Genomic DNA, 72,089 nt, shown 5'->3' with positions numbered 1-72,089 from the left:
TTTATCCAACATTTCCCAGGAAAGGGGGGGGTGCAAGTGTTGGGAGGATTGTTCATTGTTCTTAAGATCCAAGGGTCTGGGTCTGTAGTCACCTAGGCAAATTGGTGAGGCTTTTTACCAAACCTTGTCCAGGAAGTGGGGTGCAGGGTTTTGGGAAGTATTTGGGGGGAAAGACGCGTCCAAACAGCTCTTCCCCAGTAACCAGTATTAGTTTGGTGGTGGTAGCGGCCATTCCAAGGACCACGGGTGGAATACTTTGTACCTTGGGGAAGTTTTGACCTAAGCTGGTAAAGATAAGCTTAGGAGGTTTTTCATGCAGGTCCCCACATCTGTACCCTAGAGTTCAGAGTGGGGGAGGAACCTTGACATGGTGGCATAGTGGTGGGATTAACCTGAAATCATTTTGAGATCCAGTTGAGATTTTTTGAACTAGAAATACAGATTTTAAAAAGGAATTTTTTTTTCCTGTGGCTTTGAAGCAGCTTTGAAACTGAAAGCATCTTGGGTTTTCCCTGCTTTGTGGCCAAGCAGAGACAAAAGGGGATTATCTTGTGAATTGCAGGTTTTCTTTGCCTGGAGGCAGGGTACTTAACTCCTGCAGGGAAATTCACAGTCTTCCAACCCAGAGGTTTTTTTTTTTTCTTTTCTTCCTAAAAGTAAATAGGGGGTGTGTGTTCTACCCATTTGCTTTTTCTTTGGGCTGGGTAAGCAGGTTTCCAAGTAGTTTGGAGGTTTTTTGCTTTAAGTTGGGCCCAGAACAGAGACAAGGGAATTGTCTTTTTCTGTAGGCTGACAATCACTATCAGAGAATAGGTATTCTATTCCAGCACAGCAAAATTTTACAGCCAAGTTTTGTTTGTTTATTTCTAAACCTCGCGTGTAAAGTTAGTTAAAAACAGAGAGGTTAGAATGACCAAATCCTCAGCTCGACTACAGCTGGAATTAGCCAAATTTCAGGCTGAGGAAAGACAAAGGGAACATGAAAGACAGATAGAACTCATGCGGCTGAAGAAGGAACAAGAAAGGGAGGCAGAACAACACCAAGCGGCTGCTCACAGGAGAGCTATGGAAGCGAGGGACAAAGAACTGGAGGAGAAGGAAAAAGAGAGGAAGTATGTGGAGGAGATGGAGAAGATAAAGGCTCAGCAGAATATCCCAACAAACCCTAGTAATCCTTCTCCAAGTACCACTTCCCATCCCCGAAAGTTCCCCACCTACAAGGCAGGCGATGATACTGAGGCCTTCCTAGAAAACTTCGAAAGGGCCTGCCTTGGATACAACCTCTCTACTGACCAGTACATGGTAGAGCTGAGGCCGCAGCTCAGTGGACCCTTAGCTGAGGTGGCAGCTGAAATGCCTAAAGAACACATGAACAAGTATGAACTGTTTAAATCCAAGGCGAGAGTCAGAATGGGGATAACACCCGAGCAGTCTCGTCAGAGGTTCAGAGCCCTAAGGTGGAAACCAGACATGTCATTTACCCGACATGCCTACCACATTGTGAAACATTGGGATGCCTGGATATCAGGAGCAAGTGTTGAATCTCCAGTAAATTTGCCCTTCCTAATGCAAATGGAACAATTCTTAGAGGGTGTTCCTGAGGAAATAGAAAGATACATCCTAGATGGGAAACCCAAAACTGTAATCGAGGCAGGAGAGATTGGAGCCAGATGGGTGGAGGTGGCAGAGAAGAAGAAATTTGGTCGCAGTTGGAGCGGAGACCAGAAGGGACCACCCCAGACCACACCCTATTACCGGGGGCCACCCAAGGCCCCACCTACCTCCCAAAGAACCCTCCAGACCCCTTATCGTCCTGCCACCCCGTTCTCCAGCAACCCTCCTCGCCCCAGTGACCCGTCAGCTGGACGATGTTTTAAATGTAACGAGCTGGGGCATGTAAAGGCCAACTGCCCCAAGAACCCCAACAGATTACAGTTCATTGCACCGGAATCACACCAGAGGTCCACAGGCCCAGATACCTCCCAGATACCCTTGGAGCGGAGGGAAACTGTGAGTGTGGGCGGAAAGAAGGTCACCGCGTGGAGGGACACCGGAGCACAAGTGTCAGCTATCCATGCTTCCTTAGTGGACCCCAATTTAATCAACCCAGAGATCCAAGTGACGATTCAACCCTTCAAGTCCAACTCTTTCAATTTGCCTACAGCCAAGTTGCCTGTCCAGTACAAGGGCTGGTCAGGAATGTGGACTTTTGCAGTCTATGATGATTATCCCATCCCCATGCTGTTGGGGGAAGACTTGGCCAATCAGGTGAAGCAGGCCAAGAGGGTGGGAATGGTCACCCGCAGCCAGGCTAAACAAGCCGTGAGGCCTAGCTCTGTTCTGGAAACTTCTATCAGGACCCAGTCAGAGGTGATGGACCCGGACCCCAGGCCAATGTCTGCAACAGCAGTAGTGGATCCAGTCCCAGAGACCCAGACGGAACCAGTCCCAGAACCGGAACCAGTCGAACAACCAACACCAGACCCCGTGCCAGCACTGAATCCAGTACTTGCAACCTCAACACCAGAGGGCCCCACCGAACCTGAACTGGCAGCAGCCGATAACCCTACACAAGAGGCTCAGCCGGAGCCTGAATCCCAACCTAGTGCACCAGCGGAGAGCGGTTCACAGTCAACAGAAACAGCTCCATCCCCTATATTGCTTCCAGAGGGACCAAGCCTAGGTCCACAATCCAATGAGGGACTGATGTCTCCAGCATCAAGGGAACAGTTCCAGACCGAACAGGAAGCAGATGAAAGCCTCCAGAGAGCTTGGACAGCGGCACGGAGCAACCCACCGCCTCTCAGCTCTTCTAATCGATCCAGGTTTGTTGTAGAAAGAGGACTTTTATACAAGGAAACTCTTTCTGGTGGACACCAGGAAGACTGGCATCCTCAGAGACAGTTGGTAGTTCCAACTAAATACCGGGCCAAGCTCTTGAGCTTAGCCCACGATCACCCTAGTGGCCATGCTGGGGTGAACAGGACCAAAGACCGTTTGGGGGGGTCATTCCACTGGGAGGGAATGGGCAAGGATGTTTCTACCTATGTCCAGTCTTGTGAGGTGTGCCAAAGAGTGGGAAAACCCCAAGACCAGGTCAAAGCCCCTCTACAACCACTCCCCATCATTGAAGTTCCATTTCAGCGAGTAGCTGTGGATATTCTGGGTCCTTTTCCGAAAAAGACAGCCAGAGGAAAGCAGTACATACTGACTTTCATGGATTTTGCCACCCGATGGCCGGAAGCAGTAGCTCTAAGCAACACCAGGGCTAAAAGTGTATGCCAGGCACTAGCAGACATTTTTGCCAGGGTAGGTTGGCCCTCCGACATCCTCACAGATGCAGGGACTAATTTCCTGGCAGGAACTATGAAAAACCTTTGGGAAGCTCATGGGGTAAATCACTTGGTTGCCACTCCTTACCACCATCAAACAAATGGCATGGTGGAGAAGTTTAATGGAACTTTGGGGGCCATGATACGTAAATTCGTAAATGAGCACTCCAATGATTGGGACCTAGTGTTGCAGCAGTTGCTCTTTGCCTACAGAGCTGTACCACATCCCAGTTTAGGGTTTTCCCCATTTGAACTTGTATATGGCCGTGAGGTTAAGGGGCCATTGCAGTTGGTGAAGCAGCAATGGGAGGGATTTACACCTTCTCCAGGAACTAACATTCTGGACTTTGTAACCAACCTACAAAACACCCTCCGAACCTCTTTAGCCCTTGCTAAAGAAAACTTACAGGATGCTCAAAAAGAGCAAAAAGCCTGGTATGATAAACATGCCAGAGAGCGTTCCTTCAAAGTAGGAGACCAGGTCATGGTCTTAAGGGCGCTCCAGGCCCATAAAATGGAAGCATCGTGGGAAGGGCCATTCACGGTCCAGGAGCGCCTGGGAGCTGTTAATTATCTCATAGCATTCCCCACCTCCAACCGAAAGCCTAAGGTGTACCATATTAATTCTCTAAAGCCCTTTTATTCCAGAGAATTAAAGGTTTGTCAGTTTACAGCCCAGGGAGAAGATGATGCTGAGTGGCCTGAAGGTGTCTACTACGAAGGGAAATGTGCTGGTGGTGTGGAAGAGGTGAACCTCTCCATGACCCTTGGGCGTATGCAGCGACAGCAGATCCAGGAGCTGTGCACTAGCTACGCGCCAACGTTCTCAGCCACCCCAGGACTGACTGAACGGGCATACCACTCCATTGACACAGGTAATGCTCACCCAATTAGGGTCCAACCTTACCGGGTGTCTCCTCAAGCTAAAACTGCTATAGAACGGGAGATCCAGGATATGTTACAGATGGGTGTAATCCGCCCCTCTGAAAGTGTATGGGCATCTCCAGTGGTTCTAGTTCCCAAACCAGATGGGGAAATACGTTTTTGCGTGGACTACCGTAAGCTAAATGCTGTAACTCGCCCAGACAACTATCCAATGCCACACACAGATGAACGGTTAGAGAAACTGGGACGGGCCCAGTTCATCTCTACCTTGGACTTAACAAAGGGGTACTGGCAGGTACCGCTAGATGAATCTGCCAAGGAAAGGTCAGCCTTCATCACACATCTCGGGCTGTATGAATTTAATGTACTCCCTTTCGGGCTGCGAAATGCACCCGCCACTTTCCAAAGACTTGTAGATGGTCTCCTAGCGGGATTAGGAGAATATGCAGTCGCCTACCTTGACGATGTGGCCATATTTTCGGATTCCTGGGTAGACCACCTGGAACATCTACAAAAAGTCCTTGAGCGCATAAGGGAGGCAGGACTAACTGTTAAGGCTAAGAAGTGTCAAATAGGCCTAAACAGAGTGACTTACCTTGGACACCAGGTGGGTCAAGGAACTATCAGCCCCCTACAGGCCAAAGTGGATGCTATCCAAAAGTGGCCTGTCCCAAAGTCAAAGAAACAGGTTCAATCCTTCTTAGGCTTGGCTGGTTATTACAGACGATTTGTACCGCACTACAGCCAAATCGCTGCCCCACTGACAGACCTAACCAAAAAGAAACAGCCAAATGCTGTTCAGTGGACCGGAAAGTGTCAGAAGGCCTTTAACAAGCTTAAAGCGACACTCATGTCTGACCCTGTACTAAGGGCCCCAGACTTTGACAAACCGTTCCTAGTAACCACAGATGCATCCGAGCGTGGTGTGGGAGCAGTTTTAATGCAGAAAGGATCTGATCAAGAATTCCACCCTGTAGTGTTTCTCAGCAAAAAACTGTCTGAGAGGGAAAGCAACTGGTCAGTCACTGAAAAAGAATGTTACGCCATTGTCTACGCTCTGGAAAAGCTACGCCCATATGTTTGGGGACGGCGTTTCCACCTGCAAACCGACCATGCTGCACTGAAGTGGCTTCACACCGTCAAAGAAACTAACAAAAAACTTCTTCGGTGGAGTTTAGCTCTCCAAGAGTTTGATTTCGACATCCAACACATCTCAGGAGCTTCTAACAAAGTGGCTGATGCACTCTCCCGTGAAAGTTTCCCAGAATCAACTGGTTAAAATCGTCCTTAAGATGTGGAAAATATTGTTAGTCTTTATGTACTTGGTAGTATATTTAGAGATGCATGTGTCTTATTAACTCTGTTTTTCCTAGAGCTCCAGGAAGAAATCCCAGCCAGTGTTTCACCCTAGCTGAGATTTGGGGGGCGTGTCATAAATATAAGGGGAAGGGTAAACCCCTTTGAAATTCCTCCTGGCCAGGGGAAAGCTCCTCTCACCTGTAAAGGGTTAAGAAGCTAAAGGTAACCTCGCTGGCACCTGACCAAAATGACCAATGAGGAGACAAGATACTTTCAAAAGCTGGGAGGAGGGAGAGAAACAAAGGGTCTGTGTCTGTCTGTATGCTGTGCTTAGCCAGGGATAGACCAGGAATGGAGTCTTAGAACTTTTAGTAAGTAATCTAGCTAGGTATGTGTTAGATTATGATTTCTTTAAATGGCTGAGAAAAGAATTGTGCTGAATAGAATAACTATTTCTGTCTGTGTATCTTTTTTGTAACTTAAGGTTTTGCCTAGAGGGGTTCTCTATGTTTTTGAATCTAATTACCCTGTAAGATATCTACCATCCTGATTTTACAGGGGGGATTTCTTCATTTCTATTTACTTCTATTTTCTATTAAAAGTCTTCTTGTAAAAAACTGAATGTTTTTTCATTGTTCTCAGATCCAAGGGTTTGGGTCTGTGGTCACCTATGCAAATTGGTGAGGCTTTTTATCCAACATTTCCCAGGAAAGGGGGGGGTGCAAGTGTTGGGAGGATTGTTCATTGTTCTTAAGATCCAAGGGTCTGGGTCTGTAGTCACCTAGGCAAATTGGTGAGGCTTTTTACCAAACCTTGTCCAGGAAGTGGGGTGCAGGGTTTTGGGAAGTATTTGGGGGGAAAGACGCGTCCAAACAGCTCTTCCCCAGTAACCAGTATTAGTTTGGTGGTGGTAGCGGCCATTCCAAGGACCACGGGTGGAATACTTTGTACCTTGGGGAAGTTTTGACCTAAGCTGGTAAAGATAAGCTTAGGAGGTTTTTCATGCAGGTCCCCACATCTGTACCCTAGAGTTCAGAGTGGGGGAGGAACCTTGACAGGTGGATAGAAAGCTGGCTAGATCGTTGGGCTCAACCAGTAGTTATTAATGGTTCCACGTCTAGTTGGCAGCCGGTATCAAGTGGAGTGCCCCAGGAGTGGGTCTGGGGCTGGTTTTGTTCAACATCTTTATCAATGTTCTGGATGCTGGGATTAATTGCACCCTCAGCAAGTTTGCAGATGACACTAAGATGGGGGGATAGGTAGATATGCTGGAGGGTAGGGATAGGGTCCAGCGTGACCTGGACAAATTAGAGGATTGGCCCAAAAGAAATCCGATGAGGTTCAACAAGGACAAGTGCAGAGTCCTGCATTTAGGATGGAAGAATCCTATACACCACTACAGGCTGGGGAGCAACCAGCAGACCAAGGGAAGAGATTATTTCCCTCTATTTGGCACTGGTGAAGCCCAGTTTTGTGCCCAGTTTTGGTCCCCCGCTACAGAAGGGAGGTGGACAAATTGGAGAGAGTCCATTGGAGGGTAACAAAAATGATTAGGAGGCTGAGGCACATGACTTATGAGGCAAGGCCGAGGGAACTGGGGTTATTTAGTCTGCAGAAGAGATGCGTGAGGGGATTTGATAGCAGCCTTCAAGTACCTGAAGTGGGGGTTCCACGGAGGCTGGAGCTCGGCTGTTCTCAATGGTGGCAGATGATAGAACAAGGAGCAATGGTCTCAAGTTGCAGTGGGGGAGGTCTAGGTTGGATATTAGGAAACCCTATTTCACTAGGAGGGTGGTGAAGCACTGGAATGGGTTACGTAGGGAGGTGGTGGAATCTCTATCCTTAGAGGTTTTTGAGGCTCGGCTTGACAAAGCCCTGGCTGGGATGATTTAGTCGGGGATCGGTCCTGCTTTGAGCAGGGGGCTGGACTAGATGACCTCCTGAGGTCCCTTCCAACCCTAATATTCTATGATTCTGTGATTCTAGTGGTACATGATTGGTTGGTAAATAGCATCCTAAAGTAGTAATTGTATGCATTCTTAGTTTGTTAGTGTAAACAAAGGGGTCTGTGTGTGTGTGTGTGCTGTTGGAATGTCAGGGTTGTATTTCCATTGCCCCAACTCTATAAACCATGAAGCTCTGCTGAGAGGTCTGCAAACTGAGCTCTGCTGAGCAAGGTTTGGTGACAGGAGAGGTACAGGCACCTTGCAAACCCTCCAGCAGTGTGCTGTGTAAGCTGTGTACTTGGGTTAGGTTTCAATGTCATGTTACTGTTTGGATTAGGAAAAGGAGGATGGGGGTAGCTAAAAGTTGCCAGGAGCCAGGTTTGGTTGGAAGAGTCAGGAGGCAGAAGAGGAGGTAATGGAGATGTGGTGAAAGAGGAGAAATGGAGGCAATAGGGACAAGCTCTTTTGCATGCCTGGGGAGAGAAGAAATGAAGAAAAGAGTTCTCTACTATGGCAAGCTGGTAATAATGAGTGAAACTGCAGAACCATATGATAGGTGGATTATCAGATAACTTTGAACACTTCATGGGCCCTCTGCCAACTAATCAATCTCTCCTGGGATTTATTTTAACATTCCAAATCCCTGAACAGCTTCGGGCATCTGGGACTAAATAAATAAAATAGAACCAAATCCATAGAACAGTTTTCCAATTCTATACTTACGTGTACAGTGAGTGTCCATGAAACTGTTGGTGTATAAAGCTCATTCAGTGTTCCCTTGTCAGTGCACATCAAAGAGTCTGCTTTATGATAGGTGAGAGTAGGTAGTTCAATATTTATTAATGACTCATAAAATTCAGGTGAGATATTTGAATTCCATTGTAGATGTAATAGAAGTTAGCAGCCATATACAGGATTTTAAAAAAAGCTCCAAATCTTGGTATTGCTAGTTCCATGAGCTGGAACCTCTTGCAGTTTAATGCAAGGTACAAATTAACTAGTAGATTTCTTCAAGAAAAGTTTATAGCACTGGTATCCACTGAATAAACTGGTATCATTTGAGAGGTTTGATATGTTCTTCTGGGTGATCCTCCTCAAGTCAGTGGTCTGTCTCTAGAGATGATTGGATTCTAATGATGTTCAGTCATCAGTGAGTCATCCTTTGAACACAGGGTGTCAGAGAAAAGGATGCTCTTATTATTTTCAGCTGTCTCTACAGAGATGTTAGAATGCACCAAATTTTAAAGGCCACAAGACCTGAGGAAATAATGGTTTTGCAACTTAGTAAGGGTAAAATTTCACCCTTACCAACTTCCACTTCATGCTGGTCCATTGGCCCTAAATATTTTAGGTTTGCCTTAAAAAGGCCAATTCTGATTCAGATTAAGGGGTGTGACTCCTGTTGTTTTGAATGGTATTTGGATGAGGGTACCTGAGGAAAGAAATGAGCCCAATAGAGGAACTGATCCTAAGATAATGAAGCCCATTACAGAATTCCATGTCCATTTTTCTTGTTAGCCTCTCTGTGTATGGTGCTGTGTTACCACAGCATCAGATTGTGCTGCCTTCATGAAACACCTTGTCTCCAGTCTTGCATATGACTGTAGGCGCAATCAAAAACACTCGGAGGCTGCAAAGAGCTTCTGACTGGTTAGTTAAGAGTCCTGGGGATACAGACATGCTGAAATCTGAAGTCTTTTTCTGTCATGCTCAAATGGCAACAAATAGCCAAGATATAGAAATTGCCAATACAGGAACACTAGTCTTTGAAAAGAAAGAAAAAACTAAGGATGACTGATGTGCATGTAACCAGAACATGACATATAAATAAAAAGCTCCAGTTATGTCTACTTAATATCCAGCCATGATAGAGATCATTGATCTATTGCTCATCAATATTTTTAACAATTATGGAACCCATAAAGTTTTCTGTATGAAGTACAAACTTCATATTGATTTAGAATTTAACTGTACTCCTTTAAAATATTAATCTCAGTAAATAATAAAACATGATTTTTCAGTGTGGGCCACCAAATAAAAATTCTACATTTTTTTTCTTCCTTGTTAGAGACTTTCAGACTAGTATGGTGTCTGTGGAGAGAAACAGGCTAATATAACTAATTGATTCTATGGACACCTGCTTATTTCTCAATGTCACTTGGAAACCAGAAGATGGGAGTAAATCTTTTAGGACAATCCCCTATAAGTAACTACCATTGGAATAAGAGACCTCCCATGGTCTATTCTTCCAAAAGCTTCAATAAGGCACTCATTAAGTGGTTATTCATGCAACATATCTGCAAACATTAGAGGACTCCTATGATGGCAACCTTCTTGCACAGTCTTCTTCTGGTATATTTTGGATCAATAGGGTTGAGGGAGGGGTGTTTTCTTAGCCCAGCTTACACTCTGAATATTACTCACACATGATTGTCATTTAGTGTTATGTATACATTTTTAAATTGATACCATAAGTATTTATTTTACCCATTGTCGGGTTAAAAGAAAGTAAATACAATTAGGTACAGTACAAATATTACAGTGAATATTCTCTCTCTCTCTGCATGCAATGTAGTTGTAGCTACATCAGTCCCAGGATATTAGAGTGACAATGTGGGTGAGAGATAATATCTTTTATTGGATCAACTTCTGTTGGTGAGAGAGACAAGCTTTCAAGCTACACAGAGCTCTTCATCATAGCTGTGATGCTTGGAGTACCTTTCCCAGACCAGAAAAAGAGCTCTGTGTGGCTTGAAAGCCTGTATCTCTCGCCAGCAGAAGTTGGTCTGATAAAACTCACTTTATCTCTAATATTTCACCTATCTACACATACACTGGCCCACTTACCCTTTTCACATACTCTGGTCCATTTCTCCAGCACATTCATCCTAGTCACCTCCAAATTCCTCTCGCTCTTTTTAATGTCGTCATTCTCCTTGTTTGGTTCTCTTTGCCTATCACCCATTTATTTTATTCCTTCTCAGTCTCCACTGCCTCCCCCACAGCCCCCCGCCCAAACACACACATTTGAATGTGTTAATTTTTCTTCCCTTTCTTGTCTCCTTACCCGTTCCCTAGCTCTTTCCTCTTTACTCTCCTTCTCGCCTTTTCCTAATCTCTTTCTGACTTTTATCCCTGCTTTCTGCTCTTCTTCTCCCTCCTGTTATCCAATTGGCTGTCTGCCTATATGCTCTACTTGTCCCTCCAGTTTAGCACATCACATAAGGGTTTGTCTAGATTAGGAAGAGGTCAAGATTAGATCAAAGTAGACTAGCTTGTGATAGCTAACTGGGATTTATTCTGGCGTATTCCTTAGTGTAGGCATAGATTAAAACCTTTTACTTCCATTTATCTGGTCACATTCAACCCTAGGTTAGCCCTCCATCTTTGTTGTTTATTTACAGGCTCTAGACAGCTTGTTGAACCTAGACTTGACTTCTTCCTTTTTTTAAGAAGACATTTCTTTTGTGCTAACGTTCTTTTATTTCCTTTGGTAAACATGACACGGATGGTCTGGATAATACTTAGTCTTGCCATGAGTGTGGGGCACTGAACTAGATGACCTCTCAAGGTCCCTTCCAGTCCTCTGATTGTTATTTGCCTGGATTGGTTGTCTTCCCACCCTCCCCACAATTGCTTTCTGGAAAACCAGGCTAAACCATCTGTGGGTGATAAGTTGAACCACATGTACACTCTCCAGCATTCTTCTACACCTTTTTCTTCTGAATTCAGAAATTATTTGATTTCTCTTTAGCACACACCAAAATATTATAAAATGTTTTCTCACATCAATTTTTTTTGTTTTTTGAAACTTTTTATTAATGTCTCTTTTTAGCTTTTCTTTAACATACTTCATTGTACTTACTTATTCAGGATAAGGTTAATAGTCAAATAACATGGCTAAGGGCACTTCTTTAACGCAGCCAATGACACCCATCAGCAACCTAGGACAAGTGATGAGAAGTGGATCTCACATCTCAAGAACTCTAGTGTCTTTTTAGAATCAGTGCTAACTAAGGCCCCAATTGTGTGATCAGATCTGTGTAGGTGCAGCTCTGTTCTCAGTGAGGCCCACTTATGCTGAACCAGCAGCATCTTCTTTGACATCATAATCCTGATCCTAGAGCACGCACAAGAAAAAAGTTTTCTCTTAGTAACTCATGTACAAGGAGATTTCTGGTATGCAGGGTTATTGATAGTTTGCCTCCCCCATCCCCCAGAATTCAAGTTAAAAATGGTGCTAAATCATGCAACAGTTTCACAGGAAAGTTTAAAACCTTATTTTTAATTCTAGGATGAATTCCTCCCTCCCCCATTGTTTATGTAAAAGATTATCATTTGTACAAGGAGCTTTTAAACACTAGACTAGAATAAGTAGCTATGAGCCATCACCAGCATCTTTAGTGTCTGTTCCATCATGCTGAAGAATTTGGGAATTCCTCATCGGTAAATAACAATATTTACATACAATACAGGAGTTTGGGTGGTTCTAGAAGATCTCTGCTGGCAAGGAGTGAGGAGATACTCTCAAGTAGTTCCACTGTTGTGATGATGATGTTGGTGGCTGAAGATACTTGTCTAAATGCTGGATGAAAGTCATCAGTGAACAGTTGAGCCACTGACCTTCCAAATGTGAAATGGCACAAAGTTCTTGGAAAACAAGCCGGATAAAATTGCAACCTGCCACATAAGGACACTTTTAGAGAATAATTTTTGCTAGGTTACCCCCATACATCTTTGACAATTAGAATTAATGTGATTCTCCCTACCCCCGGTGTAACAGAGTACTGGACAACAGCAGCTGAGCCAGCACTCTGGTCACTGCAAGTCTAATTATTCCAGAGCAGACCTCATTAAGAAGAGCTGTGCCTAACTGATGGGCTGAGGCTAGCTAAGCCATTAGGAAGATGATGCAAAACGTACAGGAAATAAGTGGGAAAGGGGGAATCAGAATGAGAGAAGGTGAGAGAAGTTTCTCTTCCTGGCTTGCCTCAGGAGCCGATGGCTCCCTAGGACTGAGAGGAGTGAGACCACAAAGTGTAAAAGGATGGTGGAAACCATTATTGTAAATAAACTGCACTGGGTGTCTTACCAGAAAATAAGGTCTCTGAGCTCTTTGTGGACTTGTGCAGAGGCAGAAGCAAGCAGGACTTGCCACATCCAGGTTTAATCTTAAAATCAGAGGCTTGATTGTCTGTTGCTGTGCATCCTGTGACTTCACTGACATCAGTGCAAAGTGGGAGGTAAAACGCTACTGAAACAGAATAGTAGTGTGTTATACCCACTTTGCATTCAATTTACATTGGTGCAAATGATTATATAAAGCATAGGGGTATAGACAATCAGTTTTTGAGTCTCTGAATGAAACCCTGGCCTCTTTGCAGTTAATGCTAAAACTCCCATGGACATCCATGGGATGAGATTTTCACCCTATGCTTACATCCTATTGATGTAGCTATACTGTGTTACCTCATCTCACCAAGTTTTGACAATATTCCTCAAATATCCTGGGCCTCATAACCAGTGATAACTACAGCTCCCCTCTTGGATTCTCAACTCCTAGGGGCTGGACGCTTTATTGCATTACACCGGGTTGCCATTGGAGTAACTCCTCTGAAACTGCTGGAGTTACTCTGGTGTGACTCCGTGGATTTCAGCTGAACTGCTCTAGCAGCTCTGAGCATTAAAGTAAATAGATGCAAGTTTCCTCTTCTTCAGGTGTCTCAGCCCCCATGATTGACATTGTCACTATTTCCAGTGAATGGCTGTCACCTACTCTGAAAGGTTTAAAAGAAGGAAGGCTTGTTTATTAGTTTTTCAACCTCTTTGTTGCTTGCTTTTAAGGTGAGAGTGCGGGAACAGATAGCGGAAACCTTTAATAGACTCGTGCACTGAAATAGAATAGTGTCCATAATGAACTATGTGTGGGAAAAGATGCTACCTATTAAAGTAATAATCAAGTCATCTTAAAGAAGGGAGTGGGGGAGGACAATCTTTCCCTCAGGACTTCTGTCTTTTTCCCTCTCCCCACCATTCCCCCCTCCTCCCCATCCTTTCTACATGAACACTGAAAACTGTTCATGGCTTTAGCAGCAGGCTTTTCGGGGTTTTGTGTGTGTGCTTTTCATATGATAATTGGTAGACTCTATGGCAACCACTGAAAAAAGAAGGTCTGAAAACAAAAGCTACAACAGGAGAGGATCAGTGCATATGCACTGGGTCTGTAGGAATAACGACAGCGACTCACTCTTCAGCAAGGTATCTGGTGGCAGGTTGTCAAAAGATTTTTTGTTTTAACTCGAGCAGAGTTTATAATTAATGCAGAGGTTTTATGAGTCCAAATTTTACTCCAAGCTTTTCTTTTCTTAAAAAATATCTAAAAAGTATCTGCAACCAGCCTGCTTTATTTCTAGTGTGGTCATACTTTCTAGTAACCCATTGGAATGGAAGAGATAAAGAATAGATTTAGAGTCAAATCCTGCTTGCCTCATTCATGATTAGTTATATTTATTTCAAAGGGGCTACACGGATGACTAAAGTGAGCAGAATGTGGCTCGTGGAGTGCTAATGTCATGTATAATTAGTCTTTCATTGGAGGATTTGTTTATTTATCCATTTCTCTGAAACAGAATTTTGATCTGAGCTAACGGAGTTATTAAATATCCTGTCCTGTTTGTGGAACTGTAAATTAATGTTTTGGAGGCTGTGCTTTTCCTGTAGTGATAGGTTGAAGTATCACATCATGCAGTGTCCTGTATAGTGATAGGACAACAAAGACATTTCTATTATTGTTTCCTCAGCCAATAAGTACAGATCAAGTTTGACTTTACTAGAAAACAAAACATAAATTTGCACTCCTGACATACAAAGAACAACATAAATATTAAAAGGAAAAAAATGATCACACTTACAATATGCACCTAGCTCCCTGATGTCACAATTTTGATATCACTTGGAGCCAGTTACAATTAATTGAAAATGTAGTATCAGAGACTGCAGGTGGTCTCACTAATCTTGCTTCTCTAGTCATTTTTCCCTTATGAGCATTACTCAAATTTTTAGCAAATTACCTTAGCATTAATCATTTATTTTTGTGCCTGTAAGAAATTGAGCTACACACATTACAATGTTTTCTCTGTTTGAATGAACACTGGAGCTTTCATTACCATACCTCCACCAAAACTCAATTTCTAGTGATGAATAATAATAATACCAAAGGGGTTAAAAATGATTTGTCACTTTGTTGCAGAATATTGGCCTCTGTAACTTTAAGAGTTGTGTTTTATACTTCAAAGGGACTATACATATCGGACTAATATAATAAAAATCCCCTTCCTGCTTTGGGCAACTGTGGTCATGCTAATCATGCTGTAGAAACTGGGCTAAAAGAAAGAGGAATAGTTGAAACTATGAAGAAGAACCAGGACCTGAATAATAACAACATTCTGTAAACAAGGAAGGATGGTTTTTTCATGCTGCAGGTTCCTTTCTATACATAACACAGTTTATTTTTTCCCCCTTTTGCTCAGTGTTCTCATAAAAAGGTATCTTCTGGCTTAGCATTTAGGTGCAAAAAGCATCCATTGGAATCAGACCATTGCAAAACTGATTTAACAGAGCGATAAACCAGACTCTCACAGTTCAATACAACATAACTAATTTGCCATAGTACCAGCTGCTTTTCTTTTTCCTTTCCATGTCTTCTCTCAATCTTCCTTCCTCTTCTTTTTGCTGTCCCACCTCCTCCATTCTTTCCTTTTGTGGGGGTGTGTGTAGATGACAATGTACAGCTGAGGCTACATTATTACAAAAATGACTCAGTGGATTCACAGTTGAGGGATTAGTGGTGAGTTAGGGTCCTTTAAAACTCCTCAATCACTTCACAGAGAGAGTTTCAAATGCTTGGAGACTCAGCTGAATGCAGTGTCAGAGAGTCACACTAAAAAGTAAACCAAGATGCAAAAAAATTCTGTGCCACTGATTCACAAGTTGAAAAGACTTTAAGTCATATTTGAACTCCAGACTGGAAATTCCGAATTCTCCTTTATCCCCTTTTCATGTGGATAACTGGATCAGCCCCACTGTGTCTCTGAAATGCAGGTGCTTGTACTTCAAAGCAGAAACTATGAGGTATGCCTATAAGTCAGAATGTAGGCTGCTTTACAAAGGGATGGGCTATTATTTATTGTTTACTATGATTTAACTGGTATTCTCCCGTGTGATTCAGAAATCAGTGAAGACTGGCCAGAAACCCATTCTGTTTTGTGAAAACCTTTCATTCCACATCTGAAGCAAGACCTCACCACATATGCTTAGGGCACTCCCATGAGATATAGCAGGCCCAGGTTCAAGTCCCTGCAAATCACTTGGCTATTGGTTGTTTGGGGTGCGGTCTCTCTGTGAACAATAATTCCCTGCTAGACATCAAAAAATTTTCATCAAAACCAATACATTTCATTGAAACATTTCAGTTTCAAAAAATGGCATTTTTGGCTGGAAAAAGTTTCATTGAAAATATTTTGACTAGCTTTAGCTTTGGATACAACTTTCAAAGTCACACAAGTGACTTAAGATCACGTACTGAAAGACCCAGGGAATGGGACTAAGGCTCCAAAGTGGCTACGTCACTTTTGAAAATTTTACTCTTTACCTTATTTGAGAAAAAGAGGGTTCCAAGATACTAAGGTGACCATATTTTGTAAACCAAATCCAGGCCAGTTTATCAGTGAACAGTTTTACACTTGGATGGCTTCAGGAAGAAGCCCTCTCACTAAGAGGGTGGTGGTGGTGGGGGAAATAACCTTATTTAATTCCATGTAAAAAGGGAATATTCCTGGGTTAAAGGGGTAGAGGTATGTAGGGGGAGAGGGGAAGCCAGCCTGCAGGAAAATATTATCTGGCCAGCAAAAACAAAAAAATAAATACTCCCCAAAAGTTTTCCTATTCACATGTCAGGTTACTTCATGCTTATAGTATTTGTTAGTCCCTACTCGCTTTCTGAAGGAGCCTGACGGGCAGGCTAGCAAGGAGGTTATGAGGCTAATCTTTTTCAAAAAATGAAGGATGATATCACCTCTAAGAGATCAGCATTATTATTGGGAAGAGAAAAAATCCACTCCAGTCAAAACATAGTACAAAGGATGATGGGTGATTTCAAGTAGAAGAGGTTCATAATCATTCAGTCTATGACCATAATATAAGATGAATATAATCTGCTCTTTCTTATATATCTCATTTGTACAGTGCATCCCAAGGCACTGTACAACCCATAAAAGGAAGCCTGGAAAACAAAATTGCTTCTGAACTAGATAAGCCATAGAAAACCAAAATATATATTATGTCTTGTTTTACAATCAGCAATATTATGTCTTTCAGACCAGACTAAGAGAGAAAGAGAGAGAGTGCTGCAGACTTGAAGGGCAAGATAGCTGGAGGCTGAAAAACCCTACTGTGAGTCATCATAAAGCCTACATCACTGTACCTCAGAGCCCAAGGCTATCTCTAAAGAGCCAGGAAATCAAAAAAGTGCAGTGTAATCGTTTTTCAGGCAATGTGCTTGGAAATCCCATACCGCTTCCATTTTAAATAAAGGATCCCTAAACCAAATGTGTCTTTTGACCTAGAATAGTTGGTTTGAAAGACTTCGCTGTAGCTCATGAAAGCTTATGCTCAAATAAATTGGTTAGTCTCTAAGTTGCCACAAGTACTCCTTTTCCATTAGATAATCGCGTCTTTTGGGTGCTGTGGATCAAAACACATACAATCTCTCTGTTGGCTTTTGGGTTTGCATTTTATTTATTGAATGTACTATGGTTCTATATCTCCACGCTAATGTAACTATTCAGCACTCTGGAACAATAGGGGCAATGGTTTCTTGGGGATTTGTTCCTCAGACAGGTTCACCTTGATCCTTTCCCTGGACTCAGAGGGAGAAGCAGATGTGAAAACCAAGTGAAAATGGCAATTTATTGTCTAATCTTTATGATAAAAAATTGTGTGGGAACAGCATCCTAGCAAAAAGGAAAAACAATCTTGTAAACATAAACAAAGCACATCTGTATGTAATGTCCTATTGCAGAATTTACTTTGGCCTGGGTGCTGTCCTCAGGCCCCAGTGTAGCAAAGTACATAAGCATGTGCTTAACTTTAAGCACATGATTAGTTCTTCTGTTCTCAGTGGGGCTCTTCACTTATGTTTAGGCACATGCCTACATACTTTGCTGGTTGAGGGCTGTAGTGATTTGGCAGCTGATTCCTGCATCGACCCAATTGGCAGTCCTAAGTCCCCCAGTCTAGAACAGATATCCAGAGTGTAGGGCTTGAGCATATAGTCAACTGACCATATCTTTGTCCTGAGCAAAATCTTGGTCCCATTGAAATCAATGAAAATTTATTTCAGTGGGTTAGGATTTCTCTCTCTGTAGTCTTAAGGATTGTGGTCAGTGAAAAGCGGAGAAGGAGAAAATGGAAAGCAAAGCTAAGCCACTTGCCAGGTCTCCCACAGTTGAGATTTTGGCTGCTGGGCTGCTGACAACATCCAATCAATTTAATCCTAACATCAAGAGAAAGAGACCCAGAAAAAGTGATGGTCGAGCAAATTATCACCAATCAGCAGCAAGTGGATAAGTAAAATGGCACCTCTCCTTCAGTGCCTCTGCTTACTCAGTGACAAACCCAAGCTTTACTAACATAGCACTACAGAGCCAATACAACTGAGGATCAGGGAGCAGATTTTTTTGTGTCTTGCACATCAAGGTAGAAAATATGTTTTTTTAAGAACAGATTAAGACAAACACTGGTCAGGGATGGTCTACGGATACTTGGTCCTTTCTCAGTGCCAGGAGCTGAACTAAATGACCTCTTGTGGTCCTTTCCAGCCCTACATTTCTAGAACAGCACTATTGCTAATGAAGTACCAACAGCTGAATCTTCACTATGGATTATGACAATGAGCCAGAAAAAAAAAAAAAAAACAATTTGACTCTCAGATCCCAATATGAGTTTGCAGGGCTGACAGTTAGAAAATCCATCTTTTTATTCAGAAACTGAGCAAATGTGGGCTGGCTGTCACAAAGGATGAAAACATGTTTCAGTAGAGTCCAGCTACCACCCCATAGCCATATTACAATACTATTATGTTGCTTTGCCTGTGTATATGAGCAAGTGAGATTAAAATTCCTTTTCTGCATTTTCATGCCAGGGAAACTTGATGGAGTGTTTGTGGGAAAGAGGCATGAACACAGCAGAAGCAAATTCATTTTCAAATTCAAATGAATATTCATTAAACCTTCTCCCACCCCACGCCTAGTATTCTCCAAGCTCTAGATAATGCCATTTTAATGACAAGGCTTCACATTTTTGGACTCTTCTAATTGCTGTTACCAGTACACATGCTGCTACAGAGGAGTTCCCTGTGGATTATTTCCTAGCTGTTATGTCTATTTTTGGAACCTTAAAAATCTCTTGTAGAGATGTATACTTTGAATTTTGTCTGTACACTTTAATGATCCATCCCCTTGGAATAAGATTTGAGGGCCAATATAAGGGATCGTTGTAACCCATCTTGGTCTACAGATTGGAATAGGGAGTTTTCTATCTGAACAAAATTATCAGATTCTGCTGATCTGCTGTTTTAACTGGTATTGACATTTTCAGTCTTTAGCACTGAAACTGTCACACAGCCAACACAGGAGCAATTTCCTATTTGGAGTGATCCATTACTTAACTATAAGGATGGGGATGGATTGAGCAAGCAGTTCCATGGAGATTGGCAACAAGTGCAAGAGCAAAAAAGCTAGAGATTGTTTTATAAAACAAAACCATCAAAAAGATTGAAATATATGAAGAGAAACAGAACCAAAGGAAGAGAAAGAAGGATGTAACTATAAAAGTACTGCATGCCTCATCCAACTGTCATTGAAGTTGATGGGTATCTTTCTATTGATTTTAATTGATTTCTATGTGCTGTATCCACTAGGAAAGAACTGCAAATTGCCAAGTAATGGTATATAATAGTGTAATAGATGTATAACAATGTAATGTCCACTAGGAAGGCTTCCAGACCTTCATGGACCCTAACCAAAATCCTCAGTCAGAGAGTGGCGGTGAAGACTACTGGAAGTTTGTAGGGACGGAGCAAGGGGTTTGACTACTGTATGTGCTGGTCAAAAACTACGAACATTTTCATGAAAAAAAATTAGAAATATTCTTGAAAGAAAAATTGTCATCAACATTTTGCAAGTTTTGGAGTAGCTTACCATTTTGTATCATCCCTTGCCAAATGGAATTTGGTTGTCAGGGTAGTCTCACATGCTTTGGCTAGCCTAGTTTAAAGTGCCTCAATCATTGGGGCTCTTTCCATTGCCCTTGAGAGGCTATTTCACAATTTGAATAGACTTGATTGCTGAAAATGTTTCCTAGTATCTAGCCTAAAGCTTCCTCCATTTATTTCAGTACACTGTTCTGCAACTAAGAAATTCTGGCATCCCTTAAAATAACAATCATAAAATATGGAACATTACTGAATAAGTAATATAGCTCTAACATTAATCTATTTTAACAACATACCAATTCTAAACTGGTGCATTTATTTCCCATTAATGTGAAAGGACAGACCCCAGGGACTATTTTGCAAATTTCCACTCTTATCCTTTCCAATACAGATTTAACGTGCAATATGCTAGTAGTCCAGTTTTTGACTTTACCTCAATGAAGACTGTATGTAATTGCCTTTTTATAACTCATTAACTTCCCCATGAGTCCATTGTATTAAAACCAGTGTGTTTTTAAAAGATATAATTTACTGATTAGCACTTCCTAGTTACTTTTCAGTCTCTGTATACACACCGTTGTGCTACTCAGGTGACTTCATAAAACACAGCAAAATCAAACTTTTCAATTTATGGAAGGAGTTGACTTTAATTATTTTTCCCCGTGTATTTTGTCCAGATTAATATGAATAATTTTGATGACAGATAATTTAGTGTTATGGGCCAAAGTGGTGGGTGTGTGCTTCAGTGGGGGAGGGAAGAGATAGCCTTCGTACACTCATCCAAGAGAATACGGGCTGTACATGGCTGTAACTCATGTCTCTGCAATTGGCAGTGCTGGGAAAGGGGGCCTGCTAGCTCCGCTTGCTGCACGGACTGGCCCCAGAGGAGGTCTTTTGGGGCAGGTTGTGGGAGCAGCCATGCTCCTTTCCCTGTTTGCCAGAGTGCCTATGCTGGGAGGACCATTTGTTCCATCTCTTTCAAGGAGCAGCAAGACTGTGTCTGCTCTATGTTTCTGCCAGTGCATCAGAGGCACTATGACTAGCGGAGTCATAATGTGTCTTGACATTTGTTCCCTAATATAACTCAGTCTCATAGGAATCCAACATGAGGACTGCAATGTTAAATACACTGCAGTCCCTTCAACCACTTTCCCTTCTGTAATCTGTGAGCACGATGTCCTACCCTGAAGGCAGCTCATCTCTGCTGTACTGCTTTGCGTCCAAGTGAGCTGAGAGAGAATTCTCTGGTGGTTGGGCTCCTGGGTTGGGTTCGTCAGGAGGGCATTTAAAAAGTCACATACAGTTAGGCAATTGGGACACATTTTCCGTAAGAAGATATTGACACTCTGTTGGGACTGGTAATGGCAGTAGTTCAGGGAAGGCTGGTCCAGCTGCAACAGAATGGATAAAGCATGGAAGAGACAGCAGAGGAGAAGAGGGTGGGGAGAGTTGGGTAGCAAAGAAAATGAGAGATAAGGAGAAGAGAGGCAATTTTATATACCCCACTCTGAATCCATATAAAACACACACAACATAAAAATAGGAGCATTTTGATGATGGGCCTGTAATTCCAATGCAAGGCTGTGGTGACTATAAAAGCTAGGGCTGTCAATTAACACAAGTGATTAAGGCAAAACAAATTAACTAAATTAAAAAAAAAATTAGTCACTATTAATCTCAGTTTTAATCACACTGTTAAACAATGCTAGAATGCCAATTTAAATTTATTATGAATATTTTGGATGGTTTTCTACATTTTCAAATATATTGATTTCAATTACAACACAGAATACAAAGTGTACAGTGCTCACTTTATATTATAATTTTTGATTACAAATATTTGCACCACAAAAATATTAAATAAATATTATTTTTCAATTCACCTCATACAAGTACTGTTCTGCAATCTCTTTATTGTGAAAGTGCAATTTATAAATATAGATTTTTTTTTCACATAACTGCACTCAAAAACAAAACAATGCAAAACTTTAGAGCCTACAAGTCCACTCAGGCCTACTGCTTGTCTAGTCAATCGCTAAAACAAACAAGGTTGTTTACATTTATGGGCGATAATGCTGCCCACTTCTTATTTACAATGTCACCTGAAAGTGAGAACAGGAGTGTGCATGGCACTGTTGTAGCCAGTGATACAAGGTATTTACGTACCAGATGTACTAGACATTCGTATGCCCCTTCATGCTCTCGCCATTAATTGTGATTATTTTTTTAATCATTTGACAGCTCTAATAAAAACCATTTGAGCTTTGCTTTCATAGCTTCTAATTCTAACAAGAAGTCCAAGATGAGATAACAGTATCACAGTTCACAGTCACGTGTAACATGTTCTATATTCCCTATAAGAAACCCTTTTAATTAATTATTATCCTGAATTCTCATAAATCAAATAATGTACTTTGTTGCATCATAGAAATTATGTAGGTAAAAATATTTCAACAGAAGGTGTTGGCACTGAAAACAGACTTTTGATATATTTTCCTCTAAAACATAAATAATGTTCTTGGTTTTTTTGTACTGATAAATTAGTATTACACATTAAATGTATAGGAATTTTGACATGCCTAGCTCATTCACTGCCTATAATTACCAGAAAATTGAAATATCCATTAGTATGTTGGACAATTCATTGCAATATGTTTCATTTCCAGAAAGACCAAAGGAGATTTTATTAATGGTTAAGCTAGAACAGTGAGAGATGGCAGGTTTTCATCCTGGGAGAAAGCCTGTTCTGAGAGGAGATCTAAATCTCTCTTGGATATTGCATGATAAAACTTAAAACAGAGGGCATGCCAGTTATTTGACTGTTAGGGTTCAGGGACTGAAAACAGGGAGTTGTCATGCAAACCATTTTACAACCCTAACTATAGCATTGACTATTGTAACACAAACCAGGGTTTATGATATTCATGCATTCTGGTAGATCTGAAAAGAAATCAGAACATTAAATCAGTAACATAAATATATATATTTTACAGACTGTGTGAATAACCTGTAGATTACAAGTCTTTTTTTTTTAAAGATACCTAACCACAGTCCACACCTGAATTAGAGCAGTAGATCCACTTCACTACCTGGCCAGCCATTATCAGCAGTGGTGTTCTGTAGACATGTGACAATTGGGCCTATAACCTTTTTTGCCTGCTTGGGAACTTACCATGAAAAGTAGGTCAAGATATTTTTAATAAAGGATGCCAGAGACAGGTACAAGAAAAGTACACAGACAAACGGAATTAGTCCAAACAATAATATAGTATAATATTGTATAATTTAGACTGTGTGAGATCATTCTTGGTAAACAAAAAAATGTGTCCAGAAATTAATACCCCAAAATTAGTGTGTCAAAATCATAGGCCTAATTGGTGGGCAAAATAATAAAGGGGCTTTGGGGGGGAAAATTGGCTACTGGAGTGAGCTTCACCACCATGGCTGCCACCCTCACTCTCTCCTGGGAGCCTGGGCTTTTGTCAACCTGATCCTAAAAAAATTCCTGACCTGACCAGGCCAAAGAGAGGGGCCCAGATGACACCACCACCTCTACTGGTTCCTGCTCAATCCCAAACACTGCCTGGGAGGAAACAGGATCAGACTTTAACAACCACAGCTCCAGCCCATTTTAACTACTCTTTTCCCCAAAGGAAGGGTTATTATCATCTTTGATATGGTACCATCTAAGAGACTATCAAACAAGGAATTTTTTTCTTTCTAACAACTCTCTCCAGGAACAAGGGATGAAAGACTTATTTAATACTTTACATTTCAGATGCTTTAACTGTTTCTCCTTCTTTTCTGTATCGTAAATAAAGGGTTAAAAGTGTATTTGCCATGGCACTAAGTAGGCTGAGATCTCTGTATACCAAACCCTGACTCTTGTTTAACACTCTATACTATTGAACAGTGACTGGGTTACGTTAACACCTTTGAGCCCCTATATTCCATTGAAACTAACACAACTGACTCGAGGAGGGGATGGGATTGGATTTAGGGATTGGTTTAGGGAGGAATATAGAATTACTACATTGGATCAGATCAGGGGTCCATCCAAGCACATAGTATGTTGGGAACAGGCGCCAGTACTAGAGAATGAAGAAGGAAACCCTTCAGTAGGCAATTATGAAATAACCTGACCTAAGGAAAAGTTTCCTCTTAACTCCCAGTAGTTAGAAATTGATTTATGGCCTGAATCATGAGCATGAGAACCACTTTTGTGCCTTTTCTTTATTTTTACTATTTGCTATTGTAACATTAGATATTCTTGTTATCCATATAAATGGCTGATCCTTTTTTTGAAGTTCTTGGCTTCAAAAATGAAACAAGCATTTCCTTTTATCTATTCTGAATTTGCTGTCTTTCAATTTCATTCTCATTATGAGCAAGGGGGAATAAAATGCCTCACTTACCTTCCCTATAGCATTTGTGTTTTGTATTCTCTTATCATGTCATCTCATTCATCTCTCTCTCTAAGATAAACAGTCTCAGTCTTCTCAATCTCTTTTTGCACGAGAGCTTTCTCATTATCCCTCTGGTTTTGCAATATCCTTTTGAGATGGGTTGCACATGGTATTCCAGATGAGGCCGCATCACCGACAGAATGGCATTATCATTTTGTGCATGTTATTCTCCATCCCATTCCTTATATATACTAACATCTTGTTTGCTTATTTGACTGCAACTCCATATTAAGCAAAGATCCTCAGTGAACTGTCCACAACCGCACCTGCATTACCTTTCCTGACTTGATACACTTTACACAGTTCTAAATTAATTGTATGTGTAGTACAGATTATTCCCTCCAATGGGTATTACTTCGAATGTATGGACACTGATTTTCATTACCATCAGATTGTCAATTTATCTAGTTTGGCTGGGTTCCTCACTTCCATTTTCTGAAGACCATCTCTTTGGTTCAACTCACCAGTTGAATCCTGCCATTCGGTGGGTGTTCCATGCATAACAGTTCTGATGGAAGGTAGGATAAGGCTTTGATGGCAGCACCAGGCAAACAGGTAGATATCTGTGAAAAATTTCAGCCACAGTGCTTAAGGTATGGAAAAGTTACAAGCAATCGGAAACAAGATCTTCTAAAGGGAATCTCATTTAACCTTAACTATAGGGGGCTCTATCAGCACCACAAATGATGAAGTCAAGAAAACTAATATGGAAATAAATGTTAGCTATTTTGGTGTATTGCTTTAACATTTATAATTAACTACTTCTTTTAACCTTTTCTTGCTTTATTACATTTATTTTTCTACTGAGATCTCTTGTAGAAAGTTGTCCCCTCAGACTATGTGACAGCAAGATTTCCTCATATGTCTACCTGTCTGAAGAAGAGCTCTGTGTAAGCTGGAAAGCTTGTCTCTTTTACCAACAGAAGCTGGTCAAGTAAAAGATATTGCCATACCCATCTTGTCTCTCTATCTCTTATACCACATTATTTACTACGGCGGTTCTCAAACTTTAGCAACCCGAGGATGCCCATTTTGATTCAAAAATTTTTGTCAACCCCCCCAAACTCCCACCCCACCTCTTCCCTCTCCTGCTCCACCCCTGCCCCCCCTTCCCTGCCTCTTTCTGTCCCCTCCGCCGCGCACGCCCCATCCCCACTCCTCCCCCTCCCTCCCAGCCCCTCCTGCATGCTGCTGAACAGCTGTTCCCAGTGTGCAGGAGGCCCTGGGAGGGAGGGGGAGGAGTTGAGGGAGGGAAGGGAAGGAGTTGATCAGCAGGGCCCGTGGACCCCCTGAAGTACCCTCAGAGACCCCCTAGGGTCCGCAGACCCCAGTTTGAGAAACGCTGCTTTACTATATTATTATTATTACTAATCTATCTTGCTGACAAGCTGATATCGACAGCTGATTGAAAAATGGTAATTATTTATTGCTGGAAATTACAACTTTTTAAATTTTCATCAAATTTTCTGCAAAAATATTCTTTCTTTTACAAAATCATGAAACTTGAACATTTTTGAGTAAAAGATTTTGGGAAATCATTTTTAGTTTGCAGGAAAGATTTTCCGCTTTTTTAATATCCCCTGTAATTTTTCCATTAAAATTTTCATTTGATAAGCCATTTTTCACTGAAATTACTTTTCAATAAAAAAAATGCAACAAGCTTTACCCCTCTTTAACTCACTAATTTGAAAAGGGGAAATAAAATAAAATAAAAAATGCCAAGACACTATTCCCCAATACATTAGGTTATTGGTTCTGAACCATTCTGAAATAAACATTGCTTATTTCTGATCCATTACAAACCAGCAAATAATCTTACATTATTAATGCTATTTACTTGTCATGTGGTTTCTTCTAACACAACTCTATATTCTCTTCTGGGACCTAAGCGAGGGCACTATATGCGAGGACCTAAGCGAGGACACTATGTGTCCAATTTCCACTCACCAACAACAAGCAATTTGTTGTTATTTATACAGGAAAGTTCATTGAAATTTCTTAAGAAAATGCAACATTTTTAGAAATGTTTTTCTTTTTGTGAACTTTTTTAGGAATCTCCTAAGGTTGCTCCACCTGAGAAGAGCAAATGTTAATTTACAGCCTTCATTTATGTATTTATTTTATAGCTACAAGCTGTTTACATCTTTAACTCCCAGATTTTCCTTTCTGTTTATTCATTTCTTTGCTCTCCCCATTGACCTGGGATGGCTGAACTAATAGGGTTGGAGTGGGGAGGACTAAATCAAGATTTTTTTCATAAAAATATGAAAAAAAAATCTATTGGATTTCTCATTGTGCTAATTTTTTTATCATGTTAATCCTACTCTCTGATCACTTTTTCTTTAACATGCTGCATTTTTTTAGAGTGGCTTATTACTATACCATCATTTAAAATGCAAAAAGTTTCACACAAAAGAAATCTCATCTTCAGACATTATGGAAGAAAAACATCTGGATAACGATGCCAAGCTGGATGTTAGTAACAGTGAAGATGCAGTCCACAAACTTTGAAAAAATAATTTTCTTCTTCTTTGCTTCCTCAGATCTGGGTGCTGCTGTTGCAGCTGCATTGTGTCTTGTGCTGCGGATGTGTGACACAGGACAAAGGGTGACACAATGCTGGGAAACCAGAGGAAAAGCGAACGCAACTGTAAAGTCCCCCACCCCACCCCTTTGCTCAGCAGGGAGTCCTCTGAATTTACTTCAACTGAGAGGAACTCATTTTGGGTTTTCCCTACACAAAGCAACAGAGCATGGTTGTCCATTGTTCTTATACACTGGACTCTGAAACTACCTCCTCTCCTTTTGTCTGTGTCTTTTTTTAAAAAAAATCACTCTGCTAGAATGAATATTGTACAGTTTCTTATCCCATGAATACAGACAAAGCCTCCACTCTTCTTGCTTCCTACAGGGCATCTCCATGGAGGATTCATAGCAGTGCTGTAATATATTGGTATTAATGAGCACATCATTCAGTCCCCCTGTTCAGCCTTTTTCCACTAACCCATACTTAGAAACAAACTTTCAGGACAGTATTTATCTGCTTCAAACTGAAACTGCAGAAGTAATTGAAAGCTAGGTGATGGCAGGTCTGTCTGTCCAGCTAGCCTTATTTCCTCTTGCACACTCACAATTTTGTAATTGGCCACTGGATCGCTAACCTTTTCATGACTGGCCCTAGATCTCCTTCCTACTATTCAGTGTCCGTAACTGTTAATGGGAATTCTGCCTATAGCTTGAGAAAAGTATATAATAGCCTGAAACGATGGCTATATGTTCATTATCCTCTCTTTGCACAAGGCTTCAGTATTGCTCTCTACAGTTATGAAACTTTTATCTTTAAAGTACTGAAAGAATGGAGCTACACAGTAAAACTGTACTGAAAATGTCTTATAAATGACCAGTGTTTGTACTTTTAATGCAAAAAATAATACAAATATTAAAGAAACTCCTTAGGGTCTGTGTTGTGTTTCTTATGGGGATATGTGTCATTGTAGCTTTGTTCATTTAGCCACATGACCAGGTCATGGTATCTATGGTGAAAGCTTCTAACCACTGCAGATGTCAGTAGAAGGTACTAACATGTTAACCAACCATCCCAGCTATAATCCTAGTCCTGAAGGAGGTGGAACTAGTGTGAAAGATTATTCAAAAAAATGAAAGCCTTGAGTTCTCTTCATGAAGGGTCAAGCTGCAAAGTACCCTGCACCTATAATTATGACTTTATTAGCAATTAAGATACACTTTATCTGCCACATTCACCACCAGCATCAAACCCTCAAACAGCAGAAATGGTGCCTAGAAGAATTCAGCCAAATCATATTGACCAGTTTGTGTGACAGGCAAAAACAGCTGATGCTATGTACTGTCTGATGGGAAAAAAATCAAAGACTTTGGAGCCATCAAGTTGTGCTCTTAAGCCTGATCCAAAGCCCAGTGAAGTCAATAGAAAACTCCTACTGACTTCACTGGGTGTTAGATCAGGCTCATAGGAATGTCTTTAAAGAGAACAATTCTTTCAAGGACTGCAATGCAACATTAATTATGAAGCGGTTATTGCCAAACCACACTTACTTATTATTAATATTTATTTTACGCCAACCAATCCAGTCTAAAGTTAAGTTCTTGTAAAATTTATTGAACGTTGATGAAACTCTGTGTTATACTCTAGCAATTAATTTTACAAATTAAGATATTTATCTTTAATTAAGGAGAATATTTACAAATCAAGATAGATGCCTCAATAACTCTAACCAAGCTTTTCTGTCTGTGAGCATAGAAAAGAAGCCAAAACTATTGGATATTTCTGATCATGCAGTGGTCAGTGGATGTCTGGGTATCTTAGTACATATACCATATCAGCATACAGCAGTTTTAAAACATTAGGAACTAATATTCTCTGTCTACTACATTTGTCTTCTAAATACATTCATGGATGCTTGTGGGATCCCTATCGACCAGTACCTGGAAAATGTGGGTTAGCAGTTTTAGTATTCAGCCCAATTATCTTATACTGCATTCATTAGCTTGAACCAATCTATCATTGTTTCATTAGCATTCAGCACTACTTTCGCAACAGGACACCTAAGTGATGCACCAAAGGACATGTTATGAGAAAGGGATCAAAAGAGTTCAGTGAGGAGAGAAGCAAAGTTATGCCTCTATTTTTAGTTATTGAGTGCCACAGGGGTGCATGGTGCTTGCAAGCGGACAAGGTGTAAGCTACAAACCTATTAAGAACTGAGTTAGCCAGAAAAGACATTCCAACAGGGCCTCGAAGGGCATGAGAAGGGAGAGGGAAGATCAAAATGGGTAACAAGAGAAGTGGGCCAGCACTAGCATCAAGCCCATCTCATAAATCACTTAAGCACATGCATAACTTTAAGAACATGATTAATTCAATTAAACTCAGTCACACTACCCACATGTTTAAAGTTACAAACATTCTTGTTGGTTCATGGCCCTAGTGGTTAAAACACAGGACTGTCCAGACTTCTGGATTCTGCCACTAAAGACATGGCTACACTACAAACTTTTGTCTCCACAAGTTACGTCAGTGTAAAGCTGCCGCAGTTAGGATGTCACTTGTGTGTGGGCATGCTTGACTCCTTGTGTCAATGCCATGCATGCTCACCAGGAGTGCTTCTGTTGATGCACAATACGGTGTCCCATAGGTAGATAGGCCAGTCTGCAACGTACCACTGTCCAGTGAACTGTCTGTTGGGAAGTTTTGGCAATGCATGGTGGGGCAGAAATGAGTCACACAGGAGTGACTGGGAGCAAGGAGTCGACTTCCCACCATGCAACAGTCTTCATCTGATAATGTTATGTATATCCCATAATTTTTACATCTTTTAAAAAAATCCCATGAACTTGCATGGTCCTTCCCACTATCCGCCATCTCTGACAGAAGCATGGAGACTCACAGCTTTGCACTATTTTCATAAGCTTGCAAGCCCAGGATGCACAATCCTCCAGTATTTGCAGCAATGTAAGAAAAACCTGCTGTAATGGATTTCTCCATGGATGCAAAGGGAGGGGAGCCCATGACTGTTGAATCTGTGGGTCCACAAGAGTTTGTAGCATCAGTGTTCGCAGCCAGAGATGAGATGCTACATTATGTCCTGGTGCATCTCCCTCTCCTCTTCCTGCTGGGACTCCTGGGTCTGCCTCCTGTCTGCTCTTTCCATCTCTGGGATGTCTGTTCATCCTTCTGGACCTTTGCTCACAGTCTGATGCAACACTAGCTCTCATTGAACATATTGTGAGTTCTCTTCTTTCTTCTCCCTATCTGGCTGAGGCATTCCACGTATGGGGAGGGGGAACCCCTCCAGGCCACGAGGGCAGCAGCTACACATAAAACACACCGAGGTACCACTGTCAGTGTAGTCACAATGGAATGTGAAAGTTAAGACTCAGAACGTCCCACTCTTGCTCCCCCAAAGTTTTAAAAAAGACGTGCTCATTAACACTCCTGCTTCAGAGTGCTTGTGCACGGCACCATTCACAGCACCGGCAAGGGAGAGTATGGCCCATCAGGAGTGCGTGAAATGCAGAAGGAATTGTTCGATTGCATGAAACTACGAGTATAAAGCAACGACACGGAATAGTGGCACCATTTTCCACAGGCAGAGGTGATTTTAGCTGATATCTCACTCCTTCCTGCTGGTAACAAAGACAGAGAAAGCGCAGCTGCTGCTGGCGTCCCGCAGCCACCCAGGCCGATATGCTGCTAGCTTGTGTACTACAATGATGCCTACCGAAGATATCACTGATTGGTGTGGGAAAGCATCCTACCATAGAGGAAGAAATAAGGCTGCCATCCCTAGAAACCTTTGGGAGAGGATTGCAGAGTACCCCCATGAAAGTTTCATCGAGACGTCTCAGGAGAACTCAAGGGACTTCCCTGTGTACATTAACAAACGGCTCTGCATGCCCCTCTCCCTTCCCCGACCCCGCTGCCTCGCTCTACAGGGAAATGAAAAGCATATAACTATGCTACCTCTCTTTGTGGTACCGCTACTCTTCCAATATGAGTATATTAATGAAAAATTGATAGTTGTGGCCTGTTAAGTTGCATAACATTGTCATGGGAAATACAGTTGCACACTTACCCAGGGTTCCATCCCCTGCACCTTGCTTGCCTGTGTTTGACAGACTGAACTGTGATGAAGTCTCAAACAGGTCCTGGCTCCAGGTATACCTGGACACACATATCCCCCGTTGCATGTCCCCCATCTTCCTTCTATTCTCCTTCCACCTCCTCCTTATCCCCACTGTTCACACCGGGGCCTATGACTTGGGCTGCTTGGAGGTATCCATAGTGGTCTGCAGGGCAGTGGTGGGGTCTCTGCAAAGTATGCATGCAGCTTTGTAAAAGCAGCAGGTCTGCAGCTCAGTGCCGGATCGACAGTTGGCCTCCCTGGTCTTCTGATATGCCTGACGCAATTCCTTCTCTACCACACAACATGGCTGCTGGACCGGCGTACCTCTTTCCCCTCATCCCTCATGCAATCTGCTCAGAGATGTCACCATTTCTATGGCTGGTCGGTAGCTGCGCTTGCACAGCCTCTTCTCCCCACAAGCCCAGGAGATCCAATATCTCCCGTCTACTCCAAGCCGAGCATGTGTGGGGCATGCAGCTGGCAGGGTCAGCTGGGCTGTTGTGCACAACCATGGAGAACTGCTAGGTGCACCTACCAAGCTGAGCAATCGGGAAAAGGCATTTTAAAAATACACAGGGCTTTAAGAGGGAGGGCCTTCTGGTCTCTGTGACCCCTTGCCAGTTGCCAGAGTGGTCAGTGTCTGGCACTGTGGGACAGACGGAGGACTCTTAGAGTGGCCCTAAGTAATGCAGGGTCTACGCTCACACCTAGCTGGCCTCAGTACATTGACCATGGCTCAACACTGCTCAGTGACGTGGTGTAACTGTAATGGGGCACTTACATAGGTGGGAGGCAAACTGATGAATAGACATATGCACAGCTAGGTTGACGCAAGGCAGCTTATGTCATCCTAACTTTGTAGTGTAGACCAGGCCTAAGACTCACAGTGTGATATTGAGTAAGTCACTTAACCTTGCTGGGCCAGGTTTACCAGCCAGTAAAATGGGTACTGGCTTTATCTCACAGGGGGTGTTCTGAATTGTTTGTAAAATGTGTTGTGATCCTATAATGAAAATTTGCTATGTACAGTGTTTAAGTGTGAAGTATGTTGTATGTACACTGGCCTCACAGGTGTCTGATTTTGTGTAAATTAGCTAGCTAGCCAGCAGACAGGTTTTTTGGGGAGATTATCTACAATTTTGGGAGATTATCTAATCCTTCTGAATAATAGGCTCAAAGCTCATACTAGAGCCACTACTTCTATTTCTCCCTATGTTTCCTCCCCTATTCTCCATAGACTGTCACTCTCAGATTCTCTATCCCACTCTGAAACTGGGCAGGGGATGTTTTTTTTTTTTTTGGCTGGAATTAGATAGGCACAGATGGTACCAGTATAGTGCCTTGGAAATGAACACTTGCTGTAAATCCTGGAGTTTTTGTTGTTATCTCCACAACAGCTCTTTTAACAGTCTGTGCCGTGGAAGAGGCGGGAGAAGTGAGAGACAGTGAGTTCTTGGTGTTTCTAATATTAGCAATCCTCACTTTCTCCTTTAAATATTCTGTAGTTTTCAGAGTCCTGGTAGCTTTCTCGAGAATATTAAGAGGAAACCTCAGAATAAATGTGAAATGACACTTTCCCCTAGTAGAAGATGGTGAAATGACTCATGGGAAAGGAAACTCGCAGTCAGCAAGATCTTTCTCCAAGGGCTGGTGCTGATAACAAGAAAATAAAATAATCAGAACATAAAGAGAAAATCTTCCTAGCTTGGGAACTAAGTCCAGTTCCACTGGGTATGGGGCTCTGCTGTCTTGAGGTCATTTTCCCTCTCTGTTTCCCAAGCAATGACTCTTTGGCCATTACCCTCCCTGAGGATAATAAGGATCTGACAAAAAGCAAGAACCTGCCACTTACTTCCTAGCCCAGTCACATGCCCTGGGTCAGGATTCCAAAGGCAGTGCATCCTGGGTCACTATCCACTGACTCACTGAAATTCACCTCTGTGTACATGGCCAACAAAAGAGCTATGCACCACTTAATCCCTCAAAATAGAGCCACCAATACCTTCCCTCCCCTTAAGCTGTGCTGCGTGCATCTGAGCTGCAGATGAGGATCTATCCCATTGCTCTTGTCATTAATTATTTATACAGACGCTCCCCAGGTTACGCAAGACCCGACTTATGCAAATTCACACTTATGGAAAAAGTTCCATAAGCCAGAAATAGAATTTTCGAGATGCGGAAATTTTTGCGTAATGTATGGGTATACGTTTCCGACTTACGCAAAATTCAAGTTATGCAAGACTTTCTGGAACGGACTGATTGCATAAGTCGGGGGGTGTCTGTATTGCAAAAATCCCCTACAGCCCTAGTCCAGGACCCACTGTGCTAGGCACTGTACAAACGCATAGGAGAACACCGTTCCTGCCATGAGGACTTGCCCACTTTAATCGCATGTTGTGCCTCTTTTCCTCATGGTTTGCCAGTCTTTTCTCTTTACTAAATAGACAGTACAAACAAATGGGGAAGCAAAGAGATACAATGTACAAGCAAAGTAGAGGGAATGATTGTAAGGATCGGTCATGTTTCATGTTGATTCTGTTGTAATACAATGGAACAGGAAAAGGAAAGAAGGGAGAAGAGAAATTGGAGTAGAGTTTAAATCTAAAGTCTATCTATCTATCTATCTATCATCTATCTATCTATCTACCTATCTATCGCTGTATAACATCCTGGAGCCTCCGTGTTGTTCAATTTAACGGTACTGTCAAACCCTCCCACTAAAGGGCAAAACAGCAATTTTGTTCTAGTTCACATTTATAATGTATCACTTAAAAATATCTAGTTCTAGCAGAAATTTGTTTTAATTGTAAATCAAAGAACCTGGAACCTTCTCATACAAAGGCTCAGAGGGGTCAGGCTGCTTTTCATCAATTCTTTCCTGGGCACTGCTTCAACTAACCCTTATATTCTCCAGAGGAATCTTTGCTCAAGGGAATAATCCTATTAAATCACTGGGCCTACTTCCATGACTAACACTTACTTACATGATTAAGTGCTGCAATATCAGGCTATTAGATTCTAGTCTGGTGGAGTTTAAATTACATGATGATCTTGATCTTGTGCTACCCTGCTAACTAATGGGCTGACCCAGTAGTGGTATTAGCTATGCAAAAGAACCCATAGGCAATTTGACTGAAGGGCAACTGATAGGGCCTGAGTGAGGGGAGGAGAGGTAGCAAGAGGTACTGAGCCCCTGGCCATTGTCCCCAAGGCATGACACTACTGTTGTGTCCCAGAAGCATTGCTGTAGGCTGGCATGAGAACAGGATGCTCTTTAACCTCATTTGAGGAGTACCAGAGAAGTTGATAAAAGGGAATGAAAGAAGTCTTCAGACAATATGGAATGGCATTAGGAATGCTGTTAAAAACTACAACCCACCTTGAAATCTTAATACATTCAATAAATCCACAAATAAAAGAGTAAAAATATTCAGCTTTCTCTTAGGGTCAATATTATTGGTGTGAAAGCTACTATTTAGAATAAAAATGTAAGCTGTGTGAAAGCAGGAATTCTTATTTGTGATGTGTGGCCAATTAGTACTCCTAATATGACAGTGGTAAATTGAAGAGAAAACAATATATTTTTATTGGGAAAGAAGAAAAATTATATAAATTAATCTGTTTAAATAAAATAAGGACCAACCTGAACTTTTACAGACAATTTAAGATGAACCCTTTGTCATTTAAATTAAATACATAGATAGTGACACAAAATGAAACAAAATCTGGCTTTATATTTCTTTCTTACACAGCTCTGTACTTCTTGGGCCCTTTTAGTATTGAAGGCTGCAATGCACACAAAAACAAAATCATAGGAAAAACTGTTCTAGAGACATTTCTGCCTTAACCAGAAGCAGGAAGTACTGAATATCTCACTGGAAAGCTTGTTTTCCTGAGATTTCCAGCCCAATTTTACAGATCCAAGATGTGTATAAACATCTGAATTCTTGAAGGCTTACTTGGACTTTTGTTTATCAATGTAGGCTTCTTATATTATTCAGTGCATATGCACCAACGATAGGAATTGTCCAACTGGAGGAAATTAATTCATAATTAAATAAGAGGAGCTCACTTGGGACATTTTAGTAATCAAGAGGGGTTAAAAATACACTGCGGTTGCCAAAGAGGAAATATGTACACTAGGCATGGGAATAATGCCCACATTTTCCTGGCTCCAGAAAATTATTTCAGAGGAGCTAAACTCACTCTTGTGCTAAGTATTTCTGAGGCAATCAATAGGGAATGACAATAATAGCCTTACTAGTACAAACCATTTATTTTTATTGAAAAATAAAAACCAAAGACTCAACTCAATTATAATAATTGAAATAATTCATGGACGTTCCAGGACTGTGCATCAGTTCATTTATGTTTAATTTGGAGTAGTGTTTGTATATTTAATATAGGAAGACATTGAAGCTAAGTTATCTGGATATATAATGGCAGATGGCTAGACTGTAAAAGTAGATATATATATTTAGTAGAGTAGGATGAATGTGGAGAAGTCTGAGTTCAGCTATTGCCCATGTAGTTCTGCCCAACCAAAGCTAAACTTCTCCTCTCTGAGGACTGGACCATGGAGCATTAGGGTCTTTTGGACTGGCTGCAGGAACTTCCAGGCTTCACCATCACAATACAACAGGCAACTTGTGTGGTGAGGCAATCTTGCAAAGTGGAGACAGTACATTGTGAGCCATCACTGCACACAAAATCTGTCAATTTCCTTCCCATGGTAAATTCCAATATTTCAGTATTTATTTTTGTCTTGAACTGGGAAAAAAGTTTAACTATGGAAATTTTCATGAAATGAAAAAATCTGAAAAATGTTGAGTCAGAGAGGCCAACATGAAAGAGTTCAGCATTCTGAACAAAACAAAATATTTCAGCATTCCTGGACTGGACATTTCATTTCATATTGTCAACTTGAAGCAGCTCAGTCACAGGGATCGACCATGGTGGATTATGAGAACTATAGTCTGGCCGTGTTTAGGGCCTATTGGTTAGAATAGGAACATGAGGGATCCAGAATTATTACTTCCAAAGACACCCAAGTGGGTCAGGAAGACATAAAGATTAATGTTGACCCAACCCAAAATTAAACATCAATAAACTAAAAGTGAAACATTTTGCACTGTTTTTCCTGACAGAAAATGCTACCAAAATATGGCAGAAAATTTCAATTTTGATGAAACCCCATTTTCCAATGGGGACTTTTATGCGCCTTTGTTTTAATAGACTTGAACCAAGATAATTAAGGCCTGTTTAAAGGTCTGTCCATCCAGCCATGAAATTTACTTAAACAAACAAAATCTAGCTGTACATGTTCACATGAGTAATTATAGACTGTTCTTGTAAATCATTCCCCAAATTTTCAGTGCCACAAATACATGTTTCTATATAGATAATAGCTTTCATTGATAAAATTGCAAAATGGTTTCCATTCTAAACTTCTGTTTTCATTCAGTCATAATTTTCTCAGAAATTCCTCTTTGGGCCTGAAGCCTTTTAGACTTTGAGCCAGATCCCTAGCTGGTGTAAATCTTCTCTGAAGTAACAGAAGCCATGCCAGTTTACACCAGCTGAGGTTCTTTGCTTCCTTCCTACAGTGATTTTTTTTCAAAGGCTGAAGAAAATCTTGTCAGTCCTTTTAGAATACTAGGCATATGCACTGCTACCATTTTATTAAATCCTCCCTGTAATGTTTGAACAAGGCTCTGTAAAACTAGCAATGCTACAGAAGTAGAAACTTGACAAGGACATAGCCCTTAGTGAGGAACATGTGCTCTGAAAAAAATTGGTGATGATTTATTAAAGTTACCAGAGCTGGAATGTTATTGTGTATCCCTCTTTGATCAAGCCTGTGAAAACCCACAGAAAGCATTTCAGCCATTAAAAAGAGAAGTTTGAAAACTCATTGTTTCTCGTGAGAACACAGTACAATCTGTCCAAACTGTTTGTCTCTCTAATATCCTAGGACCAACACGGCTACAGCTCCAGTGCATACAAACCATTTGTAGTCAAGCGACATTATTTCTTAACATGTGGGTGCATTAAAAGTTAAACATTAAAAGTGAATGCTCATTCCTTTCCCTTTCGCATGTCTATGGAATGGATCATTTCTATACAACCCAGCTTGCTTTTGATGAAAATATTTCCTGTTATTGTCAAGGAGTCATCTGCTCACTTCCATTTAAGCCTTGTGGGGCGGTGGTAGTTCAAATGTTTTTTCAGGTGTAACGTCACCATTGACCACGCTGAAAATTCACACAGGACACAAATGGCTTCTTCAGCCTGGTTCAGTTTGTTTGCTCAGCAACAGACCTAACCAGCCTTTCTATGTGTAGCAGTGATGCAGCTGGGGAATGGGAAAGGAAGCTCCCAGACACCTTCTCACCTCAATAGGAAATGCTCAGAAAACCTGACATTTTACTTTCTGTGTTTATTGTAGATCAGCTATGATGTACAGAGCGGGACAAGAGACTGTGAGGTCAAGGACTGTATGACAGAAAAAGCTTTCCTGCCACTGAAAGAGTGCGACTGAATGTACCCTTTAAGAAGATTTATCCTGTTTTGATTTCAAGGACCCTGAAAAAGGCAGCATTAGTGAACCACCCACACAAAATAGCAGGATACCAGCTGCACAACAACGCCATGGTTAATGGCAGTAAATACAGCGTAGTAGCATGAAAAGGTCACTGTTAGAGGGTACCCTGCTGTGCTATAGTGTATGCAGGTGCTATGGGTGTATTCATAATAATATCATATCCTTGATGGTAGGGAATTATTAGGTCAATCTAGTCCAGCCTTATGTGTCAAGCATGATGAAATCCTGTATTCCATAAACTTATCTACCCCTGACTTAAATGCCTACAGTACTGAGCTCACTATAGCTACCTCACTAGGCAGAAAATTGTTCTTCTGTCTGACTGTACTTCCTGTCAGAAGGATTTTTTTTCTATTAATTTTCCAAGAAGAAATTTCCTTTATTAACAAGCCTATTTTGTATATTTTACCACTGGTGTGCAAAGTAGAGAGTCCAAAACCCTCCTTCTATTAGGATATATGCAGGGATTATTGCAAATACCAAGGTAACGTTCACCTATTTCAAAGAAAGATTGTAATGATGTACAGGGTGGAAAGATCCTCTCTGGGTGGTTTATAAGTCTAGTCAAGCCCACCCAGAACCCTCCTCTGGACAGATATGGTCACAAGTATAGGTTCATGAATGTTTATATCCAGAATGAGGAGTAGGACTAGAAACTATTAGGATAAGAATAAGGGGGACAGGTGGTTGTTTGTTTTTTTGTTCTTTTTTAGACTCATACTAGTAAAAGCTCAACCATTTTACAAAGTGCAGGATCAAGTGGGTTTTTTCTTGTGTTTTTTTTTAATGGTAGCAAAAGGTTTTAACATACAATGCTGGTGTGTTTGGGCTAAAGAAGCTCAAGGTCAACAATTCTTAAATTAAATAAGTGAAATAAATAAATACAATTAAAATACTTAACTTTCTTGGTTTTTTTGTGCTATATATTTGTACTCCTTTCACTGAGGATTTTGACTAAGATAGGATTGAACAGATTGTGTGGTCCAGGCTCTGAATGCTGAAGGGTGCATTGGATCGTCTGATTGTTGGCCATGCTCTCTGTTGAAGCAAATGGAGCACTGTACATTTACACCATTGGATAATTTGGTCCTTTGTGTCTTCACCCCCTGACTCTGCCAAAAAATACCCTAACCAGGACAGATTTTGAAACTCCCTTCCCTCCTGTCTCCCAAATATATGTCAGCCAACTTGGGATCCTGCTCTCAAGTTGTGCAATATCACCATCCTCAAAACAGGAGAAGCCCAACATTTGTGCTGGATCTGGGCCATATTTAGCTTTGTTCCCTCTCTTCTGACATTCACCCTTGTGGCTAGCTCTGAGTGGGTGTACAAAGTGAAGAGAATGGGTGTAAGGAATTTTTCTTCCCCTTTGCACTCCTGTGCATGGTCCAACCATAATCTCATCCTCCCAAATTGGGATGAATGGAGGTATTCCACCTTGTTCTGACTGCAGTCTTGATGAGATGCAGTTGCAGGTAGGTTTGACAGCTCTTCCCTAGTACAACGTGACTGGGAAACCTAATGTTGTCTGCACTGAAACTGAAAACAATTACCTACATTTGTTCATTTTAAATAAATGCTTCAAGGACTGGCTCCTCTTCTTGCTGATAATCCAATAGTTTGTTTGGGCTTTATTTCATTCTTTAACTTAAGCAATATTGAAAAGATGAAATAGAGATTTCTTTTTCCTGTAGATTTGTTGGAAACATGTCTGAAGTCAGTCTAGACAGAAGACTGAATATTTTACAATAAATGCTGTTAGGCAACTTTTGTATGTGGGAAATGAAATTGATGTATTTCTAATATTTCTTAACTTTTCCCTCTAACTTCAAACCTACGTTTGTACAAGTGACACTAGTACATTCATTCATTTGAACGGGAATTAGCTCCAATCAGTGAATCTGGTAAAAAAGAAAGCGGAGGTATCACATATTTTCTAGATTTTCCCCCTCAAATTTTGAAATGTTGGAAAATTTTAACCAGCCCTGTGGCTGGCTGAAAAATGTGGGGGAGGGGGAAGAGTGCAAAAAATGTTGTCAAAATCCACCCCTTCCCCTTTTTAGTAATTTCTAAATGTTGTCAACATTTCAAAATTCAAAACATTTCAGCAGGCTGCACTGAAGGAACAAACATCCTTGGTTCTTTATGTGGAGAATCAGGAGAAGGAATCAGTTCTCATACATTAATTATGAGCTAACTCACACACAAGGGCACACACATACAAATCTCTGCTTTTAGCACTAGTGGGAAATTCTTCTTGTGAAATAAATATAGGAGAAAACTAGTAAAGTGAATTGATTGTAATGCAGTAACCATATAATCCCACACTATTTATTTTATACTTTTTCTTTCATGCAAACGTATCATCAAATGCTTCAAAGCCAGTTAATCTACACATGCCTTCAGAGTACATCTAAGCTCTATAGTTAACAGGAAGCATCTGTAGGTGTACAGGGAAAGGGTGAAGAAGGAAACAATGGCCAAGTTTCAGGGAGAATGATTAAGTACAGGGAAAATGGGACGTTCAGACACTGGGGTATGATTGTTTATTTAGGCTGATGAAGAGGCATAGCCCATTGAGCAACAGATGGATCTTGTATGGGATTTGAACAGAGCCAGTTAGGAGCAGTGTGGCTATTTTAGATGGTAGAGGTCATGGAAACAGAGGGCCAGCTTTTTAGGTCTAACCTCGCTGCACTCAGCTCTAAGATATCTTTCCTCTCTCCTGATCTAGGAGCCAGCCTATGTGCTTCTCTGCCCTGCTCCGGCAGTAACAGTCCACAAGGAATGCTCCAAAGGGCAGAGATTGATGAGTCCTGTGATCATGAACTCTCCCACCCTCAAGTCACTTCAGGGCAACCACTCAACCTCTGGGGTGGGGTGGGGAGAAAGTAGGTGGATTTACACCACTTGGGTATTCTCCTAACTCAGGGGAATCCTCAGCTGCCTCACTTAGGGCATCTTTGTAGCTGGTTTGTGATGCCTCGGTTGGAAAGAAGTATGACTTATAATTAAGGCTGCGTGTCTGTCATGAAGGTCATGGAAGTTACAGATTCTGTGACATTCTGTGACTTTCTATGACCTCTGTGACTTCCGCAATGGCTGGTGATGGCTCAGGGGCTGGCTCAGGGGCAGCCTGGTGCTTACCGGTGTGTGGGGGGTGGGGTGGGGGCTCCCGGGCTCCCACCAATATGTCCCTGCAGCTCCTAGGTGGAGGCACCAGGGGGCTCCATGCGCTGCCCACACCCCCAGGCGCTTCCCCTGCAGCTCCCATTGGCTGCAGTTCTTGGCTGCAGAGCTGGTGCTTGTGGCGGGGTCCCAGGCCACGCCGCCTCACCCCCACCCCCAGGACCATCAGGGGTCCTGGGCCATCCCCCCCACAGCACCCACGGCACCCCCGTACCACCCTCCCCCCCACCAAGCACTCCTGGCCCCCCGGCCCAAGTTTTAGTTAGGGGTTATGGTACAAGTCATGGACAGGTTATGGGGCCTTGAATTTTTGTTTACTGCCTGTGACCTGTCCATGACTTTTACTAAAAATACCCGTGACTAAAACATAGCCTTACTTATAATATCTATCTGCCACCCACTGTAGAAAGATATTTACGGTATTTAAGGAGAGAGAATAGGATGGTAAACATTAAAAATGAAAAAATTGGGCTTTGGACATCAATAAACTGAATATTCATTCTTTTGATTAGTGTACTCTTGTCATGATCAGTTTGTCACAAAATTTGACATGATTTGAGAAATAGCATTCTCTATTTGGGAGTGAGCACACACTGGAATATAATAATAATGATATACAGAGAGCCTGATTCTAGAAAAGCTTGACATACAATAACTAATTCAAACAGAGGAGTTCAACTGTACTGTTAGAAACATACACACGAGCTTGTATTTTGGCTGCCTTCATTTTATCTGCCTCTAGTCAGTATTAAGTGTAACTACATACACAACATAGTCCAGATTTTCAGAAGTGCTGAAAATGTACAACTCCAGATTGCCCTGAACTTCAAAATAGCTCTGTGAAGTTTGTCTGCTGCTTTGATTTTGATGTTTGAATCAGATGGACCAAATCCTATAGTTCTTTCTTCAGCAAATCTCCCATTCAGTCTTCATGTTTTTTCATCATCCTCCCTCATATCAGCATTTAGTTGTCATTTTTTCCTCTCCCTCTAATCTTTTTATAGAGTTTCCCTTGGCTATAAGCTGTCTCCTTCTCGACGAAGGTCTTTTAGTGTTTGTGATTCTTTATTCTGGGCTCATCGTGTACACTTAAGGCAAAAATAGGCCAAAAATTTCTTATTTGGGTGCCACTGACATCCATAAATGACCTGATTTTTTAGAAATACTTTGCAATTTACAGTGAAATCAATGGGAGGTTTGGGTATTCAGAATCTCTGAAAATCAGCACCCCCTAATTGGGTGCCAAAACGTAGAAATAGGTGCCTTATCTTAGGTACACGGGTTTGAATATTTTGTCCTTAATATCCAGCTATGGATGAAAAAAAGAGAAACAAAATAAAACTTCAAGGAGAACTGACCTGAAGAAACTTTTGTGTCCTCTCTTTTCTACTTGTTATGACTTCAGGAATGCAGGTGGCAGTTACAACAGTCTCTTGTTCTCAATAGCTCTGGTTAGCTATGGGCAGCAACCAAGGGATATTATCGCATTGCTGACTCTGTGGACATGTTTATGGTTTTAGAATGGGCAAATTATCGCTCACTTGTGTTTAAATAACTGAGGAGTCTGGGATTTGAGGCTGGAATGATCAATTGGATTTCCAGTTATCTGTCAGAAAACAGATGGTCACATTTCAAAGCACTTCGTTGACAGCTCTGTAACTTGCCGGGTCACATAGTATTCTGAATTGGGATGGGATCCTATTGTTTTCAGCATCTCCTTGTTAACTAAGAGCTGTATCCTGCATATTACTTACATGAAATGCCCACTGATTGGGTGGACATATTTTAAATATTCTGTAACTTTGAAGTTAGTGATAATCTCTTATATTAATTTCTTTGCTGTCAAAGTAAAGAACTTTACTGTCTCCTATATTCTTTTCTTTACGTCCTCCAAAAGGAATTTCCTAAAGTGCAGTACTAGCTCAGACTAACAAAGCTGTGACCACCTTAACACACATCTATTATGTGTTTTGCTCAAGCAATTCCTGCTTATTACTCTCCTTTATTTGATGGTCGAGGCCAGTGTTGCAAATTATTAGTTATTCATTCACCTCTGAAACCTAAAGCTCGGTAGAAAGAAAAAAGAACCAGGGTGTTGTCTTCTTCTACTGCATAGCTGACTCAATCCTCTCACCCTTATCTTCATCCACCCAGACATTTCCAGTGTTTTAAAATGCAGATTTACATACTTGCAGAGAAGTTAGAGCTCAAGAAAGTATTTCACAGATTGATTTATTCAACCTAAATTTCTCCTTGCTCGTTTCCACTCCATTTCTCTAGTTATATTGCTCAGATCACTCTAAATGATTCCTCTCCTTCAAATACTTGTGGCTGGTTATCATAGTACTTTGATACTGCATCTGATGAAGTGAGCTGTAGCTCACGAAAGCTCATGCTAAAATAAATTGGTTAGTCTCTAAGGTGCCACAAGTACTCCTTTTCTTTTTGCGAATACAGACTAACACGGCTGTTACTCTGAAACCTGTCATAGTACTTTTTGTCACTGTGGGTCTTTTTGGTTCTCGTCACACTGCTCCTCTGATCAAGGCCTAAGTGTGGGCTTTTAGGGCCTCTTGTTGGTTTTCTCCTCTCCTTGACCTTCAGTTGTTTGCTCAATGAAAACTCAAATAAACATGAAAACTTGAAAAGCACTTTGAAAGCATCTGTGAACACAAAGCTACAGCTGCCATGTCTTCCTTTCGCCAGCCTTTCCTTGCATTCTCTTTAATGGATATGTACACACAGAAAACAAATGAGAAGTGAATGAAAATGTAGCCGCCAAAAGACTGAGTCTTTTGGGACAGAGACACAACTGGTATTGATGCTCAGTATATTCTAAAGGAGTTAGCTTCTGTGCACTTCACAACCCTTCTAAGAAAAGTGAATTTCTACAAGATCAACAGCATCACTTGTTCTACTTAGGAGGCAGCCATGCTGGCACCCTCTTTACTATGTGACCATAGTCACACACAAGTAGAGTAACATTGTCACGGCTAGAGGGAGTTCTTGAAGTAGCAAGAACAGGTGGAATTCTGACAGCTCACCCTCCTTCCCACCCCAGGAAAAAAATGTCTGCTTTTGTTTTGTTTTCACTTTTGTTTTTTGTTTTTACTAGCGCTAATACTTCCATCTCAGAATATTGTTTTATTCATCTTATTATTGCATTGCCATAAAAATCAGTACAGCCAGGGGTAGTAGTTTGCCTACACCCAGTGAGACCTTCAATTGCTATATTGCTGATTGCCTCCTCCTGCAAGAAAACAATGGTGTTTCCTCTTGATTCATTCCACAGAGGCTGGGAGAAGGTAAAGGGCCCTCTGTGGAACTAACTAAGGGAAAAGCCCACAAACCCCTGAGATGTCTGAGAATTCTCCAGCCCTGTGTCTCCAACAGCAAGGCCCTTCCCACCATGCTCTCTGGTGGCACAGTTTCAAAGGAACAATATTGTTAGTGTTTCTTCAGCCATTGACTTCCCTTGAGATACTTACGTGTGTGTGTAAATGTAATACAGCCTAACACAGAGTAATTTCTATGAGGCAAATGGGAAGGGGTGGTGATAATGTGCTTCTCACTCCTCACCCTTGACTCATCCACCCCTTCCAGGGAGCTCCTCTAACCCAGATCCTAGGAACCATGAAACACCTGCCATGGGGTCTAGGGAATGTGGGAATACTGCAGTGCAGATAGCTATTGCTCCCCAATCCTTTTTTCTTTTGTAGCCACCCTATTGCATTAGATTCTCAGGTCTGTATTGAAGAATTTACTGGATTTTTCAGATTCCCTTGGAACTCGTGTCCACTAGTTATTTGTACTGTAGTGGATCTGGGTTCAATTTCTTTGGCCAGCACTTAAGCATCTTCACATTTGTCTCCTCATCATTCTCTCACCCTGTTTCCGGTGTTCAAAGACAGAAGCTGCTTTGCTATCCTGTTGTACTGGCTTTTCTATATCAGTTATGTGCTGACAGCAGCTTCTTCATAGACCCTCTCTTGTTTTTGTTAAGGAACATAGTTGCAATTTGGCAATCTTTTTCTCAGGTGTCTCATCATTTATCACAGATTGCCCCCCTCAAGGTGTAACTTCTGTAGGCAACTGTAGCCAAATAAGGATCTTGATTATCTTCTCTTGTTTTCTTAGTTTGAACAATACATTCTGTTAGCTCATTTGGATTTTGCAGTGTTTGGGATTTTGCATTAGTGTTTGTGGACTGAGAAACAATTGGAGCATGATTATCCACTGCCTTGCACTTCATGGAGTCATTTACACTTGTGCAATTGGAGTGTAAAGTTACTGTAAAATGTTATTACAGATGTAAGTGAGTGGAGAATTATACACCCTTTGAACAGATGCAAATGACTGCACAAGGCACAAGGGAATGAAGAATCAAGCCCTTGATCAGAAATTCTATATTTTTCAGAAATAAATTTCAAATAATGAATCATGTTTTCAGTCAGGGTATCCTCAAATAGACTCAACTCAGAGTAGCTTGAATATGAGTCAACTCCCACTAAGAAAGCAGCCTTCAAAGTTATAGAAGTCAGCCAGTACATTTTACCAACATCTTTCTGGGTTCTTGCTGTAGTCTGTTGTAATCAATACATGTGACACCCTGAACATTTGAAAATTGTATCCTCAACCTATGTGTTTATTCCAAGACTATAAAATATTTCTGTGGCTCTTCTTTTGTATAATTCCATGCCAGATGTTCTTCATGAATGCAACATTTTTTTCTTCCTGCTTAATGGAATGATTATTTTTTTCCTTTATCTATAATTAGGAGATTCTTCTTGTTGTTTGCTTGCAGCTTACATTGTACAATACTCAAAAATACAGACAGACACTGGCCTGATGAGCTTAAAGTCTAAAAATTCTTAGATTCATAGATTCCAAAGCCAGATCATCTAGCCTGACCTCCTGTGTAACACAGGCCATAGAATTTCCCCAAAATCATTCCTAGAGAAGATCTTTTAGAAAAAACATCCAATTTTCATTTGAGAATTGTCAGTGTTGGAGAATCCACCATGACTCTTGATAAGTTGTTCCAAGGGTTAATTACTCTCACGGCTGAAAATGGCCCATTTTGATTATCACTACGAAAGGTTTTTTTTCTCTCCTGCTGGTAATAGCTCACCTTAACTGATCACTCTTGTTATAGTGTATATGATAACACCCACTGTTTCATGTTCTCTGTGTGTATATATATATATCTTCCTACTGTATTTTCCACTGCATGCATCCGATGAAGTGGGTTTTAGCCCCACGAAAGCTTATGCTCAAATAAATTTGTTAGTCTCTAAGGTGACACAAGTACTCCTGTTCTTTTTACTGTTAAAATTGTACACTTTGTTTCCAGTCTGAAAGTGAAGTGACCAGAAGGAGTTCTGAACTGCTGCTCTGATGTTTAGATGGAACAGAGGGTGTACCCAGGGGTAGGCAGACTGCCAGGTACAGGCTTGCATAGAACATTTGTATAGTTCAAAGAGAACTCTGTGCAGTCTCCAAAAGACAGAGCCCTCCAGAGGTTTCAGACTCCAGTGCAGTGCTGAGGCTTATCCCAAAAGTGGTGAGCTGCAGCGACAAATTCAAATGAGACGTTAGAAGAAGTCCATGACCCTGATCCCACAAAAGGATTCAAAAGCATAGATCCCTATCTCTGCGCAGAGCCCCATTCCTGCCCCACAGAGTTCTACTGAAGCCGGTGAGAGTCCATGCAGAATGAAGGGTCTGCACCGCTAACTCCTTCTGGAGGATCAGGGTCTGTATTTGTCTGTAAATGTACAGTGTAAGTATATTTACCTGAGAGTCACTTTTGAGGCACAGCCATATATCAGACGGAGTTACTAGCTGGCCATCATTTATTCTTCTTTCCTTTAAACATTCTGAACATCTTGACCAAACTTTCTGAGCTACTGCCCTCTTCACATGATGCACATCCACTGCTTGGCTAACATGTTGGCCGGTTAAACCTGCAATATCATCTTAGGTTATACTTCAGCTTTTTCACAGTCTTTAAGATTTTCTTCCCCTTTATCCCATTTTAAGACTCATCAGAGTTTATACAATCATCCCAAAGGTGATCCATTTGGTTTTGTACTACTAAATTTTCTTAGCTAAAACAGGTATTAAGCTCTATGCATTGACCACATTTTCATATTAACATCTCTATCAGCCTTCTCCAACATCCATTGAAGTCTATGGAAAGACTCCCATTTCCCCCCCATTGTGCATTGGTTCAAATACTAAGGTAGTAATTAATGTAAAAATAAAGACAAAATCCTGAAATGCACTGTTCCAGAATTTTCCCTTACATCTGTGTTGTTTAAGATTCAGAAATCTTATGGCAATTTGCTTCTACATATTGAAAGTTCCAGAGTAAAATAACTTCTATTTACTAATGTATTTAATTATTGATCAATTGATTGACAGAGCACTTTCCACAAATTGCTCTTTCTATTTACAAAGCGTTGCCTTTTGCACTCTAATACTGAGATTAACAGTAGTGACTTGAGCTCACTTCCAAACTTTGCTTTCATTTACACCTGTACAGATTTACAAAGGAATATGTAGGCACCTAAAAGTGAAGATAGGTGCATGGGGGATTTTCAAAAGTGTCTAAGAAACTTACGCATCTAACCTGCTTAGGTGCTTTTGATATTAATGGGAGTTAGGTGACTAACTTCCTTAGGTGCCTCTGTAAATCCCACTAGGCACTTATCCACATCTTTAGGAGCCTAAATCCCTTTGAAAATCACTCTAAATTCCATGAAGGTGCATGCATATAAATGAAAACTGATTTTGACTCACTCCTTATATAGGACCATACATGACAGGGAATTTTGGATATTGTCCTGACAATACTAGGTAAGAAGAGTCTCATTTTCCTCTTTTACACTGCTTTCACTCCAGTGTAATGGCAGTCATTTCAATGGATTTACTCCTGATTTACACTGGGGTGAGAGGAGAGGAAAACAGGCCCAGGAACTTTCATCTTTTATAGTTCAGTCCAGATAGAATCATTTTTACACCACATATGAAAACTCTTTGTGACAAATGTTCTATTTTTTTTTTTATTGTAATCCAAACAGGAACTTTTAAATTTTTCCCTTGCTCTTTTTGTTTGAGGAGCAAGACATAGACTAAATTAGGGAGGGTGACTGTTTTGAATAGTGGTGTCTAATGAATTGTCTGGGAGACCAGATATCTTCTGTTTAGTAAAAGCAATGAATTCTGAGCATCTTGCGTTATCTACACGTTAAAACAAAACACATCAATGGATAAAGCCCTGTAGAAATAGCTAGGCTTTTTTTTTTTTTTTTTTTGGCAATAAAAAGATTAATAGAGCGTTTACATCTGGGTTTATATCCACTCACCTTTTATTACGTTTCTCATCTGTAAACTGCATTTACTTGGGGAAAGAAGAAACTAGTCTATAAAGCATGTGTACATTATCTATGTTTAAAAGAAATCCATTATTTCATTCTACCTTGAAAATTCCATTGTAGCAAATCCTGAGTGTATAACCAATGAAAATGTTGTCTTTTAAAGGGTAAACACTGCCAAAATAGTAGCCCAGCTGAAAAAGATGAGGTCAATGACTCTGGACTAATTTTGAAATCAGTTCCCCTTTATACCCACTGCACACAAAATCTCACATTTTCAGTTGCCTGCACAGCTATTTAACCCCAAGACTTTTCCATCAGCACTGACTAAAACACCACATACTGCTTATAATTTTTTCTTTGCTTGTTTTTTTCTTATATTTAATTCAGTGTTTGTGTATGGTGCTGCGTTGATAACCTTGGAAATTGATGTCTTCTCTTTATGCCCAGGACTGGCTCAGGTTGGGCAGTGGTGAGTCATAACCCTTTACTATCTGTCCAATCTATCTTATCTATGTTTTCATAGTAGGCTCATCCCCAACATCTAAGGTCCCAAGGGACTCCCTCTAGGGGTGGAAAAGTTGGTTAGCCTCTGTGTTTATTAAAAGCTCAGTTATGACATCGTGAGCCAGTGGAGCACTAGGGTAGAGGAAACAGGCTTAATATTGGAAATGTAGTGGTTGTAGGCATTATGTCCTTATAAGCCACACTGCTTCCAGGGGGCTGCGTGAAGCAAGCTAAATGGAGACACATGTGATGTCTAAGAAAGGGCGGCATGTGCTCTCCTATGTGCTTTCATCACAATACTAGTTGAAACCCTCTTGCATTGCCAGCAACACTTTCCTCTTGTGCTCTGGGAATACAACCAGATGCAGCATGGCTGCCTTCTACACAGGTGTATTTGGGGCCTGGGCTACCTGAATACTACAATCCCCACTATGTATGGGTAGTCAAAATTTAGCCCTAAATCCCTTGGCTTTCTGCTAAGACCAGGGCTTAATTTGTGCCAGGCCTTGCCAGGGCTGAGCCCTGCCACCTCTGGGCTTGGCAGTTCATACCCCCAGCACCTCTGGACTTGCTGCATCAGTCATGAATATGAAAAAAAATTGTGTGGTCGCAGCACAGCACTGGAAGAGAGCTCCGCCAGTGCTCTAAAAATACCACTTCCGGGAGGGGCATAGTTCCCAGGGCTGGGGCACTGTCTACACAGGCGCTTTTACAGCGCTGAAACTGGCTGCGCTCAGGGGGGTGTTTTCCACACCCCTGAGCGAGAAAGGGGCAGCGCTGTAAATCGCCAGTGTAGACAAGCCCTAAGTGGCATACACAGGAATTCAGTTTTTAAGGTCTTCTTCTAAAGGTCAACACACAGTAAGCTACATGGACTATAACTTAATCAACCCCCGAGCCGGGAAGTACTGGGATGATTCTGCCAGGATTTGAACAGTGCATCCTTAGAGGTTTAGCTTTTCAAATCTTTTCCTTAGGCTGATCATTCATCCCATCTGACACCTTCTCACCTCCAGGCTAATGCTATCGGGAGTTAGGTGTTAAACCAAGAGGAGAAATATACCTGTTAGCACACTACATTTTAAATGTTAATAATGGGAAGGATTTGAGCTTTGGTCATATTTCTTGTCTGCCCCTGGAATTATGTAACATGACTATTCCAAACAAATGAAGGTTTAGTTTGGCAAGTGGCAACCAGACGTTGCACAATATTGTCCTGTGTGTGTGTGGAAATTGCCAGCATGACAGATTCAAAAGCTTAACATACCTGACACCTTGATGAAAAATGGTAGTTTAGGGGAATTGAAATAGGGTGCCTTTAAAATGGGTGCTTGGTCTGATTCTAGCGATGTTGAAAGATTTAAATTGTACTTCCAAAAAACAAAGACAAGAGAGAGTTTCCTTTTCAGATCTTCAACATATTCATTGCATGAGATGTCTGCTGTAATGGTAAGTTTGGTTTCTTTTATACATAAAAGGATAGTTATAACCAGGTCTGCAAGTGGGTTAACATGTGATATTTAAGTGACTTTAAATATGAATCATTCTATTTAAATGTATCACTTGCAAGGAAAGAGACCTCTAATGAGAAGTGAAACTACATTATAAACACTGTGCTGTAAAAAGGGACCTAGTCAAGTATTTCCTTTGAAGCCAAGTAAGAACTTATCTAAGGCTGAACATATTCCCAGGATGCCTTGAGGAAACTGAACTCTTTTCACAATCATTTGACAAACTTCTTCCAAAACGCTCAGCATACAGATTTAAAACGCATTTTTCATGTGATCTCTCTGTGTGTGCGAATACAGCATGTGTTTTGGTCTGAACTCCCTTCATCTAATAACTTCAGGAGCAGGCTCCATGTTTCACTTAACTGTTTCCTGTCAAGCAGCCAACACATGTTCATGTAGAGGAAGCTAAAATTACAAAACTATTTTAAGGTAAACAAGCCTGTGGCTGAGATTTCATTTCCTCATGGTCCAGAGTATTTTTGTTTTTGTTGCTGTTCGCATCTGGATACAAATGGACAGATTAGATATTGCAACTGTTAGCTTCTGCTCTTCTGAGGAAAATAAAGACAGACTTTGAATTGCAAGCCCCTACGTAATTCAAAGGCTAAACTAAGCCTGAAGGCAGTGATCAACTTAAAGATCTGCCTGACAGTAGCATATTGCTGTTAAAGTTAAAATTGGGGCAGATGTGGCTGACTGATACAGTTACTTGGAGTCACTTTCTGCAAAGAGATTCCGGAGACAGATAAAAAGGCCTTCAGACTTTTAAAAATTATTCGCTCTCCTGCAATTCAATTTCACAATGTTTAAGTAACATGGGAACATTATTATATGATGTATTATCACTATATATGTGTTAACAAAAGTCCACCCCCATGTGAAGTGTGCAAACAGCTGTATTGGCCATTTAAAAGTACATTGGTTGGAGTGATCTTATTTACTCTCAGAAGCCTCTGAGAATACTAGGAATAAAAACAATTAGTCAGATGCTGAAGAACTTCCTCAGGGTCAGATTCTGTTGCCTTTATGCTGAGTAACGTTTACTCAATTAAATGGATGTAGAATTTGGCCCTCTGTTTTTACTTAGGCATTCCTCAGGTAAAGTACCCACTGGCTTCAACAAGAGTTTTGCATGACAAAGGACTGAATTAGAAATGAGTAAAAGATTCAGCACCTCTCAGGTAGTTGAAAGCAGCTATCAAATCCCCCCTCATTCTTCTCTTTGGCAGACTAAACAATCCCAGTTCCCTCAGCCTCTCCTCAGAAGTCATGTGTTCCAGTCCCCTAATCATTTTTGTTGCCCTCCGCTGGACTCTTTCCACAGAACACAAGTTATTTGAGACCATTAACTCTTACCGAATGCACAATCACAGTTCAAAATACAGTGTATAATAAAATAAATGTCAAGAGAGAATGTGAGGTAATATAGACCCAGAATGTGATTTACTTAAGTTTGTTAATTGGTGCACTCACTGCATGGAAGAAGGCTAGGATACGTGATGGGGTGTAATTAGACCACAACTTTATTAGTCAAATTACATCCAAGGTTACTGTCAGGGGACAGCCCAATGCAGTCACTCGCACCCAGCTGATCCTCTGCCCATTCTTGGGGGTGCTCCCACTGCAGGGGGAGCCAATTATCACACTAGGAAGTTCTCAGGAAGCTTCCTGCTGCCCACTAGCATACCTCCCATTTGGGGGGGGAGGGTGAGAGGACTTCAACCCTTTCCCCACAGTCAACCCCCTGAAATGAGCATTGGCAGGGGCAGCCCCCCCAAAGGGTAGCATCCTGGCCCCTGGTTGCATTTACCCCCAGAGAGTTAGACACAGTGTCATCCATACCCCCTGCCCCATAAGGAGATGCCCTCCGGATGCCTACTATGTTACCTTTCTTTTTTGGATCTGGAGCCTAAATCAGTGAATTCCTGCACTGGGTGCCTTGGGGAACACCCAAGCAAACTTGGCCAATCTGGTGACATAGGGAAACATTCCTTCCCTGCTCCATTGCAGCAACTAACACAGCCCACAGTGACCTAGACTAGGGAGGGAGCATGGGGTGACTGCTGGACAAACCAGCAAACAGTAAGGGGCCCTGAAAGCAGGGCTCCTTTCATGGCTCCCAATCTCTTGCCAAATCCTGCAAGAGCTCCATCTCATCCCATCCCATCCCATAAATCACATGGAGGCTAAAAATCTCCTGGGACCTGGTCTGCCCTGTCCTTTAAGCCCTTTCCCATTGCGGGAGCCAACAAACTCACCCCTCACTAAGTTTGGGGCCCTCAGTGAACGGTCGGGGATATCCTCTGGACACCCCACTACCACCAAGTTCTAATAATAATTAAAAGCAATAGATATGTGTTTGCTAGACTTGCAGCGTTTTGTGCCCTGTGATAGAGCTAGACAAGCAGTGGAGAGACAACAAGTTAACTAAACGCCTTTATTCTCAGAGTTGTGCTGACATTGCTGATGATTCCAACAATGAGGTGTGGTTGAGTAAGTATCAGAAGAACACTACCTTGGGCTAGATTAGAAGCTCCATAGGGGGCAAATCTGCTAAAAGGAAAAAGTCAGCAATAGAAATGTTGGTCCAGATTCACTTCTGCCCCAAGATCTGCTCCGCGTGGTGATAGAGGTGGTGGAACAGTCAAGGAGCCATTTATAACTCTGTTCTCAGGCTGCCCTCACCGTATCCCCATAGGCTGCCCTTACTTACTCCAGCTGGCTATGATCTGCAAGGGAGAGTCAGTGGTGCACAGGCAAGCCCCACCCCAAAATACCCCCTTCTACCCTAGACATGACATCAGTCAAGATGTGGGAAGCTGACTACACCACTTTGGCCATATTAGAGCTCCTTTATGCTCGAAAAATTCTTACCTGGCCTGTAGGGCCAGATTCCACCACTTTGTGCCACCTGACAGTTAGAGAGGGGGAGAATCTGGCCCATTATATTTAAACAGATCAAGTCCTAAAGTCCTAAAGTCTGGAGGGTTACAGCAGGCATAGCCTGATGGTAAAATTCTCTGGTGGTGTAAATGGGTGCAGCTCCACTGACTTTAGTGGAGTTTCACCCATTTATACTGGCAGGGAACTGGGTCCATTATCTTTACCTTTACACTGCTAGAGTTAGCTGAATAGCCTTTCTCTTGAGCTGAGACTGGTCAGAGATTTGCCCTCCTTTTAAAAATATCATAAAGGCTTTTTTTGTTATTAACAAGAGTACTTGGCTCAGTTCCATGACTGGACTTTAATTGCTTAATTTGATTTTGGGTATTAGTTAGCAGAGTTCAATTAGAGTTTTCGGTGTCTTTTTTTTTTTTTTTTTTTTTTTTGGTGAGGCACTGAAATCTTACAGCAGATAGACAACATAATAATATAAAGTTCTATTTTTCTAAGACTCATTTCTAAACAAAATGTTCCTCAAAAGTTTCTAGAAGGCATAAGGAGCAATTTAAAGAGTAACAGCCTCCAAAAATGTTATTCTACACAGTTAAGCAGTCTTTGGTCTAAAGCTGTACAAACAAGCATCTTAATCCTTGTCATTTTCAGGGACTGTTTTCTTGTATGTGCTGAGCTATAAATCAAAAACAATTGGAACAATTTAAAAAAAATGTTTAAAAAAATAAACACAAAAGGTCTATCTTTCTTCTCTTTTTCCTGTAAATCAGAAATAACTCCAGAGAAGACAATGGAATTACACTGATGTGAAACTGGGGTATGTGAGAAGAGATGAGAGTCTGATCCAAAGTCAGTGGAAAGATTCTGGTTGACTTCAATGGGTTTTGGATCAGGCCCTATGCTCTCTGTTTGGGCAGACCACCTGGCTGCCACTTAATTTTGAAACAGACGATCCCTAAGCCAATGTAAAAGTTGGTTAATAGTAAACAAAGAAGCCAACAAAAAAGCCAACACCAGGATCTGCTATAAGTAATGTCACTTAATGAAACTACAGGTAATATTGCATAAACAGTCACATCAACTTAAATTGTAAAGACTTCTGCGTAGCGCTGATGTGAAAGTTACTGAAACATTATGATAGTTGTTAATGGCACACTAATGTTGTAATATCATGTGGGAAAACACTTACAAACCACAGAGCTCATAGTGAGTCTGATCCTGCTATTATTAAAATCAGGGGCAGAACTCCCACAGACAGATTGGGAAGCAGCAAATAAAATAATACATTTGCTCTGAGGAGCTATACTAAGAATTCCATCATTCTATGCTGACTGTTCATGACTCGTGGGTGAGCTCTGGATGGGTGGCTAAGAATAAAAATACTGTACTAGTGAGGAACTTAAATGCTAGAGCACAGATGAAGATGACATTCCCCTGTGATAATACTCCAGCGAAGGCAATTTTTCTCCTCAGGAGTCACTTAAAGAACAAATGAATGACTAACTGGTTCTGATTGTTCTTTTAAATCAGATTAAGCTGGTTATTTTGAAAACTATCCAGTGTGCTCATTTAACCAGCTGTACTTTTTATAATTTCTGAACAGTACTAACAACATAAGAAGAGTGGAACGGCCAAACTGGCTCAGAACAGTGGACCATTAATTCCAGTTCCTGTCCTCAATTCTGACTAGTACCAGCTGATTCCAAGGAAGGCAGAGGAAACCCTGCAACAGACTGTTATTGGCCTGTCCATAGAGAAAATATCTTCTTAGTTTTCATTAGTTACAGGCTGGCTTATGGCCTTAAGCATGAGGGACTTTAGTCTTGATCCACAGCCCATTGACATCAATGGAAGTTTTCCCATTGATTTCAATGGTCTTTGGATCAGGCTTTATCATCCTTCCAAAATTGGTGGGATCTTGGGGGTATAACGGGACACAAAAGCCTCCATGCAAGCCAGGAAGGGGTTAATGGGCTACTGAAGGCCCAGTTAGCCCCAAATCAGACCCCTGGAGTAGGGAAGCAGGCCTCCAAGGTGGAGTTTAAAAAGAAGAGCCCTGCTCAGTTGGAGGGAGCAGGCAGAGTGAGAGAGCTGAGGTGGAGTGATTTCTGTGGGAGAAACAGTGGGCCCAGGCCTGGCTGGTGCTTAGCAGATGGTCTGGAGGAATGGGAAGAGTTTATGTTGCTTTATACTTGTTTTAAACTTTGAGTGCCCCAGAAGGGGTAGGACTGTAAGAGATCTAGCTGGAAGGCTAAGTCTCTGCAACCCAGAAGGCACTGGGAGCTGAGGAAAAGAGCTGGGAAACTGAGGCTGTGCGGGTGCTGCACAGCACGATGCAGAAAGGAGGTGCTCTTGTATGGACGTGCAGTGATGGGGGCGGATGGGAGTTTGTGTATTTTTTTCTAACCACTTTCTGTTGTAACACTGCACATTCACGTTATCTGGATAGATACCTGACGCCAGGTTCAACAAATGAGTTAAATCAGCTCTATTTATTATTTTTTGTATTGCAGTTGTACCGACAGGCCTCAGCCAGGAGCAGAACCACATTGATTGAATGTGAGATTTGAAACTTACAAGAATGATCAATGATCCCTTTTATTCGCTATGGGTTTCAAGGCACAGTTCAGCACTCTGCCTTTGGCTCTGAGTTTTGGGGACTAAAAAAGTGCTCAGGCTGTGATGTTTAATTAGATCTCCTTGGTCTGAATCAGTTAGAGGTTCCTTTTTTATTTCCTTCCCAGTGATGAAGAAAAGTTGTGTCTGGATGAGTATGAGACACATGCAACTGAGTGTGAGGTGCTGTCAATGTTTTAACAAGAGGCTCTCACAAAAAAAAAACTTGCCCCTTCACCCTGTGATGAACCCTGTGTCTCATGGTTTTGTGTATAACAAGTGGATGGGTGAGTGATTGGGTTCTTATTTACACACAAGTGCTTTCTCATAACCATAACCAAGGAGTGCAGCCAGGAAACTCAGCAATCCAGTCCCTTCTGCCAACCACACTCACACTATATGCACCCTGCTGAAAATCTGTACCCATTGTTCCCGAAGAATAGACTTGGGCAGATTCTCTCCTGAGGCAGAGCTCTGCATGCTGCAGGAGAAAGATGTCTGGGGAAGGGAGCCAGATTCAGCCCACTGGTTCTGAGGTCCACTCCCAACATGTTTTGGAAAAGCTGGACATTTTATGCAATCTGGTTCAGTCAATAGAATAAACTTGGTCATCTGAAGCACTTTTATGTAGCAGTGTCTTTGGGGAAGGCAGGGGAATCACTCCAATCACTTAATGTGATGGTGGCATATTAATAGGGGACTGACAAGAACCCCTGAAGGCCCCCTCCAGCACATCTGTGATGCAATGAGAACCATTCTGCATCTGTATCCCATTATGACGCCTTTTCCATTCAAGATGGTAGGTTGTCAGGGGTCAATTTGGGGTCAGGAGTCCTTCCCACTCTAGAGCTGAATCTATTTTGCAAGCTGAACCAAAGACCATGTTATATGAGAGATGGTGAGGAGGAGAAACAAACCCAAAGATCTTTATGTGGGGGACCACACCTGTTATACATATTTTTAAAAATTAAATATTGATAATGCATTCCCATATTGTTATGTGATTTCATGTCAAAATTTTTTCCAGCAATGAAAGTGGCACATGGAGAGGTTCAAAGGCTTCAGAAGCTGTAGGATGAAAATATGCATGTTTCTTTAGAAACATAAACAACTAACCCAATGGCTTCCCTTAAGCCAGGAAGCTAAAAGCCCTATATCTTCAAAAGTTGTTTATGTGCTTCATATCTACAAGCCAGAAAATATAACCCGTAGAGCCGGACTTGTACCCATGACCTACTGACTTTTTTGACATCTTGAGGTCAGGCATCCAAAGCATGCACAAGCAGGAAATGCAAAGCTTCTTTCAACCACATCCTGGTGTGACTGCAGTGTAAATTAGAGCTATGAAGGCTCTGGGAACATTCATCTGGCAAGCAAGCTAGTTCTGTTTCTTTTTTTAAATAAAAAGCTCATTAAGCATATGGGCTCAGAGTGAGTTTAATTAATGTCAATGACAGATTTAAAGGCAAAGGGAAAAATTGAGGGCAGCAATAAATAAATTGGTAGGGTTCAAGGGAATTCTATATCTTGAGAAAGTAGCAGCAGACTCCTGCTAGATGCAAAGGATTCATCTGAGAGATGAGATCTGACAAAGATAAGGGAACATCTTATAGAACTGCAATGAAGCAACATAAGAGCAAAAGAAGCTCACCATTTAAGCACAGATCATGACAACTCAGGACTGGATCATCACTTTATATTACTTACAGGGATAGGATCAAGAAAACATCTCCCTTTGACCACTCAAGAAAAAACACAATTTCGTCTCCTAAAATAAACTGTTTTTTTGCCATTAAAAAAAAAAAAAACTTATTCGGTATCAGAATTACTCTATCCCAGTCATATCCCTTTCATGAGGGATAGAGAAACTCTGCTGCATTTGAATCCCTGTTGAAAGACTATTATTCTAAGGTATGGAAGCTTCTCAGGTTGCTCTTATTAAAAAAAAAACCAAACATTAGTCACTTTTTATTAGCGTTATGTGGAAAAACAAATAAACTAGAAAAATAATGCATAGAGGAAAATTAAGACTGTATCACATGAAAAGAAGAAACGACAATATGCAGGCAAGGTACTTTAGCAGAATCAGCCAAGATGTCAAGTGGGTGTGGTATTCTATACATAGGTTCTGATACTGTGCCCATCACAACAGTGTCTGACTTAAAGTTTCAGTTCACTGAGCTGAAGATAGAGTCCCTGCAGGTATGAACTTAATGGAGCATTCTTTGAATATCAAAAAAACACAAATGGGAGCCACAGAGGACATTGGGCTTGTACAAATGACCAGTGCTAATGCTGAGCTCAGTTGTCATCATCTTAAATAAAGACAGGCAAGATGTTGTTTCTCTGTGCTGCCATCTTTGATTCGTAAGAGCATGAAAAACACTGAGGTAAATCTCAGTGTGCTGCTAACAATATATGCCCCACGTAAAATTAAATTAGTACCAAGACCAAATGTTAAACTTGTCTGGATGGTAAAATTTAGATGTTGTTGAGTGAATTCAGACACTAACTACATGGCCTAAAAATACTATATTCAAATCCAATAAGAAAAGGACTTGTATACATCCAGAATATTTGAAATAACACCATCAAAGGTAAGCAGTCCTCCAAAGGAAATGGTTGAGCAGGCTATGTCTAGAATTCATTTTCAATTTTGGATACAAACCAAGGGTTGGATCAGCAGAGCTGTGTGGAGAATGGAAATTCTGTCTTGTAGAGGACGTTGAGATCTCAACATTTATTTTCATTCCGATTAAGAACAAAATTTGAACACTTCGAAACTCAGTAAGAAAATTCTTAATTTTGTCATATTGGGTTGATCAACATCTTTTTAATTTCAACTTTTAAAATTTTATATTAAAATATATAATTCAAAATAAAAACAACTGAAACTAAAAGTCATTTTGAAAAGAAAAATTGAACTGTTTCATTCTGAAAATGTCAAAGTGGGACATTTCAAACATTGTCAGGACTCCCTACATCCCCCTATTTTTCTTTCACCAAAACAAAATTTCAGCAGTATTTACATGGTTTTGTGATACGTTTAAACTTTGATGGAACTGCATTTTCTGATGGAAAATGGTTCCATCAGTTTTTCCAAACAGCTCTGATGATCAGGTCCAACTCAGTAGAGAACATGAAAACTGTGTGCTTTTGACAGGGCTAAGAACCTGAGATATAATCACCCACATCTTTGGAGCTGGATGAGGTGGAAGTTATTACTGATGACCTAGGACAAAAACAATCAACAAAATGTCCTGTAGTGAGCCAAAGTGTAGGAACTTAAAATGAACAGGAACAAGTATCAGAATGGACTGAATGAGATTAGTTATGTAGAACACAAGTTCAGTAACAAATGCATAGTTTCTAATTCCAGTCAGGTGAGTGGGGTTAGGAAACAAAGCTCAGTTTCTCTGCATCATTCCTCTGTCACCTTTCTTACACACAGAACTACTGACTAGTCCAGAATCTGGCAGTTTCTGTTGAAAATCCTAAGTGAAGTGTGCCCTGCTACAGTGTCAATTGTTTGACACTATTGTGCCGTAAAATATATACAATGTATAAGGGCCTGGCATGCGTACTCAAATATCTGCTCACCTATCTGCATGACACATAACATGTGGATAGGTTTGCAGTCGCTGCATTTTAAGGAACATGTTAAATTCAGTACAATATAGTAAAAATGTGGCAGGGGGTAGATTGCAACAGAGATTTTAAATGGTATCTTAAATGGCTGGAACTATCATGACAATGAGCCATTTGATGCTGCACATCAAAAAGGATGACCAGGAAGTTACCATAAGCTTTACTGCTTGGCCACTACAATAATACTGTTGGGAGAGACTGTATGACTGTGATCCAGCTTTGCTGTCAAGTCTGTCTCCATCACAGTGAATTCTTTCCCTTGATATGACTAAGTATCAAACTGTTTTAGTGAGACATAGGTAATTTGAGTCTCCATCTTTTTGCTAGCACTCTATATCTCAGTTGATGCATTACATTTAGGTGGCACTTGAGGGTGCATATGCCTTGATGAGTCCTATGATTTCCACTTTTTATTGTAAGACAAAGGGCCTTTTACAAAATGTGGCAATGATGTGGTCTTAACAGCCCAATCCTACAAGTAAGGACTGTACATCTGTTTTGCAGATAAAAAAAAAAAGTGTTTGCATGCACATAAATGACAGAAAGATGCATAGTTAACCTAAATTTGACTTTGCAAATCAAGTTTCTTAATACAAATTTACATGCACAAAGTAAGATGGAGGTTAAAAAATGTGGTCCTCTGTGTCAAGATGAAGTGCCCCAAACAGTGGGATGGGATTAGAACTGGCCAGAGAAGGACAATTCTTTTTCATGACAACATCTGAGGTCTCTGAATTGGCTTTGTTTCAATGCAGAATAAAAATCTTTCACCTGTGATGAAATGAAATTGTGTCAGGGGTATGCCTACACAGCAGTTAAAAACCCACAGCTGGTCCATGCCAGCTAACTCGGGCAGGCGGGGCTTGGGCTGCAGGGCTCTTTCCATGCCGTGTAGACTTTCGAGCTCGGGCTCTAGGACCCTGTGAGGTGGGAGGCTCCCAGGGCTTGGGCTGAAGCCTGAAACCCAGAAGTCTACACTGCAATGAAACAGCTCCACAGCCCGAGCCTCATGAACATGAATCAGCAGGAACAGGCCAGCCGTGGATTTTTAATTGCCATGTAGATATACCCAAAGAAGGCAAGGTTTTGATTTGCGTCTCTCTGTCATAAGGTGACCAGATGTCCCGATTTTGTAGGGGCAGTCCTGATATTTGGGGCTTTGTCTTATATAGGCACTAGTTACTCCCCCACCCCCACCCCCGTACTGATTTTTCACACTTACTGTCTGGACACCCTACTCTGGCAGTGACTGGGGAGTCTAACCTGGACTTCTGAAACCTTTCCACTGAAAATTTTGACAAAATCAGTACGTCGGGGGTGGGGGGGCAGAGGGGGAATTGGATTTGATGGAACCGTATTTTTGACACCAATCCCACACCCAAATCCTCCGAAATATTCCAACCGGCTCTAGACGGGATTTTTCAAAAGCTTCTAGAAATCGCCTGACTCTGCTTCACTGAAGTGAATGGGAAATTTTACCAAGGAACAGCTCCATTTATTTATTTATTTATTTACTTATTTAGTGCTCCAAGATTTTTTTTTTTTTAAAGCTTTTTTATAGCTGTTGGGTAGCCTCCCACAAGGATACTTCCCCTCTGTTTATTCTTTCATGTCTTTGTCTTTCTTCTTCCCACTCCTTTTCCCAGCAGTTCCTCCAATTCGTGAGTGTTCAAGTTCCGTGCCAAAAATATGTGCCATGGTTTGGGGATTTATGGTGTGTGCTGTCATTCTGCTTGCTACACGTGCTGCTACAGCCGGCCAGGGTGCTCCTTATTATTATGGACGCTGGAGCAATACTGAATTATCTGTGCTCTTGTATATGCCAGCCTCTCTCCAGAGACCAAATTCACCACTGGCATAAGGAGGCATGGCAACATTGACATCAGTGGCATCACACCTGCTTACTTCAATGGTGAATTTGATGCCCTGCCCATGTTTTATGTACTCCGAGGGTCAGAGAGTTGTTTTGTTCTTCCTGTCTGGTGCTGGAGATAAAACAAAATAAATCTCTAAAGAAAGGCCCAGACTGTGACCCTTGCTGTATGCCCACATGGGAGAGTAAGGGGCTTAACCCACTGCACTCACTATCTGCCTCGTAGGTAGCAGTGTAGAGAGAAAGTAGCATCTGTGGAGTTGAGTTTGTCAAGGGTCTGTGGGTTGGAATAGGGCAAACGTGGTGGGACTGGATGAAGCATTGACTCTGCCTTCACAATGTGTGTGCTAGTGTGGCTGAGATGCTGCATCACGAGATGTAACCTGCACCAGATATTGGGTTGCAGTGTGGCCAACACTATCTATTTTATCGTCTCTTGCAGTATTTGGTGTGTGTTCTTACAGGCCCTGCTCCTGGACTCATGTAGTCATGTGAGAAACTCAGCTTTCATTAAAATATAAACCAAACAAACATTTCTGCCCTCGTGGTTGTGATGGAAAGCTTGACAACATGAACCCCAAAGGTTCATAACCAAGATGGCAAAAAAAGAGAACACAGAATGCAGTATTAGTTTTTTAAACCCTTGGGGTTTTTAGCCAGTCTTATGGTTTTGAGGGGCTTGAGTCATGACTGTTTTTTAATGCATGGGATTTGCAATACTGTGAGTGGTACATATTACTCCCCTCCCAGCCTGCCTGCCCTTCCCAGTGCAAAGGGAGAACTGAGGACCTGTTTGTGACCAACAATTTGTTTTTTCCCTGCTCCTGGGACAGCACAATTATGTACCACTCCTCTTTCAGGGCTTGTGAATACCAGCACAGTTACCCTCTTGTCCTGCCAGAGCAAGTCTGTGGTGTTCAGGTACTAGTTAATGGCAAACTTTATTTGATGTTACCATTTTACAAAGGTTTTGTAACAATTTTATTCCTTAATACAGTAAGAATCAAAACATTGCTACACTATGCTCTGTAAAAAAAGGAACTCAGTTTACTAATCCTCCACACCCAAACACATACACACATTCATAATTTAGGTATATTTAATTCCCCCTCAGTCAGCTGGATGGACTAAGTGACCTTTTGAGGTTCCTTCCCGTCCTACCTTTCTCTGATAGCAGCATACACCATTGGGGTTAAGTGTTAGTTGTAACATCATAGAACAATGCCTTCATGAGATCCTAAATAAACAAAAGGCTATCTTAAAGTTAACTATAGTCTCAATATTTTTATTAACCATGATATTTGGTTATTTTATTCAGCACATATTTATCATTAACCAGATTATTTATGGCTTCTTTAATAGCAAGGCTAACTTTTGTTATTTGATAAGTATGTGTTGGCATTTGGAGTCTAAACTGTTAAATAAGAATCACATCACAATCTACCTAACTTCTCTGTTTGCTTATTGAGAAAAAATATTTGCTCTTTGAGTCTCAACTCTTTTATTTGTTTATTTTAAAATGAAATATCCTCACAATGAAACAGCGTAGATCCGGTTATCAACCTCTCCCACCCAATAGTGTAGAGAGTAATTATCAATGGTTCACAGTCATGCTGGAAGGGCATAACAAGTGGGGTCCTGCAGGGATCAGTTCTGGGTCCGGTTCTGTTCAATATCTTCATCAATAATTTAGATAATGACATAGAGAATACACTTATAAAGTTTGCGGACGATACCAAGCTGGGACGGGTTGCAAGTGCTTTGGAGGATAGGATTAAAATTCAAAATGATCTGGACAAACTGGAGAAATGGTCTGAATCAAATAGGATGAAATTCAATAAGGACAAATGCAAAGTATTCCATTTAGGAAGGAACAATCAGTTGCACACATAGAAATGGGAAATGACTGCCTAGGAAGGAGCACCGTGAAAAGGGATCTGGAGGTCATAGTGGACCACAAGCTAAATATGAGTCAACAGTGTAATACTGTTGCAAAAAAAGTGAACATCATTCTGGGATGTATTAACAGGAGTCTTGTAAGCAAGACACAAGAAATAATTCTTCCACTCTACTCCACGTTGATTAGGCCTCAACTGGAGTATTGTGTCCAATTCTGGGTGCCACATTTCAGGAAGGATGTGAACAAATTAGAGAAAGTCCAGTGAAGAGCAACAAAAATTATTAAAGGTCTAGAAAACATGACCTTTGAGGGAAGATTGAAAAAATTGTGTTTGTTTAGTCTGGAAAAGAGAAGACTGATATGTATTGAAAACTATTATCATGTCCTAAAAGGTTGTTACAAGGAGGAGGGCGAAGAATTGTTTTTCTTATCCTCTGAGGATAGGACAAGAAGCAATGGGCTTAAATTGCAGCAAGGGAGGTTTAGGTTGGATATTAAGAAAAACTCCTAATTGTCAGGGTGGTTAAGCGCTGGAATAAATTGGCTACGGTGGTTGTGGACTCTCCATCTTCGCAGATTTTTAAGAGCAGTTTAGACAAACACCTGTCAGGGATGGTCTAATACTTAGTCCTGCCATGAGTGCAGGGGACTAGCCTAGATGACCTCTCACAGTCCCTTCCAGTCCTATGATTCTATGAATAGTTAATGAAATGTTTTCCTTTCAAGGCAACACAAATTACTGACACTTAAAACCAGTTTTAAATCACATTGCAGGATATTAGCTTTGTATCTTAACTTCTGGTTTTTGTCATGTATATCAATATGTGTGAGTACAGCAGATTCTGCTGTCTGTACTTTAGGCTTAGTTCAACTCCTCTTTGCTTATCTCAGAGGAGGGTCCCTTTTTTTGGCCTGTCTGATTAGTGACTTGTCTGCAGTAAATGTGTAGGATGTGCATATAAGGAGCCCACCAGATGGGGAACTTTGCTAATTAGTTAAGTCTGCTCTAGTGTCCAAGCCCCAGTTGAGAGGCATAACAGCTGGGAACACAGTTCCCTGCTAGACACAAGCTTCTGTATCTCACTAGGAACTCATTTCTCTGTAAAATAAATACCACATTACATAAACAAACTAACACAAATCTAAGTAACTTGAAGGTGACAAATTAGGGTATTTCTATACTTAAATTGTGACAGCAACACAGCTGCAGTGATTTAGACACAACCTATGCCAATGGGATGGGTTCTCCCATCGGTGTAGGTAATCCACCTCCCCGAGAAGTAGTAGGGAGCTCAATGGAAGAATTCTTCCAGCAACCTAGCACTGTCTACACTGGTGGTTAGGTTGGAATAGCTACATTTCTCAGAGGTCTGAAAAATCCACACCTATAGCTAAACAATGTAAGTTCCTAGTGTAGACCAGTCCTCAAAGTGAACCTCTCCTCCTCCAAGGTAATTCACAGTTGAGTTTACCAGTCTATACTTACTTCATGATGAAGTGTCTAGGGCCTGGTCTGCACTAGAAAATCAGGTTGGCATAACAGCGCTGCTCAAGGACATGAAAAGTCCACAACCCTGAGTGTCTCAGCTAAGCCGACCTAAGTCCCCAGGTAGACATTGCTAGGTCAATGGAAAAATTCTTCTGTCGACTTATTTGCTGCCTGTCTTGGAGGTGGATTACCTACATTGACGGAGGAACCCCCCCCCACCCCCCCATCAGCGTCGGTAGTTTATACACTGAACCATTACAGCTGTGCTGCTGTAGCCCTTTAAGTGTAAACAAGCCCTAGGTGTTATAGTGATCTATGATGGACACTTGCTTTCAAAATTGGGTTTGAACCACTGCTTGAAATCCAGCATCCCCATTTCACCTTGGACGATGATATAAGCAGAGTACATAAAATAAACAGGATTGGGCCTAGTTGGTATTTACTCATCAGAGGAGACTTTGCATGCCACATTTCAGCCCTATGTGCCTGAGATATGAACCCCTCTAGTGAAATTGTTGATTGATGCTTTAGTCCGGTAGCGTTGCTGAGCACTGCTATAGTAAGTGATAGAATAGATTCCCACATACCTCTGCAAATCAGTGGTTGCCAATCCATACCTGGGACCCAAGGTGAACCAATAAAAACAATGTTTATTTTTTATTCAATTTGAACTGGGCCAGATAGAAATGGTTCAGCAAGCGAGGTGTTCCTCCTCCCCCCCTGGAGTCTGCCATCTTTGCTCCAGTATCTAAGCTTCCATTTAAAAAAACAAAACTATATTTCTATAGTTGTAAATGTAACCTTCAAAAATTCAGCCAGCTGTAAATCAGATGTCTGCTGAGATCCTGGAACAATAGCTCTGGGAGAGGTTAGAGCTGCCCCATTCAGCTCAGGGGGTGTTAACTATTTCACTTCTGGTCAAAGAACACAAGCAATTAGCTGAATGTTGCTTTGTATCTCAAGAATCTCCATTTATTGTGCTTGGCATCTCATTTGAGGGTCACAAGAGAATGGAGCTTTAGTTTGTAGGAGATGCCCACTATTTTCCCTCACCCCCATTTGACCTCCCAACTGTAAATAAAACAATCCCTTCATATTTATACATGGACTGTGAATGTACTGAAAACAGAGTCTCTTACCCTTCCAATCTTTTGTGTATGGATTAAGCAGATCCAAAATCCCTTAACTCTTCCTTACCATGATTTTACACTGTATAAGCTAAGCAATTTGAAGTGAAACAAACTCAAACTGTGGCAGAAGCACACTTCTATTTGCTATTGTGAGGCATGTAATAGTGCCTCAAAAGTGGCTAACCAACACCGAGAAATCTGCTCTCATTTTCAAGGCATGCTTCAAAACAGCACAGCAAAGTTGACAAATTCCACATGTCTAAATGGCCCTACCTATGGGTAAGCCTGAGGCCCAGACATCTTAATTTTGTTAGTCTTTTAACTAAATTCCTAAACTGAAAACATAAAAAGGTAGAATTGCAGGGGCTGAATGGCTCAGGGGCTTGGCAATAGGATAACAGAGCCTTTCACCCCTAGGTCACTGCCTTGCATTTGGCCTAGTTTGGCATGGTAACTAAAATCCTTAACACAGTAGCTGTCTGAAGGCTACTGTGTATATAATGACTTGGCGGTGTCTACATCACAACTGGCCTTGCTGGCAGTTTTTAAATTGCCCTCTCAACCTTGGATCTGATCCCTCCAGGGTGGGACTAAAGGCGGTGAAAATGTACCTCTGTTGGTTACCTGTTCTGTGGAGAAATATGTGACTTAAGCCTTCACTGCTGTCACCTTTCCTAGCTACTCTATTCACTTAAAATATGCAGAGCTAGAATTGCAAGGTTATGGAACATATGAAAAAGCACATACTTTAAAACCCCATAATTTTCTAGGGTAGACCCTTGAAAACAGTTTTTTTGGTGATTAAAGACTTAAATTTTATATGATGCCAAAAAAGCTATTCAGCAGTATTATAAATAAAACATGAATTCCCTTCACTGTAATTACTGGGGTCGCTTATGCTAAACCCAGCAAATAGCTTTTCTGCAAACATGTTGTTAGAAAGTCTAGAGGTCATTTGTACTAATTTCTAGGGCTAGATGATTGGTTCTAATGAAATCAAAACAAATCTGAAACTTAAACCTGTTTAAGGTTAATTTCAGTGAAAACATTCGCTGAGCGAGTTTGAGCAACTTTAACAACTTTTTGAGTTTTATCTGTCACTGTGATTTCCCCAGATTTCAATGATTTACGATGGTTCTTTTAATCTAAATGGGTAGGGGGAAACATTCATAGGTGCCAGCTAAATGCATTGAAAACGTAGTTTCTCTTTTGAAAAGGTTGTGCTCTTGAGCCTGAGGTAGGAGATTTTTTTTTTCTCCCCACTTAACAATTGTTTCTAACAAGGATGGGCAAATTTGGTTCAGAAAAAAGTATGTAATATTTATTCTGGGGTAGTGATCTGAAACCCCTTCCGGGTGGAGGGCTCTATTGTGTTAGGCAACTCACACACACTAATAATACATCTACCCCCAAAATTTTACGACCAAGGTAGAACTTACTCTTGAACGAAGAATCAGCCCATGTCTTGAATGAAGCTTTCACCTTACTGTAAAGCTTGGAAAGATGCCCCCTTATTGAATCCACCTACCCCATTTCCATCAATGATTTACTACAGCAGTAAATTCTTCATTGATTAACTTTTCAGTGAATAAGGCGTGAGCCCAGTTTTCAAGTTGTTGGTTCCTAAATACGACATCCATATTCCCCCATTCCTGTTGGCACTTATGCATCTCAAACAGTTATTTACATAACGAAATACTATTTTGAACATCACACACTGGAGATGAATGTCCTAATAAAAAGTTCAAGTCAGAAAATAAAGATTCTCATTTCCTTCTAGCAGTTTAAAATATTTTGCCCTTCCATTCTGTGACTTCTACTGATAATGGATTCTTACAGAAGGTACCACAAATATCTAGGGCAGCTCTCCCCTTTCTGATATACCTTGTGGATCTCTAGTGAGTATTTTGCACTCACTCTGTGCCTGAAATGCTTTAGCCAGCAAGGGCATTCCTGTGTGCAGAACTTGTGTGAAAATGTAACAGAGATTCACACTTGCAGTAAAGGGAAACCTAACTCAGTGATGAGAATTTGGCCTGCAGCTTTGAACTATTATTCAAATGACAAGGATCAAACCACTGAAACTTCTAGACCATAGTCCCACTTTAGAGGAATTAGTCAACCTAAAACACAGCTTTATAATTATGCTATATTAACTGTAATTTATTTGTCATGGTAGAGGATTTAGCATAGAACATTCTCTGAATTATTGTGATTGTGTAATAGAACTGAGTTTCTCCTTACAACAGAGAGGGGGAACTGCCAGGAAGGGGAACTTCCAGGAAACCTTTTACAACTCCTTGTTACTCTACCTCGTCCCAAGCACAAGATAGAATGGCATAAGGGCCATTCTAATCTATGACCATTGGCTAACTGAGGATAGATGAGTCACCAAATATTTGTCACACTTCCTTCCCTCCCCTCTCCATGTACCCAGGACTACAAGGATGTTAGTATAGAAACTGGGGTAGATTGCTATATACCTTCTGGGGATTCTCTTAAACCGGATAAGATTCTGACCAGAGGGGTTTTTGCTCTGTTTGCACCATCTAAGGCAAGGGTTGGCAAACTTTTTGAGCCGAGAGCCACATCTGGGTGGGGAAATTGTATGTAGGGCCAGAGCAGGGGGTTGGGGTGCGGGAGGGAGTGCGGGGTGTGGGAGGGGGTGCGGTGTGTGGTGTGCAGGGATGGGCTCAGGGTAAGGAGTTGGGGCAGAGGAGGGGTGCGGGGTGTATGAGGGGGCTCCAAGAAGGAGGTTGGGGTGCAGAAGGGGTGCAGAGTGCAGGAGGGGGCTCAGGGCAGAGGTGCAGGAGGGGTGCAGATTGTGGGAGGGAGCTCAGGGCAGGGGGTTGGGGTGCAGGAAGGGTACGGGGTGTGGCAGGGGGCTTAGGGCAGGGGGTTGGGGTGGGGGTTCAGGAGGGGTTCAGGCTCTGGGGTGGCAGCGGCGCGCACTGGGGCCAGGGCAGGCTCCCTGCCTGCCTGCCTGTCCTGGCCCCACACTGCGCCGCTCTGGAAAGCAGCTGGCAGCACATCCCTGCGCAGCCCCTAGGTGAGGGGAGGCACAGAGCTCCACGTGATGCCCTTGCTGCGCCTCCAGGTACCTACCCCGGAGCTCCCATTGGCCACACTTCCCCGTTTCTGGTCAATGGGAGCTGCAGGGAGGGCAGTGCCTGGAGGCAAGGGCAACGCAAGGAGCCCTCTGCTGCCCCCTGCCTGGGCCGCAGGAACATGGTGCCGGCCGCTTCCCAGAGTGTTGCAGGGCCTGCAGCACCATGGGGGGCAATCCCACAGGCCGGATCCAAAGCCCTGATGGGCCAGATCCAGCCCGCAGGTTGTAGTTTGCCCACCCCTGATCTAAGGCCATGTCTACACTACCCCTTACGTAGGCAAAACTTATGTCGCTCGAAAAAACACACTCCTGAGCAATATAAAGTTTGCCAGCATACGCACAGCACTGTGTCGGCAGGAGACGCTCTTCCGCTGACATACCTAGCACCGCTTGTTTAGGTTGTTTTATTATGTTGACAGGAGAGCTCTCTCCCATCAGCATAGGGCGGCTACACAAGCTTAGAGCTATACAACTGCATCAGTACAGCTGTGCTGCTCTAAGTTTGCTATTGTAGACATGGCCTAAGGAGAGCAAAGGGAGTGGAGTGCGGAGGAAAATCTGCCCTGCTGACTTCAAACCAAAACTAATTTGATACAGCTAAATGTGAAACACTTATACCAAATACTTTTAAATAAATCTGAACTGGAGTATTTTAGCACTTTAATATTTTGTCCTCTTTCTGAAATCACTTGCTCATAAAAACCTGAAGCAACACCATTGAGGTCTATGGAGTTGCACTGGCATAGAACTCTGTAAATAGGATCCGAACTGGGCCCATTTAAGTCATCCTCCTGAGCTCAAATTCAGTATCTTAAATGCAAGTTTTTAACTTGCTTATCTTCAGCATTCCTTAGTCTAGTGTCATTAAGTCACAATTAACTACACTACTACTTTCTGTTCAAGTTGCTACACACACAATGTTGATTGGCTCAGGGTGTGGGATTCCAAGCTGATCCCTAAATGTCGAGTTCTTGAGCAGATGAAGTGAGCTGTAGCTCACGAAAGCTTATGTTCAAATAAATTTGTTAGTCTCTAAGGTGCCACAAGTACTCCTTTTCTTTTTGCGGATACAGACTAACACAGCTCCTACTCTGAAAAATGTTGCCACTGGCTTCTCTAGAACCTGTTGAAGCATTTGATGTGGTCTGTTGTGGTGGTGTAGAGATGCAAATGACTTGGGACTATAGAAAACAGATTAATTGACTACAGAAATAACTGTCAAGAAAGCAATGACCCAATAAGTATTTGAAATGAAAATGGGATTCAGAAACTAAAATCCAGCTGGGAAAAAAACAAACCAACCAAACAAAAAACAAAAAATCAAACAAAACAAAACAAAACAAAAAAACAATGGGGTGGGCTTTTGGATACAGTTTTACATTTCAGACATGCGAATGTTAAACTTGTTTTGCATATTTGCTTGAGTATTGTCATTGCAAAACCAAACAGCATGGCCATTAAACATTTTCCCTGCTGGAAGAGGAAGATTTGTTTGTAAGAAATAAATTGCATAAAAACACAAGGGATATCCCACGAGTCTCAGTTGCATAACATCTTGGGGAGCTCTGAGCAGAAAATTCTAAGTTGAAGCTGAAAGCTGTACAAACCAACTAGTATGAACATAAATAAAGTGTCTGCCTAATAAGTCTTTTAATAGTGGATTTTATTAGCTTTTTCATTTATTGAAAACAGGTCTCTTGCGCAATGCATTGTTGCATCTTAGATTCCTTGGCTCTGCTTTTCATAATTTCATTCATAAGCTGGCTTTTATCATTTTTTTTGGGATATCTCCACACAGAAATATCTCTACTATCCTGTGCTGATAAGATTACATTAGACCATATCTTTATAGTATGAAGAAGCTGATTATCGTAATTTATGGTTTAATATAGGCCAGGCAGAGTCTCCTTTGCAATACTTCATTTAAATTAAAATGATCTCCTGCCAGGTGCTTTGGCAAAAATGAGTAGAGGGCAGATATTTATTACTTTAGTTTGGATTGGGAGGGTTTTATTTGGGCTAGAATTTTGAAAACATTTGTTCTGTACATGGAAGGATTTTGTTCTTATGAAACTGGAAAACTGGCCCTGGCTAGGAGGATAGAAACAAGGCTAAACTGACTTTAGGTACAGCCTTGAGCAAGGGATGGTGCATAAGCTGTACTGACCCATGAATAGGCCTAGGAGCCATTACGACTAAAACATGCCTCTGAGTCACAATTCCTCCCCTGCTTTGCCATTATTGGGTAGGCATAAAATTTGGGTCTGGGTCCAGGGAGGTTGGTTCAGACTTATCTGACTTCAACATTAAGCAATTTGCCTGGAAGGGTAGAATCTTTGCCTGAATGGTAACTTGACTATGGAACTCTTTACCACCCGATTTTTAAGACAGCCCAGTTAAGTGGGCAAACTTTTTGTTTGTCTGTTTTTGTGGGGTTTGTTTTGATAGAGAGCATGTTAGCAATGTGGTGATTGGTTGCTGCATATTGCCAAGTTTTGATGTTAGTATTTTTCTTTCCTCTTGCCAAAATCATCCACCGATGAATACAGTGGGGCAAATCTAGCCCCATCCCACCTGTGCAGTGGAATGGGTATAGTGCAAGAAGTAGGCTAGGGGGGCAAGGAACAGGGCATATGTGGGCTTAAAGAGGGGCAGGGCAAGAAGATCCACTGTTTCCTCTTCCACAGAGGACTGCATAAGGGCATATATAGGCTACTGCAGCCATTGAGCTTATACCATGCAATCATGTAGCTTCTGCCCAGCACCTACCCCAGATACAGGGTGCTGAGCATCAAATTTGGGGTTTGACTTCTGATAATAGAAGTGGTGTTCTTTGTCCTTCGGAGAGTCCATCATACCGGAAAACAGTAATCAAAGGCCCTCTTTTCGCATGAACAGAACAGTAGTAACCATTATTGGTGAAATCCTGTAGCACTTTGCTATTGCCTTCAGTGAATGGCCAGGATTTCACTCTCGGTATCTAAAAATCAGGGCCAGGTATTTTCAAATGCATGGTGCATTAGCTGCACAATCCTTTTTGAAATGAGTGGAACAATGAGTCCCCTCCACTACACACACATACGCATCTATCCCCAGATATGAAGCAGACCCGTAGGGTATGGCTACACTGAACTCTCTGTACAGTGGTATGTAGAGTACATACAATGCATGCTCCCTACCCCTAAGAGTATAAACAGCAGTGTAGATGGTGGGGTGAGGCACTGCTTAGGCAAGTAAATACATGCCAGAACCTTAGGGTATGCACCCTACACAGCTCATTACAAAGCAAAGTAGCATGTTCCCTGGCTACACTACGATTTTTACCAGTGTAGTGTCCCACTGCCAGTGTCATTCCCTGCTGCAGGGAAAAACTCC

The sequence above is a fragment of the Eretmochelys imbricata genome, chromosome 3, assembly GCF_965152235.1.
Source record: "Eretmochelys imbricata isolate rEreImb1 chromosome 3, rEreImb1.hap1, whole genome shotgun sequence".
In the NCBI taxonomy this organism is placed as follows: Eukaryota; Metazoa; Chordata; order Testudines; family Cheloniidae; genus Eretmochelys; species Eretmochelys imbricata.
This window is presented reverse-complemented; position numbering follows the sequence as displayed.